Genomic DNA, 72,089 nt, shown 5'->3' on the forward strand with positions numbered 1-72,089 from the left:
TTACTAGCATAATATATAGGTTGAAATCGTTTTTCAATCCTTTGTCCTAAAACGGCTCCCATTGCAAAATCACTTGCATCGCACATTAGTTCAAATGGTAGATTCCAATTTGGTGTTATCATGATCGGCGCATTAGTGAGTTTTTCTTTAAGAATATTAAAAGATTTGATACATTCATCTGAAAAGATGAATGGCGCATCCTTTTCTAGGAGTTTATTCATAGGAGTGGCAATTTTAGAAAAATCTTTTATGAAACGTCGGTAAAAACCGGCATGCCCTAGAAAACTCCTAACTCCTCTAACATTGGTGGGATGTGGAAGTTTAGCAATTACATCTACTTTAGCTCTATCCACTTCAATTCCTTCTTTTGAAATTTTATGTCCAAGAACGATGCCTTCTTTAACCATGAAATGGCATTTCTCCCAATTAAGTACTAGATTTGATTTTTCGCATCTAATTAGCATTCGTTCCAGATTAACTAGACATGATTTAAATGTATCACCGAAGACCGAAAAGTCATCCATGAATACTTCCATGCATTCTTCTATCATGTCGTGAAAAATCGCCATCATACACCTTTGAAAGGTTGCAGGGGCGTTGCAAAGTCCAAATGGCATGCGTTTGTAAGCAAAAGTACCATAAGGGCACGTGAATGTGGTTTTCTCTTGGTCCTCGGGTGCTATTGGAATTTGAAAATATCCGGAAAATCCATCTAGAAAACAATAGTAACTATTTCCGGCTAATCTTTCCAACATTTGATCTATAAAAGGTAAGGGAAAGTGATCTTTTCTGGTGGCGTCATTTAATTTTCTATAATCAATACATACACGCCATCCTGTTACAGTCCTAGTAGGAATAAGCTCATTTTTCTCATTTGTAATGACAGTCATGCCACCCTTCTTAGGTACGCATTGAACTGGGCTTACCCATGGACTATCAGAAATTGGATAAATTAAACCTGCATCTAGCAGTTTAATAATCTCTTTCTTAACTACATCTTGTATATTCGGATTTAGTCTTCGTTGGCGTTGCACATACGTTTTATGACCTTCTTCCATAAGGATTTTATGTGTGCAATACGAAGGACTTATTCCTTTAATATCATGAATCTTCCATGCAATGGCTGGTTTATGAGCTTTCAACACAGAAATGAGTTGTGATTTCTCATTTTCAGTAAGAGAAGACGATATTATTACAGGTAATTCAGATTCACCATGTAAATAAGCGTATTCCAAATGGTTTTGAAGTGGTTTTAACTCTAATTTCGGAGGTTCTTCTATCGATGATTTATATCGATATCTGTCTTCTTCTTTTAGCATTTGAATTTCTTCTGTTGTTGGTTCATATCCATTAGCTATAAGTGTAGCTAACATTTCAGCTTCATCAATTGGTTCATTACCTTCTCCTAAAGAACATTCTCCTGTTCCTTGTAATTCTGGAAATTCTTCTAATAATTCTGCATGTGCATCTATAGTTTGAATATAATAACATGTATCATCTGCAGATTGTGGTTGTTGCATTGCTCTATCAACTGAAAAGGTAACACTCTCATCCTCTATACTTAGGGTCAATTTCTTACCGAACACGTCTATCATTGCTTTAGCCGTGTTTAAGAATGGTCTTCCTAATATGAGAGGAACTTGAGAATCTTCTTCCATGTCCAAAACAACAAAATCTACTGGAAATACTAAATTACCAACTTTAACTAGCATATTCTCCATTATCCCTCTAGGATATTTTACTGATCGATCGGCTAGTTGTATACTTATTCTTGTTGGTTTCAATTCTCCAAGGTCTAGTTTAGCGTATAGTGAATACGGCATTAAATTTATACTAGCACCTAAGTCTGCCAATGCTTCTATTGAACTAAGACTACCCAAAAAACATGGAATTGTGAAACTTCCTGGATCAGATAGTTTTTCTGGTATCTTATTCAACAGCACTGCTGAACAATTAGCATTCATAGTAACAGCCGAGAGTTCTTCCATTTTCTTTCTATTTGAGATTAGATCTTTCAAGAATTTAGCATACCTTGGCATTCCTGAAATCACATCAATGAAAGGAAGATTTACATTTATTTGTTTAAACATATCCAAGAATTTGGATTGCTCGGCTTCAAGTTTTTCTTTTCTCATTTTACTCGGGTAAGGAAGCGGTGGTTGGTATGGTTTAACATAAGGTTTAGCCTTAACTGGGTTATCTTCATTAACCTTTTCAACTACCGGTTCTTTTTCCTTTTCTTACTCGGATTGTGGTTCTTGTGGAGTTGGAATAGAATCATCTGAATTTACAGGTATTTCAGGTGGTTTAAGTGTAATACCACTTCTCGTGGTAATGGCTTTAGCTGTTTCATTCCGGGGGTTAGCATTTGTATCACTCGGTAAACTTCCCGGTTTTCTTTCACCTATCAACCTTGCTAGGTTACTTACTTCTTGTTCCAGATTTTGAATAGAAGCTTGTTGATTTCTAAATGCTTGAGCATTTTGTTCATTAGTTTGTTTTTGAGATGTGAAAAACTGCGTTTGAGTTTCAACTAGCTTCGTCATCATATCTTCTAAATTTGGCTTTTTATCATCGGTTTGTTGTGGTGGTTTGTTTTGAAAATTAGGTCTTTGCTGATTGTAAGTATTATTGGATACTTGTTGATTGCTAGGACCTTGTTGGTTGTTGTATGGAATATTTCGGTTATAATTCTGGTTTTGATTGTAAATCGGTCTTGGCGGTTGATAATTATTCTGATAATTATTTCCAGGCCTTTGGTTTATGTATGAAATATTCTCTCTTTGTTCCATTGTTAATTCAATACTGAGACAATCTTTTGTCAAATGTGGTCCTCCACACTGCTCACAACTAATTCGTATTGAGTGAATATCTTTAGTCATCTTTTCCATTCGTCTCTCCACAGCATCTATCTTTGCTGAAATGGAATCTAAGTCATGGCTAGAATCGGCTCTAGCTGCTTTAGATGATCTAATGATATCTTTTTCTTGGTGCCACTCATGTGAGTGGGAAGCAGTGTTATCAATAATTTTGTAAGCATCAGTTTCGGTTTTCTTCATAATAGAACCACCAGCTGCTATATCTATGTCTTTTCTTGTAGTGATGTCGCATCCTTGGTAGAATATTTGTACTATTTGACAGGTGTCTAAACCATGTTGCGGACATCCTCTTAATAACTTTCCATATCTTGTCCACGCCTCATATAGAGTTTCATTTGGTTTCTGTGTAAACGTAACAATTTCTGCTTGAAGTCTTACGGCTTTAGATGCAGGAAAGAATTGTTTAAGAAATTTGTCAACTAAAATGTCCCATGTATCGATCGCCCCTTCAGGTAACGATTCCAACCAATCTTTGGCTTCTCCCTTTAAAGTCCAGGGAAATAACATGAGATATATCTGTTCATCCTCCACTTCTCGGATTTTAAATAGTGTGCAGATCCTATTAAAGGTACGTAGATGTTCATTTGGATCTTTCTTCGGCGCACCACTAAATTGGCATTGATTAGTCACCATGTGTAGAATTTGTCCTTTGATTTCATAATCTGGCTCATTAATGTCTGGATGAGTAATTGCGTGACCTTGGCCAGTGCGTTTAGCTCTCATTCGGTCTTCCATACTTAAAGGTTCCAGATTCTCTATAATTGAATTTGTTGAATCGGTATCACTAGATGATTCTGATTTAATGGTTCGTTCCTCAATAATACTTGTTTGATTGATTGGTGGCTCTGGAGGAAAGTTTAATGGTTCAGAATCTACGAACCGTTCCTGAATATTCTCCGGATTCTCAATTGTGAGGTCGGGTTCAAAAAATGGATTATCGGAAATTTGAACTGAAGTACTTGGTCGACTGGATGATGATTCTAAAGAAAAATCAACGGCGGTTATATTTGCTAAATGTCTTGATCTAGTTACAGGTGGTGAACGTACAAAAGGTGATGAACGTCTTGCTCGGTGCATTCACTGAATATCCTATTAGTTTTAAAAATAATAAGAAAAACTTATATAAGCTATCCAATTAATAGACTTTTCTGATTTTTGCCCACGTTTCGAATAGCCAAAAGATGCAGCAGAGGGGCAGGATTCGTTTGGTCTCAATATAATTGAGGACTGTTTGGCTCCAATAACCCGGTCCACGTACAAATCCAACTATTACTACGAACCAGAAAAATGTCAACGTCTATTAATTTAACCACTTAGATAATTTTTCTTTCCGTTTAAGAAATATTAGATAAGAAGTAGATAAAATACTATGTCCTATAACTAGAGTGACGAGAAATAAGGAAGAAATAGATTGCGCGTCGAAAAGTGTCGAAAAATAAAAAGGCGAAGAGCGGCTTAAGACACACAACTAATCGATCCTTATAACAATTATTATCTTAAAATTAAAATTGCAAATGGAGATCACTACTTGGAATTGTAATTGATACTTAGGTAAACGGCGTCGAAAAATAAGAAAATAGCACGAAAAATGGCGTCGCAAAATTCTAAAGCACCTAAAACTTAGTCTAAGGAATAAGCACTTAAGGAATTTACGGCAATTCTAAAAATTCTAGAAGTAAAAATAAAAACTACGGCAAAAAACTAGACTTAAAAACTAAGTACGAACGAAGAAAATACAAAAATTACGCTAAAACGATAAAAAGGTACAAAATATAAAAGAGATAAAAAGTTATAAAAATATTAGATTTTATAAAAATATTATTTTTATATTTTATATATTATAGTATTAAGTATTATATATTATAAAACTAGTTTAAAGTAATAAAAATAAAATAAACTAAAAACTTAATTATAATAATAATAATAGTATTAGGGTTTAAGTAATAATAATATTAAAATCCGTATTTAATGCGTAATTAGGGTAAGATGTGGCCTGGCAGAGCTTGTCATGCGAGTCGCATGATTTAAGGCAGGGGGTCATGCGAGTCGCATGACCTGTCTTGCAGGTTCAAACCAGGGGGGTCAATGACAGGTTCAAACGTAATATTTATTATTTATTTATATTTTCTGTTTTATATTTAAATAAAATATATATATATATATATAATTAAAATAAAAACTTAATTTTAAAAACTAAAATAAACTAAAAATACTTTATAATTTTATAAATATATAAGAAAAACTTAAAAATAGATTTAAAATATTTTTTTTTTTTTTAAAAGATTTTTAATTTTTTTTTTAAAATTTTTATATTTTTAAAATTAAACAAAAATATATATATTTATACAAAAACTAATTAAACTTAAAATATATATATATATTTTTTTATTGACGTTTCGCTTCGGTGTTCCCCGGCAGCGGCGCCAAAAATACTTGATGTCGAAGCGGGTGTATACGAAATAGTATTATTTTTAGTGCGAAAATACTATTAAATATGCTACAATTTTACACAAGTTATTTATTTATTTATCGAGTGGATATACTTAAACCTTGCTACAACACTTATAGGCAGTGTACCTAATCGTACAGTAGTGTAGTTTTTAGTAAGTCCGGTTCGTTCCACAGGGAAATCTTTAAACAAAGCTCAACGCTATATTAGTTTACTTTTATAAAAATACAAATATATATATATATGTAATATTATTATTATAAAGGGGGGTTTTTACCGTTTAATGACCGGTTTGTCGATTTTAAGACTTTAGTCGCAGTTAAAACCTAATGTAAAATATAAAATAAATACAAGACTTAAATTAAAGCGTAAAGTAAATAACGATAATGAAATTGCGAATAATAAAAGTGCGATAAAATAAAATTGCGATAATTAAAAAGTACGATAATTAAAAGTGCGATAAAATAAATTAACAATAAAAATGCGATAATTAGAAGTGCAATTAAATATAAAATAAAGGAAATTAAATATGAAATAAAAGAATTATGCTTATTTAAACTTCCGTAATCATGATGTTTGACGTGTTGATTTTAGTTTTATGCCCATGGGTTAATTTTCCTTTGTCCTGGATTATTTAATATGTCCGTCTGGTTTTTGTCCATAACAGTCCATCAGTCATAAATATAAAGTGCGAGTGTCCTCGTCAAATTATTATTATACCCGAAGTTAAATATTCCAACTAATTGGGGATTCGAATTGTAACAAGGTTTTAATACTTTGTTTAATGAATACACCAGGTTATCGACTGCGTGTAAACCAAGGTTTTACTACTTTGTTTACAATTACACCAATTACCCTTGAATGTAATTTCACCCCTGTTTTAATTATTCTAGTGGCTATTAATCCATTCCCGTGTCCGGTTAAATGAACGATTATTCGTACATATAAATACCCCGCCCATCGTGTCCGATCGAGTGTATATGGTAATTTATAAGGACGCTCAATTGTAAATCTTTATATTAACATTAACAAACTATCATTTAGTTAAACAAATATAAAGCCCATTAATAGCCCATAGTCTAATTTCCACAAGTTTCGTTCTTTTATCCAAACCCCAATTATGGTACAAAGCCCAATTACCCAATTTAAGTAATTAGTCCAACATCATGATTACTTCGTTTTAAATAAGCATAATAATAACTTAGCTACGAGACATTAATATAAAAAGGTTGAACATAACTTACAATGATTAAAAAATAGCGTAGCGTTACACGGACAGAATTTCGACTTACACCCTTACAAAATTCGCTAACATACCCTTATTATTAGAATTATAATTATAATTAAAATTAAAATATAAATTATATATATATATATATATATATATATATATATATATATATATATATATATATATATATATATATATATATATATATATATATATATATATATATATATATATATATATATATATATATATCGTATATATGAGAGAAGAGAGAAATAGATTTTATGGTGTAAGTAAAAACGGATCACGAAGTCGCTTTAAATAGAAGGTGGCCTGGAAAAGGTACTCATGCGAGTCGCATGAGTTTGGGCATTAGGCCATGCGACTCGCATGGCCGTGATTTCCAGCTCAGGATCATTTGTTTTCTAGCTTGCCGACATAATAAATAAATAATATAAATATATAAATAATTTTAATAATTATTTATATATTATATTATATTTATATGCATAGTTGAGTAGATATTTTTGGTCCGTTACGTCGGGCGTTTCTTCTAGGCTCAGGTCCCGGTTCCGGATTTTCGGACGTCTTCGCGTATTATTTTAAATCGCGTACTTTGCGTCTTGTAACTTGTACTCTTGTCATTTTGAGACGTTCCTCATCAATATTTTGAACCTTTTTAGTTGTATCTTGTACTTTTTAGCTCTTTGGACCTTTTTGTCTTCAATTTGTCGAATCTGCCTTTTGTCTTCACTTTTTAATATTTAAACGAATATTGCTTGTAAATCGAACAATACCAACTAAAATCTTGTCTTTCTTGGGGAATAATGCTATAAAATATGTGTTCATTTTTGGCATTATCATCTACCTCTAGCACGAATCCCATTGACTCACCTAATAATAATAAAGAGTCGAATATATATTGGGAACATTCACAAATTCCCGAAGAACCAGAAGAAGAAGAACTGGAAGAAGAAGAACCGGAAGAAGAGGAACCGGAAGAAGAGGAACCAGAAGAAGAAGAGGTTCCGGAGGGGGAAATATTAGGAACCACATAAAAATGGTCAAATAAAAGAAAATCCTCAACCAATGGACCAAAGTTAATAATGGTCAATGGTGTTTCCGCTAAGGAAGCAAAATATTGGGAAGATTACCAATTCTCCGATGAATCGGATTCCGATGAGGATTCCGATGATGTTATAGAAATTACCCCGACCCAATTTAAAGAGGCAAAAGAAAATAATAAGGGAAAAGGTATAAAAATAGAGAAACCTGATTCCAACCCCGATGAACTTTATATGTATCGGCAACATCCGTATTTCCTAAATTGTAACAATAACCCGGGAACCTCTAAACCACCAGGTTTTTCTAAACCATTGTGGAAAACGACAGCTCGTATTAGGGGAGCACCATATATCCCTAGAAAATTAGCTAAACGAACTAAGTCCGAAGAAGAAGAAACAAGCGAGTCGGAATAAAGGGTTGTAATCATGCGGTGCAATATATGTAATATAAGTGTGGTTGTACTTTTATGTTGTATGTAAAAAAAAAATTTCTTGTATTATTTGATAATTATCTTTTACAAATCTAATCCTCGTCTGTTTTACAGTATAAAAACACAATGGACGTTAAGGATAGACAACCAAAAATTTTAGAAGACCTACCCGGGGACATGATTGATGAAATCTTGTCTATAGTTGGTCAGAATTCGTCGGCACAATTATTTACGACGAAATTAGTTTGTAGAACATTTGATGAAAGTTCCAAGAATGCCTTAGTTTATAAAAGGCTTTCCTTTAAAAGTTGGGGTATATCACATTGGGGAGACCATAAGCTACGCTGTGTTTTCTTTAAAGCATTAAATGCGGGGAACCCAAGTGCAATTTTACGCTACGGATTAAGAACCTATTTTGACTCAACCTATCCCAACATAGGACTTCGTTAATTAGAAAGAGCTTCTAACATGCAACATAAAGAAGCATGTTATGCTTATGGGTTAGTGATGTTCGCTTCTCATCAAAGTGAGAAAAAGAACATCGGATTACAACTATTAAACAAAACATTCCCACAAGTAACGGACTCAGTAGTTGGGGTGAGAAACAACGTTTTTAGATTGTTACGGGGCTGTTGGGCATTACGAAACCCTCGTCTCTTTGACGATGTTACAACATGATGTCTTATCAACGGACAGAACGGTTATGTTCCACAAAACCAAGGATGGGAAGTAGTCTTAGTAAAACTAGAATGCATGATTTGTTTCTGGACTTATGAACTACGTGTCTTTATTGCCTTTGTTGAACGACTTGCGTATTAATTAGGATTGTCATCGAAACTTCTTTGTATCAATGTTATTGTGTGCTATATTTTATGCTATATAGCGGTATTGTAAGTTTGTAAAATATTGTCTAATAGTTTGAACGCGAAATATTATTATAATTAGTTTTTCATATAGAATTATAGTGGTTGAATTGTATAGTAGCTACTAAGTATGAACTTAACGGGTAGGTACTACCCGAATGGAAAAAAAAACTATAAAACGCTAATATGAAGAAAAAGCTTTTATAAATAAGTTCATATTATGCTACGAAATACTATTGACTACTCTTGATATTCTATATGATTAACTAAATTCTTTTGGCTATTTTTGAAGGAAATGGCACCAACTACTCGACACACCCTGAATATGAGCGAGGAAGAATTCTGTGCTTTCCTTGCAGCAAACATAGCCGCAGTACAGGTTGCGATGCAAAATAACAATAACTCTGAATCCAGCAATGGAACTAACGTCACGAGAACTCGTATAGGATGCTCCTACAAAGAATTCACTGCCTGTAAACCTTTGGAATTCAATGGAACCGAGGGTCCAATCAGATTAAAACGGTGGATTGAGAAGGTTGAATCGGTGTTTGCCATAAGTAAGTGCACTGAAGAAGACAAAGTAAAGTACGCTACGCATACCTTCACGGGTACTGCGTTAACATGGTGGAACACTTATCTAGAACAGGTGGGACAAGATGCTGCTTACGCACTACCGTGGTCAGCATTCAAACACTTAATGAACGAGCAGTACCGTCCCAGAAATGAGGTCAATAAGCTCAAGGTAGAGCTTAGAGGGTTACGAACACAAGGGTTTGATATTACCACGTACGAACGACGATTCACAGAGTTGTGCCTATTGTGTCCGGGAGCGTTCGAAGATGAAGAAGAGAAAATCGACACATTTGTAAAAGGGTTGCCGGAAAGGATCCAAGAGGATATAAGTTCACATGAGCCCGCCTCCATACAAAAGGCAAGTTGAATGGCTCATAAACTTATAAATTGAATTGAGGAAAGGATTAAAGAACAGGCGGCCGAAGAAGCCAATACGAAACAAGTCAAGAGGAAATGGGAAGAAACCAGTGACAAGGGTCACAATTTCAATAATCAACCCAACAATCACAACTACAATTGCACTAATTTTCGCAACAACAAACGCAACAACAACAACCACCCCATCAATAACTACAATAACCGTTTCAACAACAATAACAACCGCAACAACAACAATCCCAACAATAACAACAAGAGGCAGAAATTCTGCCAGAGATGTGAAGGATACCATCCAACTGGGCTTTGTACAGCAGTGTGTACTAAGTGTAATAGAAAGGGCCATGGTGCGACAAAGTGCGAAATCTACGGATCAATGGTTAAGGGAACAAATAATGCCGAAACAAGTTATGCCGACATTACCTGTTTCGAATGCGGGAAGAAGGGCCACTACAAAAATATGTGTCGAAATCAGGGGGATAATAATGGGCAAGGCTGAGGAAGAGTCTTCAAAATTAATGCGGTTGAAGCACAGGAAGACCCGGAGCTTGTTACGGGTACGTTTCTTATTGAAAATACATCTGCTTATGTTTTATTTGATTCAGGTGCGGATAGAAGCTATATGAGTAAGGATTTTTGTGCTAAATTAAGTTGTCCATTGACGCCTTTGGATAATAAGTTTATACTAGAATTAGCAAACGGTAAATTAATTGCAGCAGATAATATATGTCGGAATCGAGAAATTAAATTGGGTAGCGAAACGTTTAAGATTGATTTGATACCAGTAGAGTTAGGGAGTTTTGATGTGATAATTGGCATGGACTGGTTGAAAGAGGTGAAAGCAGAGATCGTATGTTACAAAAATGCAATTCGCATTGTACGAGATGAAGGAAAACCATTAATGGTGTACGGAGAAAAGAGCAATAAGAAAGGGTTGCTATGCTGTTCTAGCACACGTCGAGAAAGTACAAACTGAAGAAAAGAGCATCAATGATGTTCCCGTAGCAAAAGAATTTCCCGATGTATTTTCGAAAGAATTACCGGGATTACCTCCACACCAATCCATTGAATTTCAAATAGATCTTGTACCGGGAGCTGCACCAATAGCTCGTGCTCCATACAGACTCACACCCACCGAAATGAAAGAACTTCAAAGCCAATTACAAGAACTTCTAGAGCGTGGTTTCATACGACCAAGTACATCACCATGGGGAGCTCCTGTTTTGTTTGTCAAAAAGAAGGATGGTACATTCAGGTTGTGTATCGACTACCGAGAGTTGAACAAACTTACCATCAAAAACCGTTACCCACTACCGAGAATCGATGACTTATTTGATCAACTACAAGGCTCATCGGTTTATTCGAATATCGATTTACGTTCCGGATATCATCAAATGCGGGTAAAGGAGGATGATATTCCGAAGACTGTTTTTAGGACGCGATACGGTCATTACGAGTTTATGGTTATGCCGTTTGATTTGACTAACACACCAGCTGTGTTCATGGACCTCATGAACAGAGTGTGTGGACCATATCTCGACAAGTTTGTCATTGTCTTTATCGATTACATACTTATTTACTCAAAGAATGATCAAGAGCATGAAGAACATTTGAGGAATGTACTGGAACTGTTGAGGAAAGAAAAACTGTACGCTAAGTTTTCAAAGTGTGCATTTTGGTTGAAAGAAGTTCAATTCCTCGGACATGTTGTGAGCAAAGAAGGTATTCAGGTTGATCCGGCAAAGATTAAAATTGTTGTAAACTGGGAAACCCCGAAAACTCCGAAGCATATACGTCAATTTTTAGGATTGGCTGGTTACTACAGAAGATTCATCCAAGATTTTTCCAAAATAGCAAAACCCTTGACTGCATTAACGCATAAAGGAAAGAAATTTGAATGGAAGGATGAACAGGAGGAAGCGTTCCAATTGTTGAAGAAAAAGCTAACTACGGCACCTATATTGTCATTGCCTGAAGGGAATGATGATTTTGTGATATATTGTGATGCCTCAAAGCAAGGTCTCGGTTGTGTATTAATGCAACGAACGAAAGTAATTGCTTATGCGTCTAGACAATTGAAGATTCATGAGCAAAATTATACGACTCACGATTTGGAATTGGGCGCTGTTGTTTTTGTATTAAAGACTTGGAGGCATTACTTATATGGGGTCAAAAGTATTATATATACCGACCACAAAAGTCTCCAACATATATTTGATCAGAAACAACTAAACATGAGGCAGCGTAGGTGGATTGAATTGTTTAAATGACTACGACTTTGAGATTCGTTACCACCCGGGGAAGGCGAATGTGGTAGCCGACGCTTTGAGTAGAAAGGACAGAGAACCTATACGGGTAAAAGATATGAACATAATTATCCGTACTAACCTTACTACTCAAATAAAGGAGGCGCAACAGGGGGTTGTAAAAGAAGGAAAGTTGAAGAATGAGATACCCAAAGGATCAAAGAAACATCTTAAAATTCGGGAAGATGGAACCCGATATAGGGCTGATAGAATTTGGGTACCAAAGTTTGGAGATGTGAGAGAAATGGTACTTAAGGAAGCACATAAAACTAGATACTCAATACATCCCGGAACAGGAAAAATGTACAAATATCTCAAGAAGCACTTTTGGTGGCCGGGTATGAAAGCCGATATTTCTAAATATGTAGGAGAATGTTTGACGTGTTCAAAGGTCAAAGCTGAACATCAGAAACCATCAGGTCTACTCCAACAACCTGAAATCCCAGAATGGAAATGGGAAAACATAACCATGGATTTCATTACTAAATTGCCAAGGACTGCAAGTGGTTATGATACTATTTGGGTAATAGTCGATCGTCTCACCAAGTCAGCACACTTCCTGTAAATGAAATAAGATGACAAAATGGAGAAGTTAGCATGTCTATACTTGAAGAAAGTTGTCTCCAGACATGGAATACCAGTCTCTATAATCTCTGATAGGGATAGTAGATTTGTTTCAAGGTTTTGGCAGACACTGCAACAAGCATTGGGGACTCGTCTAGACATGAGTACTGCTTATCATCCACAAACTGATGGGCAGAGTGAAAGGACAATACAGACCTTTAAAGACATGCTACAAGCATGTGTTATCGATTTCGGAAACAGTTGGGATCGACACCTACCGTTAGCAGAATTTTCCTAAAACAACAGTTATCATTCGAGTATTGAGATGGCACCGTTTGAGGCACTTTATGGTAGAAAGTGTAGGTCTCCAATTTGTTAGAGTGAAGTGGGGGATAGACAGATTACGGGTCCAGAGATAATACAAGAAACTACCGAGAAAATCATCCAAATTCAACAACGATTGAAAACCGCCCAGAGTCGACAAAAGAGCTATGCGGACAGTAAAAGAAAAGATATAGAATTTGAGATTGAAGAGATGGTCATTCTTAAGGTTTCACCTTGGAAAGGCGTTTTTCGATTTGATAAACGGGGGAAACTAAATCCAAGGTACATTGGACTATTCAAGATTATAGATCGTGTTGGACTAGTAGCTTACCAACTGGAGTTACCTCAACAACTTGCGGCTGTACATAACACTTTTCATGTCTCGAATCTGAAGAAGTGTTTTGCTAAAAAAGATCTCACTATTCCATTAGATGAAATCCAAATCAACGAAAAACTTCAATTTATTGAAGAACCCGTCAAAATAATGGATCGTGAGGTTAAAAGACTTAAGAAAAGCAAGATACCAATTTTTAAGGTTCGATGAAATGCCTGTAGAGGACTCGAGTTTACCTGGGAGCATGAAGATCAGATGAAGAAGAAATACCCGCACCTATTTCCAGAAGATGCGTCAACACCCCCAACTGCTTAAAATTTCAGGACGAAATTTAATTAACGGGTAGGTACTGTAGTGACCCGAACTTTTCCATGTTATATATTAAATGAAAACTATATTTGTATGATTAAATGTTTCCAACATGTTAAGCAATCAAACTTGTTAAGACTTGATTATTTGAAATGTGCTTCATATAGACAATTGACGACCCAAGTTGACCGACGATTCACGAACGTTAAAAATTTGTAAAAACTACATGATGATATATATATGGATATATATATGGTTAACATGAGATTATGATAAGTAAGTATCTCACTAAGTATATTAACAATGAGTGGTATACATAAAAAAGAGTTTATTGAATTAAGAAACTCGAAACGATATATATAACGATTATCGTTATAACAACGTCTTACTAAATACATATGAATCATATTAAGATATTGATACACTATGTTTAACATGATAAAATTATAATTAAGTATATCATTAAGTGTGTTAACAATGAACTACATATGTAAAACAAGACTACTAACTTAAGAATTTCGAAGCGAGGCATATATGTAACGATTATCGTTGTAACGACATTTTAATGTATATATATCATATTAAGATATATTCATATATTATAATATCATGAAAGTGTAATAATTTAACATCTCATTTAAGTATAATAACAATGGATTAATTACATTTAACAAGATCGTTAACTTAAAGGTCTTAAAACAACACTTACATGTAATGACTAACAGTGACTTAACGACTCAGTTAAAATGTATATACATGTAGTGTATTAAGATGTATTAATACACTTTTGAAAGACTTCAAGACATATATCAAAGTATTTCTACTTAGAAAAAATGCTCAAAATTACATTCTCATTCGTTTCCATCAACAATTCTACTCGTATACACTCGTATTTGTACTCGTACAATACACAGCTTCTAGAAGTATTTACTATTGGTATATACACCTTTAATCATTCATTCTTAGCAGCCATCTTAGAGTCAAAAATATGTGAAACCATTAATTAACAACTTGTATGACTAATGAGATAAAAACAAACTTAAGGATTTTTTTTCTTTATAACAAGTAATTTCGTTTTTATGATTTCACCCCATTTTTCGAGTGGAAACCTTACTTGAACTTGTTTTCGTGTCATGATTCTGCTTCAAGAACTTTCAAGCCATCCAAAGATCCTTTGAAGCTAGATCCATTTTTCTCTTTTCCAGTAGGTTTATCCACAAAAATTGAGGTAGTAATGATGTTCATAACATCATTCGATTCATATATATAAAGCTATCTTATTCGAAGGTTTAAACTTGTAATCACTAGAACATAGTTTAGTTAATTCTAAACTTGTTCGCAAACAAAAGTTAATCCTTCTAACTTGACTTTTAAAATCAACTAAACACATGTTCTATATCTATATGATATGCTAACTTAATGATTTAAAACCTGGAAACACGAAAAATACCATAAAACCGGACATACGCCGTCGTAGTAACACCGCGGGCTGTTTTGGGTTTGATAATTAAAAACTATGATAAACTTTGATTTAAAAGTTGTTCTTCTGGGAAAATATTTTTCTTATGAACATGAAACTATATCCAAAAATCATGGTTAAACTCAAAGTGGAAGTATGTTTTTCAAAATGGTCATCAAGACATCGTTCTTTCGACTGAAATGACTACCTCTTACAAAAACTACTTGTAACTTATATTTCCTACTATAAACCTATACTTTTTCTGTTTAGATTCATAAAATAGAGTTCAATATGAAACCAAAGCAATTTGATTCACTCAAAACGGATTTACAACGAAGAAGTTATAAGTAAAACAAGATTGGATAATTTTGCTTGTTGTAGCTACGTGAAAATTGGTAACAAATCTATATCAATCATATCCTAGCTAACTTATATTGTATTATACATGTATTCTAATATATTATGTAATCTTGGGATACCATAGACACGTATGCAAATGTTTTGACATATCATATCGACCCATGTATATATATTATTTGGAACAACCATAGACACTCTATATGCAGTAATGTTTGAGTTAGCTTTACAAGGTTGAGGTTGATTCCAAAAATATATATATTTGAGTTGTGATCTAGCCTGAGACATGTATACACTGGGTCGTGGATTGATTCAAGATAATATATATCAATTTATTTCTGTACATCAAACTATGAAGAACTAGTTGTAGGTTACTAACGAGGACAGCTGACTTAATACACTTAAATCATTAAAACATAATAAAAAGTGTTTTGAATATATTTCGATCATACTTTGATATATACGTACATATTTATTATAGGTTCAGTGGCTAAGTCTTACTTCCCAATGAAGTAAAAATCTGTGAAAGTGAGTTATAGTCCCATTTTTAAAATCTAATATTTTTGGGATGAGAATACATGCAGTTTTATAAATGTTTTACAAAATAGACACAAGTATGCGAAACTACATTCTATGGTTGGATTATTAAATCGAATATCGTCCTTCAAGTCTGGTAACCTAAGAATTAGGAAAATGGCCCCTAATTGACGTGAATCCTAAAGATAGATCTATTGGGCTTAACAACCCCCATTCAGGTTATGGAAGGTTTAGTACTTCGAGATTATTATACAGACGAGAGGTTCTATTTTGGGGATATTCTATGCATTAAGTTAACGTCGGTTACCAGGTGTTCAACATATGAATGATTTTTATGCACTTGCAAGTGTAATGATATTTATGAAAAATGAGAAATCTTGTGGTCTATTATTATGATTTGATAATATATAGGTTAAACCTATAACTCACCAACATTTTTGTTGACGTTTTAAGCATGTTTATTCTCAGGTGATTATTAAGAGCTTCTGATGTTGCATGCTAAAATAAGGACAAGATTTGGAGTCCATGTTTGTATGATATTGTGTAAAAACAGCATTCAAGAAACTTACTTTGATGTAATATATTTTTATTGTAAACCATTATGTAATGGTGGTGTGTAAACGGTATATATTAGATTATCATTATGTGATAATCTACGTAATGTTTTTTTAAACCTTTATCAATAAAATAAAGGTTATGGTTGTTATAAAAATGAATGCAGTCTTTGAAAAACGTCTCATATAGAGGTCAAAACCTCGCGACGAAATAAATTAATATGGAACGTTTATAATCAATATGAACGGGACATTTCAACAATCATATTTGAGGGTAGTTTGTGGGCTCGCTCGTTCGACTTTGGAAGGGTATGGTTAAAATCAGTTATTGGTGGATGCCATTCAGTGATGCATGTGATTGACTCTTGGTCAAGGGTTGATGCAATCGAGTGGACATGAAAACGGTCATCCTAGCGAAAGAAGTTGACATGATAATAAGATTAAGGTGAAGAGTAAACTGACCTGAGTGATTGATTGTGTGGTTTCCCAAACTTGATCGGAAAATTTGGGAGCAAAGATTAAAAATAAATTAATTTGAATCGTCTACCCTAAATGGAAAAGGATGGGTCCTATTTATTCTGGGAACGGTTATGGCTCCACAAACGAGTAATTTAATATGCACCGTACACGTGTCACAATCTGAACAAGTGACAAAACAAATGAACGGTTAACGATAAGAATATCGCGTGGTTTATTTTTGGTATGGTGCAGGTTAGCAAATTCTGGTGGTTACGCGAGCTGTGATTTGATAGCCTGTCATGATTATCTGTACTGTAGCTGTTTCCAAGACTGTCGTTAGTAAACGTTTGATTGACAGCGGCTGTCTAGTAATTAATGCAGCATAATGGCAAATCTTGGTTAAACGATTTGGTTACTTAAAGTTTCGTTTATTTTTTAATCAATATATTTTATGAGGCTTAAACATATTATTTCGTTAAAATGTTCCTAATTAGTAGTTTAACATGATGCGCCATACTGATCACACATCATATTAAACTGGGGGGACTTAATGATATGATTACCTACGTGAAATGACCCGTTAAAGTACACTTGACGACCATCGTTATCTTGGTCCCACAACTTGATCATAACTCTATATGAATTTGATAAATAACCTTGCATTCTTTATTTAAAAATGATTTCCTATAAAGAAAACCTACCAAAATGTGTAAGTTTAGAAGAACCATACATTATTACTTAACCAAAAGTTTAGCAAAACAAGTCAACAACATCCACTATTAAATGTATCAAAATAGAATGCAAGTTAATGTTTAACAAAATCTGCCATCATAAATATGCAGACTCACTAAGCACTGCAGAAGCAATCAATCATGAACCTGAGAATAAAACATGCGAGTAACTGTCAACAAAAATGTTGAGTGAATTATAGGTTTAATATTACGAACAATATTTAATTTAAACCATAAAAATTTATGTTTGAAAACATAAAAACTCCTTTTTGGACCACAAAATTATATGCTAGAAAACATATAAAAATATTATTCCATTTTCCTTGAGCCACCTGGTAACCACTTAACCATTTATTTACCCTTGCCAAACACAATAAATAATATACACCGAACAAGTGTATTTTCAACTAAATACGAAGTACTAAACATTCCGATTATAAATTGCTAGCGCGACTAGCTCGAAATGGGGTTGTCAAACCCGATAGATCTATCCATAGGATTCGCGTTCACCAGTAGAATCCAGTGATTACAATTACCAGATTAGGGAATATTTTTGTTCGACACAATGAATAATTTAAACCAACTTCCACTTGTGTCCAAAATATAAAATAAATTACATGTATTCTCATCCCAAAAGATTTAAAATTGAAAAATGGGACTATAACTCACCTTAATAGCAAACGAAGTAACCACACAAAAATGCGAACAACAATGAAGTAAAGTGATCAAGTATGATCACAACGCCGACCTATAAATAAAGCAGGTCGATATAAATAACTAACTTAGGTCAAGTCTTAGTATGATAGCTATTGTACATGTTGCAAGTAGACATAGAACAATACTCAACATGCATCGGTTTGATCGAAACAGCGTACGGACACACACTTTCTATTTTTAGAAAGTTTCTATTTTTAGCAAGTTTCCATTTTTGGAAAGTTTCTATTTTAGGAAAGTTTCTATTTTAGGAATGTTTCTATTTTTAGAAAGTTTCTATTTTAGAAAAGTTTCTATTTTAGGAAAGTTTCTAAATTTAGAAAGTTTCCATATTTAGAAAGTTGCTATTTTTGGAAAGTATATAAGTTAGGAAAGTTTTCCTAATTAGAAAGTCAACAAAAGTCAACTGAAAGTCAAAGTCAACCGAAACTCAACTCAAAAGTCAACCTTGGTTAAACATAGTCAACGTTATTTTTAAAAGTATAAGTTATATTAATAATATAGGTTATAACATTAATTAAAGTTATATATGTATAATTATGTCATAACATAAGTTTAATTAAATTAAAATGAATTATTAAAGTTAACATAAGTTTAAATGATATAATTAATATAACAGAAGTATTTAATTAATTAATTAAATATTAATCATAATATAAGTATTATTAATTAATAATAGATTTTAAATCATATCATAAGTATTATTAAATAATATTGAATTATTAATCATATCATAAGTTTCTAATTATCATTATTAAATCATAAGTATTTAATAATTAAATTATAATTAAATAATAACTAAGCCTTATAATAATTAAATAATTAATTAATCCTTATTATAAGTCTTATTATAATAATCTCATAATATAAGTTTAATACTTACCATAAGTATTTTTCATTAACAATAAAAGTATTATTAATCATAAGTTTAATTAAATGTTTAATTAAATCATAATTAATTAATAAATGATATAGTAAATATATATATCATAAGTCTTAAATTAAATAATTACTTTTTATATCATAAGTAATTTATTAATAATGAAATTCATTATTTATATCATAAGTCATAATTAATAACCATAAGTTTTAATTAAAAGTTAATCAGGTCATAACTTGAGCCCCGGGAATCAGTTTTTGGCGAGTCTTATATATATCTTCGCCTAACCAACTCACCCGACACATTAGTGTGCTCAAGAACACCCCAAGAACAGCAAACAAGTCGTGACTTACAGCCATAAATCAACTTGTAGCTTTAATCCGTTCAAAACATGTTTTAGTCATACCGGGTGATCCGTGGCTCGGATTTCGATGACCCGAACATGAAAATTCATCCCATCATCAATCCTAACACAATAGTACACCCTAAAGACTCCAAAGATGATCAAAAAGTTGGAACATACCTGTACCAATTAGTTTTCACAATTTAATCTCAACAAAACACCATTTTAAGCATAACTAGAGCTCCGGGAATCGAAATGACATGAATCCGGAGTCTAAAATTAATGTATTGATGAGAGGAACTCATCTAAACACTTTAATTTCACTTTTATATCAGTTATATATATACAGAAAACTGAAGGTATTTCGTATGCCCGAGGGACATATTAAATTAATGTGGCTAATGTGTTATGATCCAAGTCGGGTCATACCCAATAACAAGCTTACCGACACTTTATGTGTATTTATTTAACAGTCGGATCATTAAGTAAATACGCGACACTTGAACTTTAGAAAATCGATTTTCTGAAATATTATCACTTGAGATAAATTATTTGGATAATTTATATTTACAATGGGTTTAATTATTTATAGGTTTAAATAATTAAGATGTGTTATGTGACGACTCAGAAATTTTTGACCAAATTTAAACTTAATATATTTATATATTTCGACACGATAAGCAAAGTCTCTAATGATGAGTCTCAGAAAGTTAGAACTGTTTCATGTATACATTTTACCTTTAGACTGTGCTCGACGATTCACGAACAGTTGTATGTAAATAAATGTGTACATATAATATAATATAACGAAAGTATATATTAATTGAAAATAGTAAAATATAACTGAAACATTAGAATTAAGTATGTAAAATAAAATACAATTTAATCAACTGAGTGGAATATGTAAAGTAGTGTATAAAATAATGAAGTTGCTATTAAAATAAATATCTATATATACATGAATCTATACATAATTAATGTTGTATGTATATTATAATATATATATATAATGTATAAATATTCTATATATGTTATTATATTATATTAATAATAAAGACTCAGTACAAGTTAAAATATTAAAATTATATTACTAACCTTATTTTCATTATAAATGCTAATATTTGTATTATTAATATTACCATGTAAAATATATAGAGTTTGATATGTATAAGTTATCATGATTAAAAATTATTGTTGTTAGTATTATGATTACTATTGTTATTATTTGTATTAAAAATTATTATCATTATACCTATAAAGTATTATAGGAATTATTATCATTAGTATTACTATTATTTATAATATTAAGAGTAATATTAGTATAGTTATATTTATTAACAAGATAAGTTATAATTTATAAATACAATTATATAAGTAAAAGAGATATACAAATTTGGATACAAATACAGATACTTGAATATTGAAATATAAATAGATTATAATTAATTGTATAAACCTAAAAAAAAACACAGATATATAAATGCATGGATATATCAAATTTAGACATATAAATACTAATATAAATAAAGAAAATGCATATATAAAAAAAAAGAGAAAACAGATATATTCGAGTACATATGCGAATGATTTATATCACAGTCAACTTTCTTTCCTTAATTTCCTACGTTCTGTTTAGCTTGTGAGGAGTTGTTGAATAATTATAGATACAAACAACCACCTATCAATTAGTGTTACTACATAATCACATACATATGTTATTTGCTGTAGTTCCAAAAAGAAACCCAAACAGAAAACGAAAACCATGAAAACCTATGTTCGCTACCCTTTTAGTTCATAATCGAAATTCGAATGTATTTGCAAAATGTAAAAATGCCATTGTGTTAGGAATCTTTTATGTAATGTTTCCGCAAAGTTTCTAGATCCAAATCCAATTATCAAGCTTTAATTTGTGAGTCAAAGGTAATTTTTCTAAAAAGTCAACTTTGTGTTCATCATTAAATGCAAATCTGTGTTAATGTTTTTGTTGAAATTAACGATCCAAAAAGTTTATATATACGAATTAGAACAAGTTTCATGTTATATATATAATCTAAAACTTCCTTAAAATCAAAAGGCAAATTTTTTTTTTAAAACAACAGCGACGAGCAGTCTTGTTTTTATTTTTATTTTTTCTTTAATTAATCACAAATAGATTGTTTCTGTATGGGATAATATGTTCTTAAATCATTTTGGTAAGCATTAAGATTGAAAGAATTATGATAGTTTGATTTTGGTTCGATGTACATGGAGGTGAAACTAAATTGGCGGGTTAAGTATAATCGGGGTATAACTATAAACAGAAAAACAGACTTGGAGTATTGGTTTAGAGTGTGGTTGGATGAACTGATGGTTGCAGGTTCAATCCCTGCTGTGCCACATTCTTTTTTAAAAAGAAGAACCAGAATTGCTGTTGGGCCGAGAATTTATTTCTGTTGGGCCGTGGGGTTTAAACGTTGAGTTGGGCTTCTAGTTGAGTCAAGAGATACATGATAAAAAGAATTATTCGGGTAATAAAAACAGAAAAATAAAATGGCTCAAATGGTTTGAGAGGAAGGCGTGTTATCGAGAGGTCTTGGGTTCGAGTCCGGTCCAAGGCTATCCTTTTTAGAAAAGCTTTTTCATGAGGGTATAACTTTCTTTTCATTTTATTATTATTACCATTATTATCATTTATATCATTAGTTATGGTTATTTGTAATATTAGAAAAGGAATTATTATTAGTGTTAATACAACTAGTACTACTACTATTATTATTACTATTATTATTATTACTAATATAAGTGTATTTATAAAAGGTATCATTTATTAACATTATCAAGTATTGTGGATATTATCATTATTATTAGTATGATTATAATTATAATTAAGAATATTGTTATTATTATTATTATTGTTATTATTATTATTATTATTATTATTATTATTATTATTATTATTATTATTATTATTATTAGTATTAATACAAATAATTATGTTTATATAAAAATACATTACTAGAACGTTAAAATCACATATCACTATAAATTTATTATTAACAAGATAGTAACTAAGCTATATATATGAAATATATCAATTAATATATACATATATATTTTTTTTTATATAAACCCTAATATAAATTATTATTATTAATAAGTTATAATGAAAGATAAACACTAATTAAATCAAATAGATAAATCAAATATATCTATATCTATACCTATATAACAAATAATTTAACAAGTATATTATTAAAAATAATATATAGATTTATTCGAATACGAGTATATGTTTTAATATATATACAAATGATATATGTTCGTGAATCTGAGGCCAACCCTACATTGTTCAGTTGTTCAATATCGTCATATGTATTTTTACTACAAAATACATTAGGTGAGTTTTATTTGCTCTCTTTTTAAATGCTTTTGCAATATATATTTTTAGGACTGAGAATACATGCGCTGCTTTTATAAATGTTTTACAAAATAGACACAAGTGATCAAAAACTACATTATATGGTTGGATTATTAAACCGAATATCGCCCTTCAAGTCTGGTAACCTAAGAATTTAGGGAAATGGCCCCTGATTGACGCGAATCCTAAAGATAGATCTATGGACCTTGACAAGCCCCATTTGGGCTACGAATGCTTTAGTACTTCGAGATTATTATACAAATGAGAGGTTCTGTTTTGGGGATATTCTATGCATTAATTTAACGTCGGTTACCAGGTGTTCAATCCATATGAATGATATTTTTGTCTCTATGCATGGGACGTATATTTATGAGAAATGGAAATCTTGTGGTCTATTAAAATGATGAAAATGATTATTTATGTTAAACTAATCAACTCACCAACCTTTTGGTTGATATTTTAAAGCATGTTTATTCTCAGGTACGAAAGAAATCTTCCGCTGTGCATTTGCTCATTCTAGAAATATTACTTGGAGTCATTCATGGCATATTTCAAAAGACGTTGCATTCGAGTCGTTGAGTTCATCAAGATTACTATTAAGTCAATTATAGTTGGATATATTATGAAATAGTATGCCTGCCGTCAACTTTCGATGTAACGAAAGATTGTCTTTTCAAAAACGAATGCAATGTTTGTAAAATGTATCATATAGAGGTCAAGTACCTAAAGATGTAATCAATTGTTGTGAATCGTTTATAATCGATATGGACTTCGTCCGGATGGATTAGGACGGGTCTCTACATGTTATGTTTTATAAATTGGTTTATAAAACAAAATAAAATGCAAGTAACATCACATAAGCATGGTCTTTTATTACAAGTTTTATAAAAGAAAAAAAATACAAATCTTGTTATAAAATTGGTGAAGGTGGCAGTTTTAAACACCCAATAAAAGACCACCCATGCTCTTTTGTTGCTTTCTATGTGCACACTCCTTATGTACATGCAAGGTTCTCTTTAACCAAGCAATTGACTAAGGCATTTAAGTGACAAGTTTTAAAAAAATTCTCTCCCTCTTTTTTTGCAAACTGCTGGCCGAAATATAGAAGGGAGAAAGAGGGTGATTTGAGCTTGATGAACTAGTTCATTTGGTGTCTAAATCCTAACCAAATTAAAGGTGGTGTTGGTGCACAAAAGGCTTGTGGGTATTACACACTTGAGGCTTCAAGTTAGAGGCTTTCTACCATCATCTTCATCAACATTTCTGCTGTCCAAATTCAGCCCTCAATTTATCATTGAGGAGGTATAATCTTCTTCCTTATTGTTATATGTAATCATATGTTCATGACTTGATATTTACATGGGATTCAATTTAAAAGGTTTAACATATAAACTTGTTTTCTTAAAGATTATGCTTCCGCTTGTTTCTACTATCATAAAATTGGTTTTGTGATTATGTTACATTAAGAAAATGTTATAATATTGAATTCCATCAATGGTATCAGAGCCGAAGTCTATGAAATATGCTTCTTATTTATGGTCTTTAAATCCCGTCAACTTTGCATTCTACTAACATGCATGAAAGTAAAGTGAAAAATTAATGGATTTGGGTGGGTTCTTCATGTTGGCCGAATTATTAGAGACCCAAAATGGGTTTTTGGGTCTTCCATTTTGGTCATATTTTGTTCTATATTGCTGTTCACAATCTAGCCAAAACCTTGTGTTTGAATGGATATGTGTTTGGTTGATTTATTATTTTGATATGGTTGTAATATTCATTCAATTTGGTTTGTAAAATTAATTATTCATTTGGTATGTAATATTAATTTTGGTTATGTAATTTATTTTATATTTGGTATGTAAAATAGATTAGGTTGTATTTTTATTTTTTAGAAAAAATGTATTAGGATATATTTTGTAAAAATGAAGATGCAAGATGATGACTTGAAGAACACAAGAAGGAGCATTTGGATGCAAGATTAAGTGGGATATTTAAAATCTCCTACTTTGTTTTATAACCCCTTTACCGGTGACATTTGTTTTCGGCTAAACAAATGTCTACCAAAATGGCTTGATTGTGAACACGTTAGTTTTGCATGCATGGTTGCATATTGTGTTTGTATGTTTGGTTACTACAAGTTAATCACAAGTTAACAACAAGCAAAATGACAATTTAATTGGTTAAATTAGACATTATTTATGACATGCAAAATGACGATTTAATTGGTTAAATTAAAATGGCAAAAGGACATTAATAAATGGTTATTAAGAACACTAAAAGGATTATAATAAATGGTTATTGAATCACATATATAAAATGGTTTATATCAAGTAATTGGCTAAATTACAAGACATGAAAATGGTTTTTCATAGAAATAATGGAAACTTAAAGTCCCTTCAATTAACAAGGTAAACAAGTTAAACGCCATCCTTTTGTGCAACACTTAAAAATATTAGGGAACTCATAATGGAATAAAGGTCACCTAACCGTTATGAGCAAACTAATATGATTGAGGTAAATTTCGCACACTTGTGGGATAAAGGTCACCTAACCACTTGTATGTTAAATTTACAAGTTTACACAAGTAGGACGACTTGATTTGGAAATCATGAACTTAGGGTCACCGAAGCATGAGGAACAAATAGGCGTTGATGGGATAAATATGCCATGCAAAAGGATTGCATGATGCCATAACTTATAAGTTGTAAAAGGATTGCAATTGTCATATAATGAATACCTAGCTAAATCAAATGACAGGATAAAGGTCACCTAACCAAAATTTGGTTTACCATTGGATTCTAAAATTTAATAAATATCAATTGGATTTAAAGGGTATAAAATTAATACTTAAACAACTTTGTTAAATTTTGTAGATGGTCGCCAATAACAACAACATTCCAAACGCACCAATCAACTTTAACAATCTATCGTTGAGGTCAATCCTCGAAAAGGAAAAACTCAACCATACAAACTTCATGGATTGGTTCCGCAATCTAAGAATTGTCCTCAAACTAGAGGATAGGGCGTATATGTTGGAAGACCCCATTACCAATCAACCGGACGAGGATGATACGGAAGGCATGGCTTATTGGGAGAAATATTACACCGATTCGGTGCAAGTTTCTTGCCTCATGCTTAGGACTATGATACCCGAACTCTAAAAGGAATTCGAGCATCATAGTGCATATGACATGATCACATAGTTGAAGGAGATGTTCCTTCAACAAGCTCATGTCGAGCGCTTTGAAACGGTCCGAGCGCTTCATGCATGTCGGATGGACGACTCCCAATCCTTTTCATCTTATGTCCTTAAGATGAAAAGCCTAATTGATGGAGCGAACCATCTAAACTGCAACGTGTCTAATGAATTAGCCACGGACCTCATCCTTAATTCTTTTTCAAAGAGGTTTGACATATTTGTAATGAATAACAACATGAATGGATGGGATAAAAGCAATGGCGAATTACATGCCATGCTTAAGACGGCCGAAGCGAGCATGGGTAAAAGGGCTTCACCCATGTTTATGATCAATGAAGGCGGGTCCAAAAACCATAACACTTCTAAGCTGAAGGCGGCTAAGAAGAAAGGACCCGCCTACCAAGGCAAGGGCAAAGGGAAAGGGAAGATGGTTACCCCAACCAACAATAACAAAAAGCAAAATGTTGCCGATAAAGCTAACCCCAAGGAAGATTCGTGCTTTGGTTGCGGTGAAATGGGTCACTGGAAACGCTACTGCCCGGTCTACCTAAAGGAGTTGAAAGAAAAGAGGGATGTAGGGCAAACCTCAGGTAATGTATATATGGTATACGTTGAGCTTAGTATTACTTCTTCTAATACATGGGTAATAGACACAGGATGTGGAACTCATATTTGCAATTCTTTGCAGGGGTTCAAAAGAAGTAATCAAGATGCGGGAACAACAAGTCTCTTCATGGGAAATGGAGCAAGGGTGCAAGTGAAAGCTCAAGGAGACTTTGTTTTAAAGCTTCCAAGTGGTTTGGAGCTTATTTTGAAAAATGTTTTGTATGCACCCGATTTATCACGAAACATTATTTATGTATCCCGTTTGAAACAATATGGTTTTAATCTTAATTTCATTAATGATGATATCCATGTTTATTTAGATAATGTGTTCTATTTCAAGGATTCGCTTGTGAATGGTATTTATGAATTAGTTCACATAAACAAGAATCGAATGCATACACTTCAAAAGAATGGACTTTTGAAATCAAATGAACTAGACTCATTTGATGTATGTGAATCTTGTTTACAAGGCAAAATGACTAAAGCACCTTTCAAAGGGACCTATGAAAGGGCTAAAGACTTATTGGGATTGATACATTCGGATGTATGTGGACCCTTTAAGCCCATGACTAGGAATGGTGAAAGATACTTCGTTACTTTCATTGATGACTTTAGTCGTTTCGGATATGTCTGCTTGTTAAGACAAAAGGACAAAACTTTTGAAGCATTCAAGGAATATCAAAACGAAGTACAAAATCAACTCAATAAGACAATCAAGGTACTTCGTACCAATAGAGGAGGTGAATACCTAAGCGATGCTTTCCAAGATCATCTTAAAAGTTGTGGGATTATCTCGCAACTCACTCCTCCTGGAACACCCCAACTTAATGGAGTTTCCGAAAGGAGGAACCGAACCCTAATGGATATGGTTCGATCTATGATGGCTAGAAGCTCGTTGGCTCTATCATTTTGGGGTTTTTGTCTATGCTCCGCGGATCGTATTCTAAATATGGCCCCAACCAAGAAAGTGGAACGAACTCCTCATGAGATGTGGTTTGGAAAACCTCCATCTCTATCATACTTAAAGGTATGGGGATGTGAAGCTTATCCTAAGCGTTACGTCCTTAATAAGTTGAATGCTCGATCCACGAAGTGTATCTTCATAGGATATCCCAAGGATGATATGGGATACTATTTCTATGATCCATCCGAGCAAAATGTATTTGTTGCTCGGAAGGCGGAATTCCTTGAAACTAAGTTCCTAATGGAAGGAAATGGTGAAAGGAAGATAGATCTTGAAGAGGTTCAAGATCAAGTAGATGATACACAATTGGTTGACACTAGCACTCAACATGAAAATGTTGAGAGTGATCAAATGGATGATCAAAATACACAAGACGCTTGCAGATCTGGTAGAATTAGTAATCCTCCTGAGAGATATGGGTTTCTCATGGATGGTTGCTACGTGGTTGATTTGGATGAACCAACAAACTACCAAGATGCTTTATCAAGGATTGATAAGGATAAATGGCAGGAAGCCATGAACGCTGAGATGCAATCCATGTATGACAACTAAGTTTGGAAACTTGCTGAACAACCTACTGGCTCAAGGCTAGTTGATTGTAAATGGCTTTTCAAAATGAAAACTAACATACATGGAAACTTGGATACATATAAAGCTAGACTTGTAGCAAAAGGTTTCACTCAAACTCAAGGGGTTGACTATGATGAAACTTTTTCGCCCGTGGCAATGCTAAAGTCTATTAGGATATTAATTGCCATTGCTGCTCATTATGATTATGATATATGGCAAATGGATGTCAAGACCGCTTTCCTAAATGGACATCTTGAGGAAGATGTCTATATGGTTCAGCCTGAAGGTTTTGTTGATCCGAAATATCCTAAAAAGGTATTCAAGTTAAAGAAGTCAATCTACGGATTGAAACAAGCATCTAGAATGTAGAATCATCATTTTAATGAGGAAGCCAAGAATTTTGGCTTCATTAAAAATGGTGATGAAGCTTGTGTATACAAGAAGGCTAGTGGGAGCACAATCATGTTCCTTGTACTATATGTGGATGATATATTATTATTTGGAAATGATATTCTGGTAATGCAAAGTGTTAAAACTTGGCTAAGTTAATGCTTCTCCATTAAGGATCTTGGAGAAGCACAATACGTTTTGGGGATTGGGATCTACAGGGATAGATCCAAGAACTGATAGGTTTGAATCAAAGTGCATACATTGAAAAGATCTTGAAAAGGTTCAAGATGGAGAACTCTATGAATGGTTTGGTACCTATTCAAAAGGGAACACTTCTCAGTTCATCTCAGTACCCTACCACGAAAGATGAACAGGAGAGAATGAAGAAAGTCCCATATGTGTCTGCCATTGGGTCAATCATGTATGCAATGATATGCACTAGACTGGATGTGTCATACGCTCTTAGCCTGACAAGTAGATACCAGAATAACCCATGAAACAGTCATTGGATTGCTGTCAAAAGTATATTGAAATACCTTAGGAGGACTATGGATATGTTTCTTATATACGGGTCTGGTGAGGAAGAACTCGCTGTAAAAGGTTACGTGGACACGAGTTTCCAAACCGATCCAGATGATTCTCGATCACAATCCGGTTATGTCTTCACATTAAATGGAGGTGCGGTCTCTTGGAAGAGTTCAAAACAGGATGTTGTTGCCTTATCCACTATAGAGTTAGAGTACATTGCTGCCTCATTGGCAGCTCAGGAAGCTGCATGGATGAAGAAATTCATCGAAGACTTAGGAGTAGTCTCTTCCATTTAGGACCCTCTTGAGATCTTTTGTGACAACGAAGGTGCGATTGCTCAAATCAAAGACCTCGTGCTCACCAAAAGACCCGTCACATTGAGCGGAGATTCAACTACATAAGGGATGAAGTTGAAAAGGGAAAGATATGTATCCGTAAAGTTCACACAGATCTTAATATAGCGGATCCACTCACGAAGCTCTTACATGGTGCGAAACATCAAGGGCATGTTAGTGCATTAGGGCTTCGATATTCTAGTAATTGGTTGTGATCTGTTTTAAGTATTGTAATGGAACGAAATTGTTCAAACTCATTAATATAATTATGGCATTAATTTATTTTGAGTTTTGTTCCTATTTTGCATATTTTATACATGAATAAGTAGTTATTCTAAATTCCGTAGTCGATCACATTTGTGGGAACAAGTGTGAGGTTTAGACTATTATGAACTTGGATTGATATACATTCATGGGATGAATGTGGGGCAAGGTTGCTACCAAGGTTCATAGATATTTGTGGGATACAAATATTGGAAGACCCGCCCTCAAGATTTACTAAATGGAGCCTTTGTGGTTGATCACATGTAATCTTGAGTAAAAGCGAATATCATTGTATCCTCTGACCTAAGATACATATTGGGTTCGGATATTCACTAAGTATTCTTCCTTGATTCTTTCCTTCGCTATTCTGAAATATGGTAGTTCATAAGGAAGAGCTCAGGTGTGATACAAAGTATATATCTAGGACGTATGTAGTCAAGATGGAATGTGTCCCTCTTATTCGTTGAGAGTCAGATGTCTAAGGCCTGATAAAGTTAAATCTAGAAGAGAGTGATCACTCTGTGTCTCTTGGATTTAACATGACATCTAGGATGAAAGGATATAATGAAAAGATTCACCTATTCATATTTGAGATGGGAACTCGAAAGGGATGATGTTATTGAATGGCACAAAGTCATAACATATTGGGGGTGATGGACGGTCGTTAGGTGGTATCCATCACTTGCATTAATTTCTTATGTTTCTCGTGCAAGTGGGAGATTGAAGGTATTTCGTATGCCCGAGAGACATATTAAATTAATGTGGCTAATGTGTTATGATCTAAGTCGGGTCATACACAATAACAAGCTTACCGACACTTTATGTGTATTTATTTAACGGTCGGATCATTAAGTAAATACGCGACACTTGAACTTTAGAAAATAGGTTTTCTAAAATATTATCACTTGACATAAATTATTTGGATAATTTATATTTACAAAGGGTTTAATTATTTATAGGTTTAAATAATTAAGATGTGTTATGTTTTATAAATTGGTTTATAAAACAAAATAAAATGCAAGTAACATAACATAAGCATGGTCTTTTATTACAAGTTTTATAAAAGAAAAAAAAAATACAAATCTTGTTATAAAATTGGTGAAGGTGGCGATTTTAAACACCCAAGAAAAGACCACCCATGCTCTTTTGTTGCTTTCTATGTGCACACTCCTTATGTACATGCAAGGTTCTCTTTAACCAAGCAATTGACTAAGGCATTCAAGTGACAAGTTTTAAAAAAATCTCTCCCTCTTTTTTTGCAAACTGCTGGCCGAAATATAGAAGGGAGAAAGAGGGTGCTTTGAGCTTGATAAACTAGTTCATTTGGTGTCTAAATCCTAACCAAAATAAAGGTGGTGTTGGTGCACAAAAGGCTTGTGGGTATTACACACTTGAGGCTTCAAGTTAGAGGCTTTCTACCATCATCTTCATCAACATTTCTGCTGTCCAAATTCAGCCCTCAATTTATCATTGAGGAGGTATAATCTTCTTCCTTATTGTTATATGTAAGCATATATTCATGACTTGATATTTACATGGGATTCAATTTAAAAGGTTTAACATATAAACTTATTTTCTTAAAGATTATGCTTCCGCTTGTTTCTACTATCATAAAATTGGTTTTGTGATTATGTTACATTAAGAAAATGTTATAATATTGAATTCCATCAAAAACAACAATCAAACCGCTATCCCAAAACAATCAAACCAAAAACATATATAATCGAGCATTTCTACGCATACAATCAACAATACAATATTATATAAGTTTCATACTATCATTATAGCATATAAAAATAGAAAAATTAAAGAAAAATTGAAAATCTAGGGTTAAGGTTTATACCCTAATCAAGAATTGAAGGATATGAACGCGTAGAGAACGAGATGTAGAATCCGGAAACGATGAAAGCCCTTTGATTTGAGTGCTTGATTGAAGAAGATGATGATGTTGCTAAATGGTGGTCATTCTGAACAAGAAAAGGAGAAGAGAGGAATGTTAAAATGAAAGCTAGGGTTAAAATGAGGAGTATTTTTGGTGTTTTAATCAAATGAATCACTATTTAGAAGAAATGGCAAAACCACGCCCTCCCCTTGACAATTTTTAGCTGAAATATGATGGGTGGGACCCAATTGTGGGCCAACTTGATGCTAAGAGTATTTTCTTGTGGCCCGAATGCCCGAACGAAACCCGAAACGCGAAAACACGACTACGCGATTGAAAATTCGGAGAGATTTTAATTATGCGACGAAAAATATATATAAACACTATATATAAATATATGACATTAAAATATCATATTTAAAATTATTAGGAATTAAAAATCTCAAAAGCTAGACCGTTGGTTTGAAAACCGAAAAGATTCGCCGGATAGAAATCCGCGACACGTAGAAACGTATAATTTAAAGTATGAATACAAATATTCACATAACACATAATAATTAATATATTATTACAAAAATAATAATATAGGTCATAGAAATGACGTGGCATGAATAACAGTTAACGATCGATAAATAATTTACGGTAAAAGATAACGGAAAAAGTAGGGTCGTTACAGTACCTTACCGTTACGGAAATTTCGTCCCGAAATTCAAGCAGGTGCAGGGGTTTACTCGGCATCTGGGAAAAAATGCGGGTACTTCTGCCTCATCTAACCTCCATGATCCCAAGTGAACTCGGGACCGTGTCTGGCATTCCATCTAACTCGAACAATAGGAATTTTGCTCTGCTTGAGAGTCTTAACCTCTCGGTCCATAATTTCAACAGGTTCCTCAAGAAAATGTAGTTGCTTATCAACATGAAGTTCCTCCAGAGGAATAGTTTCATCGGCCTCAGCCAAACACTTCTTCAAATTCGATACATGAAAAACATCGCGAACAGCACTGAGTTCTTGGGGCAATCTCAAACGATAAGCCACGAGTCCAACTCTCTCAATAATCTCGAACGGTCCAACAAAACGAGGACTCAATTTTCCCCTTTTACCAAAACGTATCACGCCCTTCCAAGATGATACCCTCAACATAACACGATCACCAACCTGAAATTCAATATCATTCCTTCTCTTATTAGCATAACTCTTTTGCCGACTTCTGGCAGTTCTCAATCTTTCCTTAATCTGTACGATCTTCTCGGTAGTCTTATGAATAATTTTTGGACCTGTGAGTTGAGCATCCCCAACCTCATTCTAGCAGACAGAAGACCTACACTTTCTACCATACAGAGCTTCAAACGGTGCGGCTTTAATACTTGCATGATAGCTGTTGGTAAAAAAATTCAGCTAGTGGCAAATATCTATCCCACCCATTACCAAAATCAATAACACACGTTCGTAACATGTCTTCTAATGCTTGGATGGTCCTTTCACTCTGACTATCAGACTGTGAATGATAAGCAGTGCTCATATCCAATTTAGTTCCCAAAGCTTCCTGTAAGGATCACTAAAACCTCGATACAAATCTGCTGTCTCGGTCTGAAATAATAGATACAGGAACACCATGTCTAGAAACAATCTCCTTCAAATACAAACGAGTAAGCTTCTTCATCGGATCTATTTCCTTAATCGGAAAAAGGTGAGCTGACTTAGTGAGTCGATCTACAATCACCCAAATGGTATCATAGCCACCAGCAACTCTCGGTAACTTTGTAATAAAATCCATCGTAATACCTTCCCACTTCCACTCGGGAACCTCAGGTTGCACCAAAAGTCCAGACGGTTTTTGATGTTCAGCTTTAACCTTAGCACAGGTCAAACACTTAGCCACATACGTAGCCACATCAGCTTTCAAATTAGGCCACCAATACAGCTCCTTAAGATCATGATACATCTTTCCTGAACCAGGATGAATAGAGTACCTAGACTTATGAGGCTTATTTAAAACTAGTTGTCGCAGATCACCAAACTTCGGAACCTAAAGACGTCCCGCAAAGTATCTAGTACCATCTGCTCGTATCTCAAACTTCTTATCCATGCCTCTTACGTTCTAAATCACAAAGTTCTCCTCCTTTAAGGCTTCTTGTTGTGCCTCAAGAATCTGCCTTGTGAGGTTTGTTCTAATTGTCATATTCAAGGCCCTAAACCTGCGAGGTTCAGTCCTTTCTTTACGACTTAATGCATCGGACACAATATTGGCCTTACCTGGATGATATAAAAGTTCACAATCATAATCATTCAACGTCTCAATCCATCTGAAGAAGAAGTTAACTTCTGTACTGATATTATCACAAAAGTCTTCAACATATCCTCGATCAGTACAGAAGTTAACTTCTTCTTCAGAGTTTAGAAAGCAGACTCTTGTTCACTCTTCCACTTGTACTTCTTCCCCTTATGCGTTAAAGCAGTCAGAGGTTTCGCTACTCGTGGAAAAATCTTGAATGAACCTTCTATAATAGCCTGTCAAACCTAGGAACTAACGAATCTGAATAGGAGTCTTCGGAGTTTCCACTTCTCATTTGCCTCAATCTTGGCAGGATCAACATGAATTCGCTGTTTACTAACAACGTGCCCAAGGAATTGAACCTCTTTCAACCAGAACGCGTATTTAGAAAAAAAATTCAGCATACAGCTCTTTTTTCTTAACAAATCAAGCACCAATATTTGTGCTCTTGATCACTCTTGGAATAAATAAGGATGTCGTCGATGAAAACAGTAACGAATTTGTCCAGATAGGGTCTACACACATGGTTAATGAGGTCCATGAATACAGCAGGTGCTCTTGTCAATCCGAACGGCATAACAAGAAATTCGTAGTGACTATAACGGGTACGAAAAATGGTTTTTCGGAATATCAGTTTCTTTAGCCCGCAGTTAGTGATAATCAGAACGAAGATCAATCTTAGAATAAATGGAGGAACCTTGAAGTTGATCGAACAGATCATAAATTCTCGGAAGAGGGTAACGGTTCTTAACCGTAAGCTTGTTCAACTCGCGATAATCAATACACCATCGGAACGAACCACCTTCCTTCTTAACAAAAAAAACAGGAGCTCCCCAAGGGGACGAACTGGGATGAATGAAATATAGTTGCAAAAATGAATGAAGAAATATATGGAGTAGTCACATCGGTGGCATAGAATTTAAGGCAATTCCCTCAAAGGAGATAACGAGGATCATGGACTTCAAAGTAAATTTTCATTACATTTCCGAAAGGAAGACGTACGAAAGGTGTGATATTTCAACGAGAGTGAACTTCCTTGTACAATGAGCGATGAAGTCTAGGATTTATCCATATTATTAAATTTATGTGCGGATGAAAAGAACGCGAATCATGGGTTATAAAGAATGGCCGACTCCAGGTGAGATGAATCTCCAAAAATAATTTCGTGCACCTCAAAGTATTGAATCCTAGGATTGATATTTAAAAGGGTGTTGCGGTTGACATTGAATATTGAGAGTAGAAACTCCTCAAATGGTCTAGTGTAATATATATCCATGATACCCACTATAACAACAGTTGGGGTAGAAACCTACTTAGCGCCTTTCCTACATTAGGGTGACCACCGAGTGTGTAGTGACCCGAACTTTTCCATGTTTATATATATTAATTGAGATTGATATTTACATGACTAAATGTTTCTAACTTGTTAAGCAATCAAACTTGTTAAGACTTGATTAAATGAAATAAGTTTCATATAGACAATTGATCACCCAAGTTGACCGGCGATTCACGAACGTTACAAATTTGTAAAAACTACAGGTTGTGGTATATATAGACATATATATATGGTTGACATAAGATTATAATGAGTAAGTATCTCACTAAGTATATTAACAATGTGTGATATACATAAGAAATGAGATTACTAAGTTAAGAAACTCGAAATGATATATATAACGATTATCGTTATGATAACGTCTACTAAATACATATGTATCATATTAAGATATTGATACACTAAATTTAACATGATAAAATGATATTTAAATATATCATTAAGTGTATTAACAATGAACTACATATGTAAAAACAAGACTACTAACTCAAGAATTACGAAACGAGACTTATATGTAACGATTATCGTTGTAACGATATTTTAATGTATATATCATATTAAGAGATATTCATACATCATAACATCATGATAATATAATAATTTAACATCTCATTTGATATAATAAACATTGGGTTAACAACATTAATTGAGATCGTTAACTTAAAGGTTTCAAAACAACACTTACATGTAACGACTAACGAAGACTTAACGACTCCATTAGAATGTATATACATGTTGTGTTTTGATATTTATTCTTACACTTTTGAAAGACTTCAAGACACATATCAAAGTACTTCTACTTAACAAAAATGCTTACAATTACATCCTAGTTCAGTTTCATCAACAATTCTACTCGTATGCACCCGTATTCGTACTCGTACAATACACAGCTTCTAGATGTATGTACTATTGGTATATACACTCTAATGATCAGCTCTTAGCAGCCCATGTGAGTCACCTAACACATGTTGGAACCATCATTTGGAAACTAGCATGAAATATCTCATAAAATTACAAAAATATTAGTAATCATTCATGACTTATTTACATGAAAACCAAATTACATATTCTTTATATCTAATCCATATACCAACGACCAAAAACACCTACAAACACTTTAATTCTTAAATTTTCTTCATCTAATTGATCTCTCTCAAGTTCCATCTTCAAGTTCTAAGTGTTCTTCATAAATTTCATAAGTATAGTTTCATAAAAATCAAGAATACTTCCAAGTTTGCAATTCTGCTTCCAAGCTTTCTAATCCATTCCAAGTAATCATCTAAGATCAAGGAACCTTTGTTATTTATAGTAGGTTATCTTTCTAATTCAAGGTAATATTCATATTCAAACTTTGATTCAATTTCTACAACTATAACAATCTTATTTCGAGTGAAAATCTTACTTGAACTGTTTCGTGTCATTATTCTGCTTCAAGAACTTTCAAGCCATCCAAGGATCCTTTGAAGCTAGATCCATTTTTCTCATTTCAAGTAGTTTTATCTAGAAAACTTGAGGTAGTAATGATGTTCATAACATCATTCAATTCATACATATAAAGCTATCTTATTCGAAGGTTTAAACTTGTAATCACTAGAACATAGTTTAGTTAATTCTAAAGTTGTTCGCAAATAAAAGTTAATCCTTCTAAATTGACTTTTAAAATCAATTAAACACATGTTCTATATCTATATGATATGCTGACTTAATGATTTAAAACCTAGAAACACGATGAACACCATAAAATCGGATATACGCCGTCGTAGTGAAACCGGGGGCTGTTTTGGTTTGGATAATTAAAAACTATGATAAACTTTGATTTAAAAGTTGTTCTTCTGGGAAAATGATTTTTCATATGAACATGAAACTATATCCAAAAATCTTGGTTAAACTCAAAGTAAAAGTATGTTTTTCAAAATGGTCATCAAGATGTCGTTCTTTCGACGGAAATGACTACCTCTTTAGTAATTGACATGTAACTTAAATTTCCGACTATAAACCTATACTTTTTCTGTTTGGATTCTTAAATTAGAGTTCAATATGAAACCATAGCAATTTGATTCACTCAAAATGGATTAAAAATGAAGAAGTTATGGGTAAAACAAGATTGGATATTTTTGATCTTTTTAGCTACGGGAAATGTTTAACAAATCTATACAAATCATATCCTAGCTAACTTATATTGTATTATACATGTATTCTAATATAATATATAATCTTGGGATACCATAGACACGTATGCAAATGTTTTGACATATCATATCGACCCATGTATATATATTATTTGGAACAACCATAGACACTCTATATGCAGTAATGTTGGAGTTAGCTATACAGCGTTGAGGTTGATTCCAAAAATATATATACTTTGAGTTGTGATCTAGCCTGAGACGTGTATACACTGGGACGTAGATTGATTCAAGATAATATATATCGATTTATTTTCTGTACATCTAATTGTGGACAACTAGTTGTAGGTTACTAACGAGGACAGCTGACTTAATACACTCAAATCTTTAAAACATAATAAAAAATGGTTGTAATTATATTTTGATAATACTTTGATATATATGTACATATTTGTATAGGTTCGTGAATCAATCCGTGGCCAAGTCTTATTTTCGAGGAAGGAAATATCTGTGAAAGTGAGTTATAGTCCCACTTTTAAAATCTAATATTTTTGGGATGAGAATACATGCAGGTTTTATAAATGATTTACAAAATAGACACAAGTACGTGAAACTAAATTCTATGGTTGAATTATCGAAATCGAATATGCCCCTTTTTATTAAGTCTGGTAATCTAAGAATTAGGGAACAGACACCCTAATTGACGTGAATCCTAAAGATAGATCTATTGGGCCTAACAAACCCCATCCAAAGTACCGGATGCTTTAGTAATTCGAAATTTATATCATATCCGAAGGGTGTCCCGGAATGATGGGGATATTCTTATATATGCATCTTGTTAATGTCGGTTACCAGGTGTTCACCATATGAATGATTTTTATCTCTATGTTTGGGATGTGTATTGAAATATGAAATCTTGTGGTCTATTGTTACGATTTGATATATATAGGTTAAACCTATAACTGAACAACATTTTTGTTGGCGTTTAAAGCATGTTTATTCTCAGGTGAATACTAAGAGCTTCCGCTGCTGCATACTAAAATAAGGACAAGATTTGGAGTCCATGATTGTATGATATTGTGTAAAAACTGCATTCAAGAAACATATGTCGATGTAATATATTTCTATTGCAAACCATTATGTAATGGTCGTGTGTAAACAGTATATTTTAGATTATCATTATTTGATAATCTACGTAATGTTTTTAAAACCATTATTGATAAAATAAAGGTTATGGTTGTTTTAAAAATGAATGCAGTCTTTGAAAAACGACTCATATAGAGGTCAAAACCTCGGAACGAAATCAATTAATATGGAACGTTTATAATCAATATGAATGGGACATTTCAGTTGGTATCCGAGCGTTGGTCTTAGAGAACCAGAAAATTTGCATTAGTGTGTCTTATCGAGTTTGTTAGGATGCATTAGTGAGTCTGGACTTCGACCGTGTTTTTCTTTAAAAATGATTGCTTAACATTTTTGTTGGAAACTATATATTATTAACATGTAAATATTATGTGATATATTAATCTCTTAACATGTTTGATATTGTGTGATAGATGTTGAAAGGACCCGTTCATATACATTATAAATGATTCACAATAGTTGATTTCATTGTGAGGTACTTGACCTCTATATGATACATTTTACAAACATTGCATTCGTTTTTAAAAGACAAACTTTCAGTTACATCAAAAGTTTACGGCCTGCATACCCCTTTCATAATATATCCATCTATAGTTGACTTAATAATAATCTTGATGAACTCAATGACTCAAATGCAACGTCTTTTGAAATATGTCATGAAAGACTCCAAGTAATGTCTCTAATATGAGCTAATGCACAGCGGAAGATTTCTTTCATACCTGAGAATAAACATGATTTCAAGTGTCAATCAAAAGGTTGGTGAGTTCATAGGTTTATCATAAAACAATAAAATTCATCATTTTGATAGACCACAAGATTTAAATGTTGCATGGTACAAATGGGCCCAAATCCTATACCCACATGTAATGTACATGCGATATCTTTTAAATACAGTACACTTTTCGTGCACAAAAATAATATACACATAACCTGTGTATAAAATCATTCTCTCGATACATAACATTCACTTTTCATTGCTTTCATAGCTTGGCTTGGTAACCGACCTTAACATATAATGCGCATAATAATATCCCCAAAACAGAACATCTCGTCTGTATAATAATCATATAAACTTCGAAGTACTAAACACCATGCCCACTAGCCCTTCCGTCTAGTGAACATTCGCGTCAATTAGGCGTGCACTAATTCTCAAAATTAGTGATGTTCCCTAATTCTTAGGTTACCAAGCAATAATAATCAGGGGAAAAATATTCATATCAATTGTGCAATTATCACGTCCACATAATTCAAAGGTGGCAATTATCACGTCCACATAATTCATTCGAGGAATATTTTGATTGTGTCTATCTCGTCAAACATTTATAAAAGCATTTCATGTATTCGCAGTTCAAAATTTATTTCAAAAGCATTTAATAAAGCAGTTGTAAAAGTAGCGCATGTATTCTCAGTCCCAAAAATGTCAAGAGTAAAAGGGAATCAAATGAACTCACCATATTGTATTTTGTAGTAAAAATACATATTACGACATTGAAGAATGCAGGGTTGGCCTCGGATTCACGAACCTATATCAATTGTATATTTAGTAAAACATATAATGGAATCACATAAATTCCTTTATTAGTATATATTATTTATATGTTTTTAGTTATATATAGTTTATACCAAATTCCATTAAATACTTATATTATATCGTAAATTATATTATATATATATTTGTGCTGTATATGTAATTAGAATGATTAATATCTATATATTTAGTTATCTTAATATGTATATATATATATATATATATATATATATATATATATATATATATATATATATATATGATTAGTATTATATATAAAAAATATCATAGTTTGTTACATATAAGTATTTATATCAATAAAGTTGATATGTTTTATATATAGGTATATAAACTATTACTATAATTATAGTATATATAATAAGTATGTTTTAGGTACAAAATATTTATCTGTAAAAAAAATGATAGTTTGGATAATAATGATTTACCAATAATAATAACTTCCTTGATAATGATAATACTAATAATAATAATGATTTTGTAAAAAATGGTACTTATGTTAATAATAATAATAATACTAATAATTACAACAATGATATTAATATTAATATTAGTGAAAATAATAATAACTTGTATTATTAATAATAAGTGTTCTTAAACTAACAATAACAACAACAACAATAATAATAATAATAATAATAATAATAATAATAATAATAATAATAATAATAATAATAATAAAATAGAAAACTACCTTAGAAAAGGGCTTCAAAAAAATATGTGCCTCGCACAAGGCTCAAACTCGCGAACTCGCAAATAACGCAAACACTCCTAAACCATTCAAGCAATCCCATTTTTTTAAAATTATTACTGGCTTATAAATATTTAACCCGCTTTCTAATTCATCTTCTTCTTCTTCCTTAATTTCAAATCGTCTCCTATCATCATTCGTCATAAAACATCATTACCTAATCGTCTTCTAATTATCATCAATATTCTTTATCAAATCATAGTCCACTGTCTTTACTAACATCAATGGATTCGTAAGAGAAAGAAAATAATGATAATAATAATAATAAAATAAAAAATAAAGGAAACAAGCTCCGTATTTGAGGTTTTGAAAGTGGAAGCATTCCCAAAAGCTTTTAAAGAAGCTCATTTAATAATCCATATAATATAATTTATTACATGGATCCACTTAACTAGTTCACTAATATAAAAAAAAAATTCGGTTCTTGTCTCCCTCTTATTTTTAACTGAACAAAAAAAAAGTTAAGGAATACCATCATCTTTTAACAAATTGTTATTCCCTTTCTTTACAGCTCATTGTCATAAATAAAATAGATAAAGTAGTCAGTTTTTGTACAAGGAATAAAGAGATTAGTATTTGATTGTCCCACTAGTTCACTTGTTGGCTTTTTTTTATTTTATTAAACTATCGGTTCCACTAACCAATATAAACATATGTAAAGTAGCCTTCTTTATCCTAGTTGACCACTATACCACTAGTATAATCCACTCATTTCCTTGCTTTAAATTGTTCGACTGAGGGAAAAAGAAAAAAAAATTCTAACCGTAGTAAGTATAGTTGTAGGAATATATGATCGTGTCTTGGTTTATTTGATTCAAACCAAATGAAATAGCAGCTAAATGTGTTGTTGGGGTGCTTTTTTGGGGCGGTTTATGGCTACCAATAGTAGCAGCAAGATACATAACGTAAGCTGCAGTAGCAGCTTTGGGTTGTGGCTATATTCGAACCAGGAAACCGAAAAGAAGACATGAGAGGGAGAGAGATGGTGGTTGCAATAGTGGCCATTGGTTCTTGGTGTGCAAGTGGGTTGCCGGAAGTCGAGGGTGGTGAGAGCATTGGAAGATAATACGGAGTACGTCTTGAAAATGGTTAAATATGGCTTAAAATAACATGACATCAAAACAACAATTAGTGATTACCATTTGGGTGTTTATGAATGGAAGAGTGAGTCACGTAGGAACAACAGAGAAATGAAGATGTACGAGTATATCAGTTATAAGGGTACCATAGACCTTGCTTGATATCCGCTTACAAGAACCAAAGTGTAAACAATAATCTCTAGTATCAATATAAGAGTAAGGTGAAGATGATATAATAATGAAAGTGATAAGTAAATTCGGAGAAAAAGAATCAGTGAGATGATTAATTTTTGGTACAAAGAATAAAGAATAGAATGATGATGTAGTGTACTGTTCTCAATTGATCAATCATCAAAATAATTTATCAATCATCAAAAGAAAAGTAATATATAATATATAGTAAGAAAAAAATAAAACGTACACCAATTGGTTAATCCTACCGACACTAATTCATGCACTGGATTTCGTACCCCGTTGATAATTAGTGGTGGATAAAAGTTCTGAGAAAAATTCCAAAATTTTAAATTAAGTACCTTTAATTATTTTGGTCATTATGGTATAAAATTTGGTCATTAATTTGTTAAATAAGAATTACATCAATTGTCCCTCCCAATTCTGGGTAAAATATAAAAAGTGTTAAAACTTAACAAATAGTTCCTAAATACATTTTTAATAAGCCTAAAATTTATAAAACTCATTTTCGAATCACCGTTTATTTTACAATTCATAAGTTTGAATTAACTTGCTTGATATCAATCTGAACAACAAACGAGTATTAGAATCATTTAATATTTATTTTTAATATACTTTATTTATATATAGAGATATATTTTAAATCATAATTATTATAATATACTATTTTTATTTTATTAATTTTTAATAATAACAACATATAATACTTCAAGTTATATTTCGAATTATTATTTATATATACATACACACATACCTATTTACAATTAATTGTTCGTGAATCATCGGGAGCAATCGAAGGTCAATTGAATATATGAACATCGTTCCAAATTTTTTAGGCCTAACATTACAGACTTTGCTTATCGTGGCGAAATTATATAAAGTTTAAGTTTAAATTTGGTCGGAAATTACTGGGTCGTCACAGTACCTACCCGTTAAAGAAATTTCGTCCCGAAATTTGAGTGAGGTGGTCATGGCTAATAATAAATATGTTTTCATGACTCATATAAGCTGATAAATAGAGTTTTATTACTGTTGAGTAATATGGATAAAATAATTCGATTTTTCGAAGAGTACGAATGAAGCTATCACAAAAGAGTGAAATGAATGAATAAAGTTTCGTCTTAACTTTTGACATTGTCTTTGTTGAATTCCGAAATTTAAGGGATTTAAAAGGAATTCTTAGAAATCTATAAGATCTGATTCTTCGGGATTTAAGTAAGTTAAGATCTCTCTAATTAGATACGGAAATCTACCTTGATTTCATTATCAGATATTTCACTATAAATTAACTTCTTCAGTTCCATTACTTTTACCACGCCTATACTCAATTCCAAAATTTAAAAGATTGTGGAAATGCTAAATTCAGTTTTGATCCTTGTCTTTATCCTGACTATCGCAACAATCATTCTTCTTTTCCAACTTCCACCGGATGAATCTATTTATTTCTACTTTGCCCTTGGGGTTATATTGTTTTTAATTCTCCCGTGTCTTTATGTTGCGATAAACATTGATATACACGGTTTGTAATTTATGTGTTGTTGTCGGGCTTTACACTTTTTTTTTCGGAGCTTCATTCTTTTGTTTCCTCTTCTTGACTTTAAGTAAGGTGATCAAGATGTCTCGGAATCGTAGTTATGAAGTTTCAAATGATCATAATATACTACACAGAATAGGAAAGGTAATAGCACGATTTGATTTGTCAAATTACCAGTATCACTGAGGATAGAACCATCAAGAATGTATTTTCTTGATATGTTCAGAGGTTAGTTAGAATGAAAGAGTTATGTAACATGGTACATGATGAGGGTGAGATCTGTGAACCATCATCACGTTTCATTAGAAATTCAGCATGACTTACTGTAATATAATCACGTTGGTCGGGCGTCATTATATTATACTAATTCATGCTGAATTCTTAACACTTCTCCAGAATTCATTCGTAATTTATATTTAGATTTTATAGAAGTTTCCAATATAATGGAATACAGAAAGCATGAAGAGGTATATAATTTCGGACGAGAATATTTATGAAAATATCCTCAGAAATATCGAAGATATGTATGACGATATTTTGGAATTTCAAAGTTCGAAGGTTGATGAAGAAAGATTTTCGATTTTAACATGACTTCGGAGCAAGATATCTTCTAAGGATTTCATCGGATACAGAATTATCTGGATTCTTGGAATACAGGGTATGGTCCTTGTATTTGTCCTTGGTCTCCTTCATGGTTAGCTCAATCCGTTTTTTTTTTCAGTACCAAATTTTCTTTCGAGCGCTCCCAACATTCCATTCTTTATTATCAAACTTCTGGCCATTTAGACCATCTACAATTTTGTTGTTTCCTCTACATTTAATGCTACCATATCTGAATCATCAGTTATCAATCCGAGGTGGTTTCAATAGAATTGTGTTTTTTGATGATTAAACGCTGATTGTAATCGTCAAGATACAAAGGGTGTTTAAGTTGAAATCAAGTGGCAAACTTGAAGAAATGTTTAGTTGTAGAAAATGTAGCTTATTAACAATCTTTTAAACCAAAATGTGTTATGATTTATATTTCCTACACTTTTAATACTTTTTAATTGTTCAAGGTTAGTAGTCCAATGGTAGTAGTCCAATAGTCTAATATATAATCTTAGAATTTTTAAATATTTAAGATCAGAAGATGATGAAGAAATTTTACGTAGTTAATTAATTGATTACTAATCAATTTTAGTTTATTCATTATTTTCTTCATTATGCCACTTGTCAAATCTTGACTTGGATTTTGATCGGTAGAAACTTGTATATGAAATTGAATTGGAATGAACATGGTTATTCTTTGGTGAACGAATTCGTATATCTGTGGATGTAAGTAGGATAGTAAATGACTGTTGAATCAGATTCGAAGAATGTACAGTGTAACTTATTAATGTGAAATTTAAATATTCCTCGGGTATTACCTACCCGTTAAAATATTTTCACCATTAACAGTTTGTACAAAATAATTTTTAATTACCTTCTTTATGAAAATATACTTACATATATATTTTCTTCAGATGTAACCATGGATTTAATGAGTTAATATGATATTAAACTCATATGATTTACCGTTAAAAAAATATCTAATCTCTAAAACATTAGAGATTACATATTCGCCATGTCGAACGAAGATAAATGATGTAGAACGTCATGTAGAATGAAGATAATCGATGTAGGACATCATGTAATATGATGATTATGCTGGAGGTACAGACTGTGAGTTTGAGGCGTGTATTGTTGAGGCTTGTGTTGCGGATGTTGTTGTTGGTGGTACTGGTGTTGCCGGTGCTGTTGCTGAAGCTGGTAGGTTTTGCACCACGTTTTTCAAATTGATTACTCGAGCGCGAAGCTCGTTGACTTCTTCCATTACTCCAGGATGATTGTCGGTCGGAACGAGTTGATGAATAAGGTTTAGAATTGTGGATAGAATATAATCGTGACGAGTTACCCTGGAAATGAGGCTAAAAATGGTGTTTTGGATAGGTTCGCCAGTAAGTGCTTCAGGTTCTTCGCCAAGAGGGAAATTCGGTGGGTGGAAAGGATCACCTTCTTCTTGTCTCTAATGATTAAGTAGATCACGAACCCATCAGATGAATTGGGAATGGCTGATTGATTGATTCATTCTGGTGACACCGCTTTCGGAGCTTAGGTGAATATCCATGTCGGAATAGCTGTCGGAATAACTATCGGAATAGCTATCGAAATCTGAGGGACTCGAACTGGTTGAAGGATTCATCTCGTACGATCAGGTGAAGGATTTACGATAAGAAATAGATTATAGGATGTAGATTAGTACCCTGCAATACATAATTTACATATGCATATATAATACTCATATCCCATAAGTTACGGAAGAATCTACGGAATACGACAGGCAAGTTTACAATAACAGGTACGCTAAGATATGGATTAGCAGATACGCTAAGATATGAATTTATCTATACACTGTCTATGCAATAGAGGCAGTAAGACGTTTCTAGACTTTAAGGATGATAAGCAAATAATTTTCGACACGAAATGATAAGTAAAACTTTTAACATGCAGACACGGTCAAAGTCCAGACTCACTAATGCATCTAAACAACTATCAGTTAGACACACTAATGCAAGACCTGGTTCTCTAAGACCACCGCTCTGATACTAACTGAAGTTACAGTGGGGACAACCACCGTCCCACCCAGTGCCTTCCCAGCTAACCGCCTGGTGACCACTGAGTGTACCTCAGATACTGATTTTAGGGCCTGCCTCTCGGCTACTGCCAACCCTCGTAAGGGATCGCAAGGAGTAAGAGCCAATGCTTCGTCACAGATAACACTGTGAGAACCTCCTTTACGAGTAACCCGCCACACATGGACGGTGTTATACCAGCTCTGATACCAACTGAAAGGACCCGTTCATATACATTAAAAACGATTCACAATAGTTAATTTCATTGCGAGGTACTTAACCTCTATATGATACATTTTACAAACATTGCATTCGTTTTTAAAATACAAACTTTCAGTTACATCGAAAGTTGACGGCATGCATACCCCTTTCATAATATATCCATCTATAATTGACTTAATAATAATCTTGATGAACTCGACGACTCAAATGCGACGTCTTTTGAAATATGTCATGAATGACTCCAAGTAATGTCTCTAATATGAGCTAATGCACAGCGGAAGATTTCTTTCATACTTGAGAATAAACATGCTTTCAAGTGTCAACCAAAAGGTTGGTGAGTTCATAGGTTTATCATAAAACAATAAAATTCATCATTTTGATAGACCACAAGATTTAAATGTTGCATGGTACAAATGGGCCCGAATCCTATACCCACATGTAATGTACATGCGATATCTTTTAAATACAGTACACCTTTCTCGTGTACGAAATCATCTTTAATAAATCTTAGTAACCGTACACATATCTCGTGCACAAAAATAATATACACATAACCTGTGTATAAAATCATTCTCTCGATACATAACATTCACTTTTCATTGCTTTCATAGCTTGGCTTGGTAACCGACCTTAACATATAATGCACATAATAATATCCCCAAAACAGAACATCTCGTCTGTATAATAATCATATAAACTTCGAAGTACTAAACACCATGCCCATTAGCTCTTCCGTCTAGTGAACATTCTGGGTGGGGGTGTTAAACCCGGTAGCTACCTTTAGGATTCGCGTCAATTAGGTGTGCACTAATTCTCAAAATTAGTGATGTTCCCTAATTGTTAGGTTACCAAGCAATAATAATCAGGGAAAAAATATTCATATCAATTGTGGCAATTATCACGTCCACATAATTCAAAGGTGGCAATTATCACGTCCACATAATTCATTCGAGGAATGTTTTGCTTGTGTCTATCTCGTCAAACATTTATAAAAGCATTTCATGTATTCGAAGTTCAAAATGTATTTCAAAAGCATTTAATAAAGCAGTTGTAAAAGTAGCGCATGTATTCTCAGTCCCAAAAATGTAAAGAGTAAAAGGGAATCAAATGAACTCACCATATTGTATTTTGTAGTAAAAATCCATATTACGACATTGAAGAATGCAGGGTTGGCCTCGGATTCACGAACCTATATCAATTGTATATTTAGTAAAACATATAATGGAATCACATAAATTCCTTTATTAGTATATATTATTTATATGTTTTTAGTTATATATAGTTTATACCAAATTCCATTAAATACTTATATTATATCGTAAATTATATTATATATATATTTGTGTTGTATATGTAATTAGAATGATTAATATCTATATATTTAGTTATCTTAATATGTCTATATATATATATATATATATATATATATATATATATATATATATATATATATATATATATATATATATATATATATATATATATGATTAGTATTATATAAAAAAATATCATTGTTTGTTACATATAAGTATTTATATCAATAAAGTTGATATGTTTTATATATAGGTATATAAACTATTACTATAATTATAGTGTATATAATAAGTATGTTTTAGGTACAAAATATTTATCTGTAAAATAAAATGATAGTTTGGATAATAATGATTTACCAATAATAATAACTTCCTTGATAATGATAATACTAATAATAATAATGATTTTGTAAAAAATGGTACTTATGTTAATAATATTAATAATACTAATAATTACAACAATGATATTAATATTAATATTAGTGAAAATAATAATAACTTGTATTATTAATAATAAGTGTTCTTAAACTAACAATAACAACAACAATAATAATAATAATAATAATAATAATAATAATAATAATAATAATAATAATAATAATAATAATAATAATAATAATAATATTAATAATAATAATAATAATAATAATAATAATAATAATAATAATAATAATAATAATAATAATAATAATAATAATAATAATAATAATAAAATAGAAAACTACCTTAGAAAAGGGCTTCAAAAAAATATGTGCCTCGCTCAAGGCTCAAACTCGCAAACTCGCAAATAACACAAACACTCCTAAACCATTCAAGCAATCCCATTTTTCTGAAATTATTACTGGCTTATAAATATTTAACCCGTCTTTCTAATTCATCTTCTTCTTCTTCCTTAATTTCAAATCGTCTCCGATCATCATTCGTCATAAAACATCATTACCTAATCATCTTCTAATTATCATCAATATTCTTTATCAAATCATAGTCCACTGTCTTTACTAACATCAATGGATTCTAAGAGAAAGAAAAAAATAATAATAATAATAATAATAAATTAAAAAATAAAGGAAACAAGCTCCGTATTTGAGGTTTTGAAAGTGGAAGCATTCCCAAAAGCTTTTAAAGAAGCTCATTTAATAATCCATATAATTTATTACATGGATCCACTTAACTAGTTCACTAATATAAAAAAAAATTCGGTTCTTGTCTCCCTCTTGTTTTTAACCGAACAAAAAAAAAAAAGTTAAGCAATACCATCATCTTTTAACAAATTGTTATTCCCTTTCTTTACAGCTCATTGTCATAAATAAAATAGATTAAGTAGTCAGTTTTTGTACAAGGAATAAAGAGATTAGTATTTGATTGTCCCACTAGTTCACTTGTTTGGCTTTTTTTTTATTAAAATATCGGTTCCACTAACCAATATAAACATATGTAAAGTAGTCTTCTTTATCCTAGTTGACCACTTTAATACCACTAGTATAATCCACTCATTTCCTTTCTTTAAATTGTTCGACTGAGGGAAAAAGAAAAAAAAAATCCTATTTTTATTTTATTAATTTTTAATAATAACAACATACAATACTTCAAGTTTTATTTCGAATTATTATTTATATATACATACACACATACCTATTTACAATTAATTGTTCGTGAATCATCGAGAGCAGTCAAAGGTCAATTGAATATATGAGCATCGTTCCAAAAATTTTAGGCCTAACATTACAGACTTTGCTTATCGTGTCGAAATCATATAAAGTTTAAGTTTAAATTTGGTCAGAAATTACCAGGTCGTCACAGATGTCTACCTCTAGCTCAAATCCCATTGACTCACCTAATAATAACGAAGAGTCGAATATATATTGGCAAGATTCACAAGTTCTCGAAGAACCGGAAGAAGAGGAAACGGAACCGGAAGAAGAGGAACCGGAAGAAGAGGAACCAGAAGAAGAGGAACCGGAAGAAGAAGAGGTTCCGGAGGGGGGAATAGTAGGAACCACAGAAAACCGGTCAAATAAAAGAAAATCCTCAACCAATAGACCAAAGTTAATAATGGTCAATGGTGTTTCCGTTAAGGAAGCAAAATATTGAGAAAATTACCAATTTTCCTATGAATCGGATCCTGATGAGGATTCCGATGATGTTATAGAAATTACCACGACCCAATTTAATAAGGCAAAAGAAAATAATAAGGGAAAAGGTATCAAAATAGAGAAATCTGATTCCAACCCCGATAAACTTTATATGTACCGTCAACACCCGTATTTTCAATATCGTGACTATAACCCGGGAACCTCTAAACCACCAGGTTTTTCTAAACCAATGTGGAAAACGACGACTCGTATTAGAGGAACATCATATATCCCTAGAAGATTAGGAAAAAGAACCAAGTGCGAAGAAGAAGAAACCAGTGATTCAAATTAGAGGGGTGTGAGCATGTTGTGTAATAAATGTATTGTAGTGTGCTTGTACTTTTATGTTCTATGTAAAAATTGCTTGTATTGTTTGTTATTACGAATCTAATCCTTGTCTATTTTACAGTATAAAAACAAAATGGACGTTAAGGGTAGGCAACCGAATATTTTAGAAGACCTACCAGAGGATATGATTGAGGAAATCTTGTCTAGAGACGGTCAGAATTCATCAGCACATTTAGTTATGGCGAAATTAACTTGTCAAACATTTGAAAGACTTTCCAGAAATGCCTTAGTTTATAAAAGGCTTTCCTTTGAAAGGTGGGGTATATCACATTGGGGAGACTTTAAGTTACGCCGTGTTTTTTTTAAAGCGTTAAATGCGGGGAACCCAAATGCAATTTTACGCTACGGGTTAAGAACCTATTTTGACTCAGCATATCCCAACATAGGATTTCGTGAATTAGAAAGAGCTTCTAACATGCAACATAAAGAAGCATGTTATGCTTACGGGTTAGTGATGTTCGCTTCTTACCAAAGTGAGAAAAAGAACATCGAATTGCAGCTTTTAAATAAAACTTTCCCACAAGTGACAGATTCAGTAGTTGGGGTGAGAAACAAGATTTTTAGATTATTACGGGGCTGTTGGACACTACAAAACCCTCGTCCTTTTGACGACATTACAACAAGCTGCCTAGCCAATGGTCATAACAGTTATTTTCCACAAGACCAAGGATGGGAAGTCGTCTTAGTAAAACCAGAATGCATGACTTGTTTCTGGACTTATGAAGTGCATGTCTTTATTTCCTTTGCTGAACAACTTGCGTATTAACTAGATTTATCTTCAAAACTGTCCTGTATCATAGTGTACTATATTTCATGTTATATGTAATATAGCGAAGTTGTAAGTTTGAAGAATATTTGTATGTGATATATTATTATAATCAGTTTTTCATATGGAATTGTAGTAGTTGAATTGTATATTAGCTACTAAGTATGAACTTAACGGGTATGTAGTACCCGAATTTAAACTTATAAAACGCTAATATGAAGAAAAAGCTTTTATAAATGAGTTCATATTATGCTACGAGATACTATTGACTACTCTTAATATTCTGTATGATTAACTTATTTCATTTGACTATTTTGAAGGAAATGGCACCGACTACTCGACACACCTTGAATATGAGCGAAGAGGAATTTCGTGCCTTTCTTGCTTCAAACATAGCCACAGTACAGGCCGCGCTACATACCAACAATAACTCTAAATCTAGCAATACAGCTAACGGCGCAAGAAATCGTGTAGGATGCTCCTACAAGGAATTCACTGCCTGCAAACCTTCAGAATTTGATGGGACCGAAGGACCAATCGGATTGAAACGGTGGACCGAGAAAGTTGAATCGGTGTTTGCCATAAGTAAGTGTGCTGAAGGAGACAAAGTGAAGTACGCTACGCATACCTTCACAGGTATTGCGTTAATATGGTGGAATACCTATCTAGAGCAAGTGGGACAAGATGCTGCTTACGCGTTACCGTGGTAAGCATTCAAGCACTTGATGAACTAGAAGTACCATCCCAGAACCGAGGTCAATAAGCTCAAGTCAGAACTTAGAGGGTTACGAACACAGGGATTCGATATTACTTCGTACGAAAGACGATTCACAGAATTGTGCCTATTGTGTCCGAGAGCATTCGAAGATGAGGAAGAAAAGATCGACGCGTTTGTGAAAGGGTTACCGGAGAGAATCCAAGAAGATATAAGTTCACACGAACCTGCATCCATACAAAAGGCATGTAGAATGTCTCACAAACTAGTAAACCAGATTGAGGGAAGAATTAAAGAACAGGCGGCCGAAGAGGCCAACGTGAAGCTAGTCAAAAGAAAGTGGGAGGAAAACGATGATAAGAGTCACCAATACAACAACAACTATCCCAACAATCACAACATCAATCGCAACTACAACAAAAGGCACAACAACAACAACAACAACAACAACAATAATAACAACCGCAACAACAACAACAATCAGAAGCAGCTATGCCAAAGGTGTGAAAAGTATCATTTGGGGTTCTGCACCAAATTTTGCAACAAGTGTAAAATAAATGGTCATAGCGCACCGAAGTGTGAGGTCTACGGACCAGGGGTTAACAGAACGAAAGGAACAAATGGTGTCGAAAAGAGTAATGGCGGAGGAAGTAGTGTCGGAGCAAGTTATGCCAATGTAGTTTGTTATAAATGTGGAAAACCGGGCCACATTATTAGAAATTACCCGAACCAGGAGAACACGAATGGACAAGGCCGCGGAAGAGTTTTCAATATTAATGCGGCAGAGGCATAGGAAGACTCGAAGCTTGTTACAGGTACGTTTCTTATTGAAAATAAATCTGCTTACGTTTTATTTGATTCGGGTGCAGATAGAAGCTATATGAGTAGAGATTTTTGTGCTAAATTAAGTTGTCTATTGATGCCGTTGGATAGTAAATTTTTACTCGAATTAGTAAACGGTAAATTAATTTCAGCAGATTTTATATGCCGGAATCGAGAAATTAAACTGGGTAGCGAAATATTTAAGATTGATTTGATACCAGTAGAGTTAGGGAGTTTTGATGTAATAGTTGGCATGGACTGGCTGAAGGAGATGAAAGCAGAGATCGTATGTTATAAAAATGCAATTCACATTGTACGAGAAGACGGAGAACCCTTAATGGTGTACGAAGAAAAGGGCAACACGAAGCTACATCTTATTAGTAATTTGAAGGCATAAAAACTAATAAGAAAAGGTTGTATGTTGTTCTAGCACACGTCGAGAAAGTAGAAACTGAAGAAAAGAGCATCAATGATGTTCCAATCGCAAAAGAATTTCCCGATGTATTTTCGAAAGAATTACCGGGACTACCTCCACATCGATCTGTTGAATTTCAAATAGATCTTGTACCAGGAGCTGCACCAATAGCTCGTGCTCCTTACAGACTTGCACCCAGCGAGATGAAAGAACTGTAAAGCCAACTGCAAGAACTATTAGAATGTGGTTTCATTCGACCAAGCACATCACCATGGGGAGCTCCTGTTTTGTTTGTCAAGAAGAAGGATTGTACATTTAGGTTGTATATTGACTACAGGGAGTTGAATAAACTTACCATCAAAAACCGGTATCCACTGCCGAGAATTGACGACTTATTTGATCCACTACAAGGCTCGCCGGTTTATTCGAAAATCGATTTACGTTCTGGATATCATCAAATGCGAGTAAAGGAGGATGATATTCCAAAAACTACTTTTAGGACACATTTTGGTCATTACGAGTTTATGGTTATGCCGTTTGGATTGACTAACGCCCCAGCTGTGTTCATGGACCTTATGAACCGTGTGTGTGGGCCATATCTTGACAAGTTTGACATTGTTTTCATCGATAACATACTTATTTACTCAAAGAATGATCTAGAGCACGAAGAACATTTGAGAAAAGTGCTAGAAGTATTGAGGAAAGAAAAACTGTACGCTAAGTTTTCAAAGTGTGCATTTTGGTTGGAAGAAGTTCAATTCCTCGGTCACATAGTGAACAAAGATGGTATCTAGGTGGACCCAGCAAAGATCAAAACCGTTGAAAAGTGGGATACCCCAAAAACTCCGAAGCATATACGTCAATTTTTAGGATTGGCTGGTTACTACAGAAGATTCATCCAAGATTTCTCCAAAATAGCAAAACCCTTGACTGCATTAACGCATAAAGGGAAGAAATTTGAATGGAAGGATGAACAAGAGAAGGCGTTTTAGTTATTGAAGAAAAATCTAACTACGGCACCTATATTGTCATTGCCTGAATGGAATGATGATTTTATGATTTATTGTGATGCATCAAAGCAAGGTCTCGGTTATGTATTAATGCAATGAACGAAGGTGATTGCTTATGCGTCTAGACAATTGAAGATTCACGAGCAAAATTATACGACTCACGATTTGGAATTGGGTACTGTTGTTTTTGCATTAAAGACTTGGAGGCATTATTTATATGGGGTCAAAAGTATTATATATACCGACCACAAAAGTCTCCAACATATATTTAATCAGAAGCAACTGAATATGAGACAACGCAGGTGGATTAAACTATTGAATGATTATGATTTTGAGATTCGATACCACCCAGTGAAGGCGAATGTGGTAGCCGACGCTTTGAGTAGAAAGGACAGAGAACCTATACGGGTAAAAGCTATGAATATAATTATTCGTACTAACCTTACTACTCAAATAAAGGAGGCACAACAGGGGGTTGTAAAAGTAGGAAAGTTGAAGAATGAGATACCCAAAGGATCAGAGAAACATCTTAATATTCGGGAAGACAGAACCCGATATAGGGCTGATAGAATTTGTGTACCAAGGTTTGGAGATGTGAGAGAAATGGTACTTAAAGAAGCAAATAAAACCAGATATTCAATACATCCCGGAGAGGGGAAGATGTATAATGATCTCAAGAAACACTTTTGGTGGCCGGGTATGAAAGCCGATATTGCTAAATGTGTAGGAGAATGTTGACGTGTTCTAAGGTCAAAGCTGAACATCAGAAACCATCAGGTCTACTACAACAACCTGAAATCCCAGAATGGAAATGGGAAAACATTACCATGGATTTCATTACTAAATTGCCATGGACTGCAAGTGGTTATGATACTATTTGGGTAATAGTTGATCGTCTCACCAAGTCAGCACACTTCCTACCAATGAGAGAAGATGACAAAATGGAGAAGTTGGCGCGATTGTATTTGAAGGAGGTTGTCTCCAGACATGGAATACCCGTCTCTATTATCTCTGATAGGGATGGTAGATTTGTTTCAAGGTTCTGGCAGACGTTGCAACAAGCATTGGGGACTCGTCTAGACATGAGTACTGCCTATCATCCACAAACTGATGGGCAGAGCGAAAGGACGATACAAACGCTTGAAGACATGCTACGAGCATGTGTTATTGATTTCGGAAACAGTTGGGATCGACACCTACCGTTAGCAAAATTTTCCTACAACAACAGTTATCATTCTAGTATTGAGATGGCGCCGTTTGAGGCACTTTATGGTAGAAAAGTGCAGGTCTTCGATTTGTTGGAATGAAGTGGGGGATAGACAGATTACGGGTCCGGAGATAATACAAGAAACTACCGAGAAAATCATCCAAATTCAACAACGATTGAAAACCACCCAGAGTCGACAAAAGAGCTACGCGGATAGTAAAAGAAAAGATATAGAGTTTGAAATTGGAGAAATGGTCATGCTTAAGGTTTCACCTTGGAAATGCGTTGTTCGATTTGGTAAACGGGGGAAACTAAATCCAAGGTACATTGGACCATTCAAGATTATAGATCGTGTCAGACCAGTAGCTTACCAATTGGAGCTACCTCAACAACTCGCGACTGTACATAACACTTTCCACGTCTCGAATTTGAAGAAATGTTTTGCTAAAGAAGATCTCACTATTCCATTGGACGAAATCCAAATCAATGAAAAACTTCAATTCATTGAAGAACCCGTCGAAATAATAGATCGTGAGGTTAAGAGACTTAAGCAAAAAAAGATACCGATTGTTAAGGTTCTATGGAATGCTCGTAGAGAACCCGAGTTCACCTGGGAGCGTGAAGATCAGATGAAGAAGAAATACCCGCATCTATTTCTAGAAGATTCGTCAACACCTTCAGCAGCTTAAAATTTCGGGACGAAATTTATTTAACGGGTAGGTACTGTAGTGACCTGAACTTTTCCATGTTTATATATATTAATTGAGATTGATATTTACATGACTAAATGTTTCCAACGTGTTAAGCAATCAAATTTGTTAAGACTTGATTAAATGAAATAAGTTTCATATAGACAATTGATCCCCCAAGTTGACCGGCGATTCACGAACGTTACAAATTTGTAAAAACTACATGTTGTGCTATATATAGACATATATATATGGTTGACATGAGATTATTATGAGCAAGTATCTCACTAAGTATATTAACAATGTGTGATATACATAAGAAATGAGATTACTAAGTTAAGAAACTCGAAATGATATATATAACGATTATCGTTATGATAACGTCTACTAAATACATATGTATCATATTAAGATATTGATACACTATATTTAACATGATAAAATTATATTTAAATATATCATTAAGTGTGTTAACAATTAACTACATATGTAAAAACAAGACTACTAACTCAAGAATTACGAAACTAGACTTATATGTAACGATTATCGTTGTAATGATATTTTAATGTATATATCATATTAAGAGATATTCATACATCATAATATCATGATAATATAATAATTTAACATCTCATTTGATATAATAAACATTGGGTTAACAACATTAATTGAGATCGTTAACTTAAAGGTTTCAAAACAACACTTACATGCAACGACTAACGAAGACTTAACGACTCCATTAGAATGTATATACATGTTGTGTTTTGATATGTATTCTTACACTTTTTAATGACTTCAAGACACATATCAAAGAACTTCTACTTAACAAAAATGATTACAATTACATCCTCGTTCAGTTTCATCAACAATTCTACTCGTATGCACCCGTATTCGTACTCGTACAATACACAGCTTTTAGATGTATGTACTATTGGTATATACACTCCAATGATTAGCTCTTAGTAGACCATGTGAGTCACCTAACACATGTGGGAACCATCATTTGGCAACTAGTATGAAATATCTCATAAAATTACAAAAATATTAGTAATCATTCATGATTTATTTACATGAAAACAAAATTACATATCCTTTATATCTAATCCATATACTAATGACCAAAAACACCTACAAACACTTTCGCTCTTCAATTTTCTTCATTTAATTGATCTCTCTCAAGGTCCATCTTCAAGTTCTAAGTGTTCTTCATAAATTCCATAAGTATAGTTTCATAAAAATCAAGAATACTTCCAAGTTTGCAAGTCTACTTCCAAGCTTTCTAATCCATTCCAAGTAATCATCTAAGATCAAGGAACCTTTGTTATTTACAATAGGTTATCTTTCTAATTCAAGGTAATATTCATATTCAAACTTTGATTCAATTTCTACAACTATAACAATCTTATTTTGAGTGAAAATCTTACTTAAACTGTTTTCGTGTCATGATCCTGCTTCAAGAACTTTCAAGCCATCCAAGGAACTTTTGAAGCTAGATCCATTTTTTTCATTTCCAGTAGTTTTTTCCAGAAAACTTGAGGTAGTAATGATGTTCATAACATCATTCGATTCATACATATAAAGCTATCTTATTCGAAGGTTTAAACTTGTAATCACTAGAACATAGTTTAGTTAATTCTAAACTTGTTCGCAAAAAAAAAGTTAATCCTTCTAACTTGACTTTTAAAATCTACTAAACACATGTTCTATATCTATATGATATGCTAACTTAATAATTTAAAACCTGGAAACACGATGAACACCATAAAATCGGATATACGCCGTCGTAGTGAAACCGGGGGCTGTTTTGGTTTGGATAATTAAAAACTATGATAAACTTTGATTTAAAAGTTGTTCTTCTAGGAAAATGATTTTTCATATGAACATGAAACTATATCCAAAAATCTTGGTTAAACTCAAAGTGAAAGTATGTTTTTCAAAATGGTCATCAAGATGTCGTTCTTTCGACGGAAATGACTACCTCTTTAGTAATTGACATGTAACTTAAATTTCTGACTATAAAATTATAATTTTTATGTTTGGATTCTTAAATTAGAGTTCAATATGAAACCATAGCAATTTGATTCACTCAAAACGGATTTAAAATGAAGAAGTTATGGGTAAAACAAGATTGGATATTTTTGATCTTTTTAGCTACGGGAAATGTTTAACAAATCTATACAAATCATATCCTAGCTAACTTATATTGTATTATACATATATTCTAATATATTATGTAATCTTGGGATACCATAGACACGTATGCAAATGTTTTGACATATCATATCGACCCATGTATATATATTATTTGGAACAACCATAGACACTCTATATGAAGTAATGTTGGAGTTAGCTATACAGGGTTGAGGTTGATTCCAAAAATATATATACTTTGAGTTGTGATCTAGCCTGAGACGTGTATACACTGGGTCGTGGATTGATTCAAGATAATATATATCGATTTATTTTCTGTACATCTAACTGTGGACAACTAGTTATAGGTTACTAACGAGGACAGCTGACTTAATACACTCAAATCTTTAAAACATAATAAAAAATAGTTATAATTATATTTTGATCATACTTTGATATATATGTATATATTTGTATAGCTTCGTGAATCGATCCGTGGCCAATTCTTATTTCCGAGGAAGGAAATATCTGTGAAAGTGAGTTATAGTCCCACTTTTAAAATCTAATATTTTTGGGATGAGAATACATGCAGGTTTTATAAATGATTTACAAAATAGACACAAGTACATGAAACTACATTCTATGGTTGAATTATCGAAATCGAATATACCCCTTTTTATTAAGTCTGGTAATCTAAAAATTAGGGAACAGACACCCTAATTGACGCGGATACTTTAGTACTTCGAAATTTATATCATATTCGAAGGGTGTCTCGGAATGATGGGGATATTCTTATATATGCATCTTGTTAATGTCGGCTACCAGGTGTTCACCATATGAATGATTTTTATCTCTATGTTTGGGATGTGTATTGAAATATGAAATCTTGTGGTCTATTGTTACAATTTGATATATATAGGTTAAACCTATAACTCAACAACATTTTTGTTGACGTTTAAAACATGTTTATTCTCAGGTGAACTGTAATGACCCGGAATTTTCCGACCAAATTATACTTATGAGATTAATATTTACATAAATTAAACCATACCAACATGATAAGCAATCCAAAATGTTGAGACTTGTGTTTTTGAAAAGAGTTTTACACAACGTTTGACCGTCCAATATGACGGATGATATCACGAACTATATAACATACGATAATTATATGTTTGTGTATATATATGTATTTATATATATTTAACATGATCTAAGGATGGTTTAACATCTCATTGTGTACTAATGACAATGAGTTATAAGTATATTTTGAAACTACTAACTTATGTTTTCAAAACGATAACTATACGTAACATTCTTTGATATATATACTTATAATCTATAATGCTTATACATGTATCGTATATATAATGTATTTAATTACTTTTCAGGACTTAAATACATAAAACAATATAAGTATATTCACAAAAGATAGCTATATTTGAATTCTCGTTCCGTTTCCTGAAGATTTCTATACGTATATCTAGGCTATATGTACCCGTATCACACCCAACTTCTATACGTATTTACTATTGGTATATACACATCAAATCAACATCCTAATCAACATTATTACTGCCCTAGATATGAGGTAACTAGAATTTGTCAAGTAGTACGAATTATTAGTATGAAAACAAAATTAGGAATCATTTTCTTTCTTTATAAACTAAAAACGTTTTTATAAATGAACACCATTTCTTCACTCCATTTTCTCATAACTACACCCTCATTTCTCTCTAAAAATACTCCTAACTTCATACTTGATCATCTCCAAGCATTTTCCCCATCATTTAGCTTCAATTACAAGCCTTAAACACCATAAGAAAACTCTTTCAAGAACATATCAAAATAACCACCCATTTGAAGAAGTTTACTTCCAACCTTTTGATCTAACTCCACCACTCTTTGATTCCAAGATTATTTCTTATCTTTTGCAGTAACTTTGTCTAAGTAACTTGAGGTAGTAACCTTGTTCATAATCTTATTCAATTCATATTCATATAGCTATCTTATTTTGTGGTATAAAATTTTAACAACAAGAAGATAGTTTGAATGATTTCAAACTTGTTCGCAAACTAAATAGATCCTTCTAACTTGACTTTTAAAACACTTCAAGACCTGTAATATATCATAATGATATGCTAACCTAACAAGATATAACTTGGTTTTACAAAGAACATCTTAAAAACTGAATCTACGTCGTCGGAGTGCAACCGGGGGCTGTTTTGGGTTGGATAATCAAAAACCATCTTGAACTTTGAATTGGAAGTTCATGTTCTGGAAAAATGATATTTCTTATGAATATGTTAACACATAAAAATTTCATGGTTTAACTCAAAGTGTAAGTATTTTTAGAAAAATGATCATTAAATGTTATTTTTATAATGGAAAATGATCACTTTCATAAGTTTCACCAAAGTTTGACCTATAACCTATGATTTTGAATACAAACTAAGGTATTTTCAGTTCATATTCTTAAAATTTGACTCAATCCAAGGAAGTGGCAAGTTGAACCAATAAAAACGGAGTTGTAATGAAGAAACTACGACTAAAACAAGATTGGGTATCCGAAGCTAGTTTAGCTACGAAAATATTTGGAGAAAAAGTAAATTAATCATATCTTTTCTAATTGATATGATATTTTATATATAATTACTTATGATTTGATTTTATATATTTCAGGACCACCCGTAAACAACACGAGAAGATTAATCATAAGACCTCATGATTGTACGCAACACGTCATTTGACAACACGGTACTTTATGTATGCAACACGTCATTTGACAACATGGTACCATGGGTCGATATTAATTCTGATCAATACGAATACGATGGGGTCTTTATTTATTTTATTTAAGCAACTAATTGTGGACCACTAACATCGGACTGCTAACCACGGACTAAGAAAATATTAAATATATATATATATATATATATATATATATATATATATATATATATATATATATATATATATATATATATATATATATATATATATATATATATATGTAACGATTACTTAAAAAGAAAGTATGTTGATATATTATATATATGGTTAGGTTCGTGATATCTATCGGAGACCAAGTCGAATTAAATACCTTCAAGGCAAAAGTGAGTTTCATTTGCTCCCATTTTAATTGCTTTTGCAATATATATTTTTGGGCTGAGAATACATGCGCTGCTTTTATAAATGTTTACAAAATAGACACAAGTACTTAAAAATATATTCTACGTTGAGTTGTACCACTGGAATATTTCCCTGTAGCTTGGTAACTACTATTTACATGGGTATTGTAAACGCGAATCCTGTTGATAGATCTATCGGGACTGACAACCCCAACCGAACTGGACGACCAGTATTCAACGGTTGCACAGTACTTCGTTTTGGTGACTACACTTGGTACGGTGTAGTGAGATTTCATAATAAAGGGAATATGCGACGTTGATTAAATGTTAAGTATGGTTACCAAGTGCTCAACCACTTAGAATGCTTTACATACACTTGCGAGTGTATTATGTTTATGATTATGAAATCTTGTGGTCTATTAACATATTGAAATGATTGTTAAGATAAACCTATGAACTCACCAACCTTTTGGTTGACACTTTAAAGCATGTTTATTCTCAGGTACGAATTAAGTCTTCCGCTATGCATTTGCTCAATATAAGGACATTACTTGGAGCCGATCATCGCAATGGGACCAAATGTTGATGACTTCGTCCAGGTAGATTAGGACGGGTCCTTTCAGTTGGTATCAGAGCGGTGGTCGTAGCGAACCAGGTATTGCATTAGTGTGTCTAACTAGTAGTTGTTAGGATGCATTAATGAGTCTGGACTTCGACCGTGTCTACATGTCAAAAGTTTTGCTTATCATTTCTAGTCAGAAATCATCAGCTTATCATCCTTAGGAAATTACCTGTTTATCATTCATAAGTCTAGACACGTTTTACTGCATTTACTGCATTGATAGTGTATAGACGAATTCTTATCTTAGCATATCTGTTATTGCGAACTTTGACTGATATCTTTTCAAAGATTCTCCGTAATTTACGGGATTTTGGTATTATATATACATATGTAAATTATGTATTGAAGAGTACCAAATCTAACTCCTATAATCTATTCCATACCAAAAATTAATTTTCCCCATTATACAAGATGGATTCCGCATCTAGTTCAAATTCTTCAGATTCCGACAGTTATGCCGATATGGATTTCCATTCGGGCTCCGAAAGCAGCGTCACCGGAATGGATCAACCAATTTCCCATCATCTATTCTGGATGAATTGGGGATGGGTTCGTAATATACTAAATCACTGGAGACAAGAAGAAGGTGATCCATTCCATCCACCAAATTGCCCTCTTGGCGATGAACCTGAAGCACTTACCGGCGAACCTATTCGAAACACCATTTTCTCTCTCATTTCTAGAGTATCTCGTCACGATTATATACTATCCCATATTACAAATCTTGTTCATTCGCTCGCTCCAACCGCCAATCATCCCGGTGTACTAGCAGAAGTTAACGAACTTCGCGCTCGCGTGACGGCTTTGGAGAACATGGTGCAAAGGTTGCAAACACCAGCAGCAGCAGCAGTATAATCAGCACCACCATCAATAATATCAACAATACCATCATCACCACTAACAAACAACATCCGCATCACACGTCTCGACATCATAATCTGTCCCACAAACATCAACATCATACGCACCATAGATACCAAGGAGTACCAACAATAATGAACGATGAAGTATTGATCCATAACTTCATTGATATTCTGCGAAGAATATGTGGTTTCAAAAAGTTTTAGAGATTTCTTATTCTAGCTCAAACAAAAAAGCAAATGAGATTAATATCATATTAACTCATTAAATTCATGATTTCATCTGAAAAAAATATATATGTATATATGTTTTCATAAAGATTGTAATTAAAAGTTCTTTTGTACAAAATATTAATGGTGAAATTTTTTTTTAACGGGTAGGTAATACCCGAGGAATAATTAGATTTCATCTTAATAAGTTATATTGTACATTCGTCGAAGCTGATTCAACAGTCATTTACTATCCTACTTACAACCACCGATTTACTTATCCGTTCACCGCAGAATAACCATTTTCATTCAATTTCATATTTGGATTTTGACTTCCCAGAATCCAACAAGTGGCATATGAAGAAAACATATGACAAAATAAAATCTGTTAGAAACAAGAAAATTTACTATGAAAAATTTTGTTAAGAATCCACGCTAACTGTTCCAGCTAACTGTTCCTAGCTAACTGATTACATTTTATTTATCGCAGTTTATTTATCGCAATTTAATTATCGCACTTTTATTTATCGTCATTTAATTTCGGTAATTATTTTACGCACTTTAAATATCAGGACACGTATACAATGTTTTGACATATCATATCGACGCATCTATATATATTATTTGGAATCACCATAGACACTCTATATGCAGTAATGATCGAGTTCTCTATACAGGGTTGAGGTTGATTCTACAATAATATATATAGTTTGAGTTGTGATCGAGTCTGAGACGTATACGGGTCACGACACGTATTAATTAATTCGTATATTATATATTAAACTATATATGAATTATTGGACTGTTACTGTGGACTATCGACTGTGGACTAATGACATTGGACAATTAAAATGAATTAAAATATTGATTATAACATATGAAACTAAACATTTCTTCAAGATTGCCACTTGATTTCATCTTAAACCTCATTGTATCTCGACGATTACAATCAGCGTTCAAATCTATCATGATTCTTAAAAACACCTCAATCGAGAGGATAAACCAACCGAACTTCATCTACGGAAGAAAAGATTGATGCATATAGTTATGCACCTGAAAAACCCTTGGAAACTGAGTAAACGTTTGACACGTATCTGTTCTAGTTCCTTTGACATTGTTATTACCGAAGATCGTTTTGCAATCCCTTTCGAAAGTAGCTAATTTTGTCACAGCTCCAGCAAGTCAACTCCAACTTTTCATCCAAAACTACTTTATTATAACCACAATATATATGCGTACTCTTTATTGTTACTAGGGAACCTTTTATATTCCACAATATTACCATCAGCGATTAATCATTCTAAAAACACAATTCTCCTGAAACTACCTCGGTTTGATAACCGATGACCCAGATCAGTTAACTTTGAAAATGCTGACGAAGAAGCATGTTGTAGATGATCTTAATGGCCAAAAGGTTGATGATAAAGAAAGGAGTGTTAGGAACGCTCGATAGAGAATTTAGTACCGAAAAGCGGATTATGTGAAACTATGAAGAAAGCCGTGGACAAATCACAAAGAATAGGTTTGCCTTCAAAGAATCCAAATGATTCTGTGCCTGCTGAAATCGTTAGCAAACATCTTATTTCTCATTCTAAACCTTCACAGACAAATCTTCTTCATCATCTATTGATATTAGAAATTCTAAGATATTCTCGTATGTTCTATTATAAATATCCTCCATATTTCTGGCGATATTTTCACAACTATTCTTATCTGAGATCATTTATCTCTCCGTAATATCTGCAACATAAAAGAAACTGTGTTAGTTTCTAAATTCTGAAACCTTCGAGTTTAAAATATGAATGTTTTGAAGTAGTGTTGGGAACTGAAGCATGGATTAGTATAATATAATGACACTTGATCAACGTCATTGTATTACAGTAAGTCATTCTGAGTTTCTAATGAAGCATGATGATTCACAGTACCGTCATCATGTGCCATTTACACGACTCTTACATTCTATCTAATCTCTAAACATATCAAGAGAATATTTTTCTGGATGACTCGGTCTTCTCCAGGGTATTCTGGTAATTTAACAAATCAAAATCGTTCTATTACCATTTTCTTCTTAGAGCATTAGCTATGTTCATTCTGAATTTCATATCTACGAATTCCGGATCATTACTCGCTTGACTCGAAGTCGGGAAGAGAAAACGAAAGCATGAAGCTCCGAAAAATAATGAAGAATATAAACTCCGATAATAACCCCGAAATTACAAACCGTGTATATCAATGCAGATAGCAATATAGAGACACGGGAGAATTAGAAACACGATAAACACAAGATTATAGTAGAAGTAAATAGATTCTTTTGGTGGTAGATGAAAAAGAAGAATGACAGATATAAAAGTTAGGAGTATATCAAGAATCAGGACTGGATGGAGCATATTGATGAATGCTTTAAAGTAAGAATCAAGGGAGAAAGAATAAAAGGTGTGAGTCGTGGAAAATAAGGAAATGAAGGGGTGAATTTATAGTGAAATATCCGACAGAGCAATCGAAACAGATTATTGCATATAATCAAAGAAGATCCTGATTTCCTTAATCACCAAAGAACCAAATCTTATTACGTAAGATTCTCTTTAAATCCCTTAAATCCCGGAAATCAATCATAACTACGTCATCGGTTAAGACGAATATATTTTACTCATCTCACTCTTTTACGATAGTCTCATTTATATTCTTCACATAATCGAATCGTTTTATCTACATTACTCAATGATGATAAAACTCCATTATCACCTTATATTTGTCATGAAAACCTTCTTATTGTTATCCATAACAACCTCTATCAAATTTCGGGGACGAAATTACTTTAACGAGTAGGTACTGTAATGACCCGGAATTTTCCGACCAAATTATACTTATGAGATTAATATTTACATAAATTAAACCATACCAACATGATAAGCAATTCAAATTGTTGAGACTTGTGTTTTTGAAAAGAGTTTTACACAACGTTTGACCGTCCAATATGACGGATGATATCACGAACTATATAACATATGATAATTATATGTTTGTGTATATATATGTATTTATATATATTTAACATGATCTAAGGATGGTTTAACATCTCATTGTGTACTAATGACAATGAGTTATAAGTATATTTTGAAACTACTAACTTAAGTTTTCAAAAAGATAACTATACGTAACATTCTTTGATATATATACTTATAATCTATAATGCTTATACATGTATCGTATATATAATGTATTTAATCACTTTTAAGGACTTAAATACATAAAACAATATAAGTATATTCACAAAAGATAGCTATATTTGAATTCTCGTTCCGTTTCCTCAAGATTTCTATACGTATATCTAGGCTATATGTACCCGTATCACACCCAACTTCTATACGTATTTACTATTGGTATATACAAATCAAATCAACATCCTAATCAATATTATTACTTCCCTAGATATGAGGTAATTAGAATTTGTCAAGTAGTACGAATTATTAGTAAGAAAACAAAATTAGGAATCATTTTCTTTCTTTATAAACTAAAAACGTTTTTATAAATGAACACCATTTCTTCACTCCATTTTCTCATAACTACACCCTCATTTCTCTCTAAAAATACTCCTAACTTCATACTTGATCATCTCCAAGCATTTTCCCCATCATTTAGCTTCAATTACAAGCCTTAAACACCATAAAAAAACTCTTTCAAGAACATATCAAAATAACCACCCATTTGAAGAAGTTTACTTCCAACCTTTTGATCTAACTCCACCACTCTTTGATTCCAAGATTATTTATTATATTTTGCAGTAACTTTGTCCAAGTAACTTGAGGTAGTAACCTTATTCATAATCTTATTCAATTCATATTCATATAGCTATCTTATTTTGTGGTATAAAATTTTAACAACAAGAAGATAGTTTGAATGATTTCAAACTTGTTCGCAAACTAAATAGATCCTTCTAACTTGACTTTTAAAACAGTTCAAGACCTGTAATATATCATAATGATATGCTAACCTAACAAGATATAACTTGGTTTTACAAAGAACATCTTAAAAACTGAATCTACGTCGTCGGAGTGCAATCGGGGGCTGTTTTGGGTTGGATAATCAAAAACCATCTTGAACTTTGAATTGGAAGTTCATGTTCTGGAAAAATGATATTTCTTATGAATATGTTAACACATAAAAATTTCATGGTTTAACTCAAAGTGTAAGTATTTTTAGAAAAATGATCATTAAATGTTGTTTTTATAATGGAAAATGATCACTTTCATAAGTTTCACCAAAGTTTGACCTATAACCTATGATTTTGAATACAAACTAAGGTATTTTCAGTTCATATTCTTAAAATTTGACTCAATCCAAGGAAGTGGCAAGTTGAACCAACAAAAACGGAGTTGTAATGAAGAAACTACGACTAAAACAAGATTGGGTATCCGAAGCTAGTTTAGCTACGAAAATATTTGGAGAAAAAGTAAATTAATCATATCTTTTCTAATTAATATGATATTTTATATATAATTACTTATGATTTGATTTTATATATTTCAGGACCACCCGTAAACAACACGAGAAGATTAATCATAAGACCTCATGATTGTACGCAACACGTCATTTGACAACACGGTACTTTATGTACGCAACACGTCATTTGACAACATGGTACCATGGGTCGAGATTAATTCTGATCAATACGAATATGATGGGATCTTTATTTATTTTATTTAAGCAACTAATTGTGGACCACTAACATCGGACTGCTAACCACGGACTAAGAAAATATTAAAAGTATATATATATATATATATATATATATATATATATATATATATATATATATATATATATATATATATATATATATATATATATATATATATATATATATATATATATATATATATATATATATATATATATATATATATATGTAACGATTACTTAAAAAGAAAGTATGTTGATATATTATATATTTGGTTAGGTTCGTGATATCTATCGGAGACCAAGTCGAATTAAATACCTTCAAGGCAAAAGTGAGTTTCATTTGCTCCCTTTTTAATTGCTTTTGCAATATATATTTTTGGGCTGAGAATACATGCGCTGCTTTTATAAATGTTTACAAAATAGACACAAGTACTTAAAAATATATTCTACGTTGAGTTGTACCACTGGCATATTTCCCTGTAGCTTGGTAACTACTATTTACATGGGTATTGTAAACGCGAATCCTATTGATAGATCTATCGGGTCTGACAACCCCAACCGGACTGGACGACCAGTATTCAACGGTTGCACAGTACTTCGTTTTGGTGACTACACTTGGTACGGTGTAGTGAGATTTCATAATAAAGGGAATATGCGACGTTGATTAAATGTTAAGTATGGTTACCAAGTGCTCAACCACTTAGAATGCTTTACATACACTTGCGAGTGTATTATGTTTATGATTATGAAATCTTGTGGTCTATTAACATATTGAAATGATTGTTATGATAAACTTATGAACTCACCAACCTTTTGGTTGACACTTTAAAGCATGTTTATTCTCAGGTACGAATTAAGTCTTCCGCTGTGCATTTGCTCAATATAAGGACATTACTTGGAGCCGATCATCGCAATGGGACCAAATGTTGATGACTTCGTCCAGGTGGATTAGGACGGGTCCTTTCATGAATACTAAGAGCTTCCGCTGTTGCATTCTAAAATAAGGACAAGATTTGGAGTCCATGATTGTATGATATTGTTTAAAAACTGCATTCAAGAAACATATGTCGATGTAACATATTTCTATTGTAAACTATTATGTAATGGTCGTGTGTAAACAGTATATTTTAGATTATCATTATTTGATAATCTACGTAATGTTTTTAAAACCTTTATTGATAAAATAAAGGTTATGGTTGTTTTAAAAATGAATGCAATCTTTGAAAAACGTCTCATATAGAGGTCAAAACCTCGCAAAGAAATCAATTAATATGGAACGTTTATAATCAATATGAACGGGACATTTCACTTAGGTCAAGTCTTAGTATGATAGCTATTGTACATGTTACAAGTAGACATAGAACAATACTCAACATGCATCGGTTTGATCGGAACAGCGTACAGACACACACTTTCTATTTTTAGAAAGTTTCTATTTTTAGTAAGTTTCCATTTTTGGAAAGTTTCTATTTTAGGAATGTTTCTATTTTAGGAATGTTTCTATTTTTGGAAAGTTTCTATTTTAGGAAAGTTTCTATTTTAGAAAAGTTTCTAAATTTAGAAAGTTTCCATATTTAGAAAGTTTCTATTTTTGGAAAGTATATAAGTTAGGAAAGTTTTCTTAATTAGAAAGTCAACAAAAGTCAACTGAAAGTCAAAGTCAACCGAAACTCAACTCAAAAGTCAACCATGGTCAAACATAGTCAACGTTAATTTTAAAAGTATAAGTTATATTAATAATATAGGTTATAACGTTAATTAAAGTCATATATGTATAATTATGTCATAACATAAGTTTAATTAAATTAAAATGAATTATTAAAGTTAACATAAGTTTAAATGATATAACTAATATAACATAAGTATTTAATTAATAAATTAAATATTAATCATAATATAAGTATTATTAATTAATAATAGATTTTAAATCATATCATAAGTATTATTAATTAATAATGAATTATTAATCATATCATAAATTTCTAATTATTATCATTATTAAATCATAAGTATTTAATAATTAAATTATAATTAAATAATAACTAAGCCTTATAATAATTAAATAATTAATTAATCCTTATTATAAGTCTTATTATAATAATCTCATAATATAAGTTTAATACTTACCATAAGTATTTTTCATTAACAATAAAAGTATTATTAATCATAAGTTTAATTAAATGTTTAATTAAATCATAATTAATTAATAAATGATATAGTAAATATATATATCATAAGTCTTAAATTAAATAATTACTTTTTATATCATAAGTAATTTATTAATAATGAAATTCATTATTTATATCATAAGTCATAATTAATAACCATAAGTTTTAATTAAAAGTTAATCGGGTCATAACTTGAGCCCCGGGAATCAGTTTTCGGCGAGTCTTATAAATATATATCTTCACCTAACCAACTCACCAGACACATTAGTGTGCTCAAGAACACCCCAAGAACATCAAACAAGTCGTGACTTACAGCCATAAATCAACTTGTAGCTTTAATCCGTTCAAAAACATGTTTTAGCCATACCGGGTGATCCGTGGCTCGGATTTCGATGACCCGAACATGAAAGTTCATCCCATAATCAATCCTAACACACTAGTTCACCATAAAGACTCCAAAGATGATCAAAAAGTTGGAACATACCTGTACCAATTCGTTTTCACAATTTAATCTCAACAAAACACCATTTTAAGCATAACTAGAGCTCCGGGAATCGAAATGACATAAATCCGGAGTCTAAATTTAATGTCTTGATGAGAGGAACTCATATAAACACTTCAATTTCATTTTTATATCAGTTATATATACAGAAAACAACAATCAAACCGCTGTCCCAAAACAATCAAACCGAAAACATATATAATCGAGCATTTCTACGCATACAATCAACAATACAATAATATATAAGCATCATACTATCATTATAACATATAAAAACAGAAAAATTAAAGAAAAATTGAAAAGCTAGGGTTAGGGTTTATACCCTAATCAAGAATTGAAGGATATGAACGCGTAGAGAACGAGATGTAGAATCCGGAAACGATGAAAGCCCTTTGATTTGAGTGGTTTATTGAAGAAGATGATGATGTTGCTGAATGGTGGTCATTCTAAACAAGAAAAGGAGAAGAGAGGAATGTTAAAATGAAAGCTAGGGTTAAAATGAGGGGTATTTTTGGTGTTTTAATCAAATGAATCACTATTTAGAAGAAATGGCAAAACCACCCCCTCCCCTTGACAATTTTTGGCTGAAATATGATGGGTGGGCCTCAATTGTGGGCCAACTTTATGCTAAGAGTATTTGATTGTGGCCCTAATGCCCGAACGAAACCCGAAACGCGAAAACACGACTACGCGATTGAAAATTCGGAGAGATATTAATTACGCGACGAAAAATATATATAAACACTATATATAAATAAATGACATTAAAATATCATATTTAAAATTATTAGGACTTAAAAATCCCAAAAGCTCGACCGTTGGTTTGAAAACCGAAAAGATTCGCCGGATAGAAATCCGCGACACGTAGAAACGTATAATTTAAAATATGAATACAAATATTCACATAACACATAATAATTAATATATTATTACAAAAATAATAATATAGGTCATAGAAATGACATGGCATGAATAATAGTTAACGATCGTTAAATAATTTACGGTAAAAGATAACGGAAAACGTAGGGACGTTACACTACGTGAATGGCGCTCGTGCGCATCACGTGCAGCTGTAACAACCCGACTTCGTTTTACCAAAAACACGCCTTAAAAAAAATTGAACATGTACATCTGGACGGTGTCCAGATTCCTGGACGGCGTCCAGTACTGAAGCATTGGACGGCGTCCAAATGAACTAACGAGGACTGGTCAGTTTTTTTTGTAACACGCGAGCGGAAAATCCCCTTCCCGACACTTTTAAACGAAACGACTTTCACAACACATCATAACAAGTAAAACTAAGAGATTTCCATAATAAAAATAAGTTTTACAACACCTGGCCCACGATGACCCATTTTACAAATAAAATAGCGATTTCGACTCATTTATCCTTTTAGACGGATTAGGACTCTACAACCCAACCCGATACCAAGAGCATAATCCCGGGGACTACCAATCCCCAAACCGCGTTCAATATCCAAAAGCTACCCCATCGAGCCCAAAGTGCTCCTATGCATCTAGCTTAACAAACTAGCTAGCTTCAAACCACAATACCTGTAAAAAGGTAAACAACGAGAGGGGTACGCCTAGGCTTAGTGAATGCAATAATTATACATATACATATATAATATACCAACTTGTA

The sequence above is a fragment of the Rutidosis leptorrhynchoides genome, chromosome 1 (genome assembly GCF_046630445.1).
Source record: "Rutidosis leptorrhynchoides isolate AG116_Rl617_1_P2 chromosome 1, CSIRO_AGI_Rlap_v1, whole genome shotgun sequence".
In the NCBI taxonomy this organism is placed as follows: Eukaryota; Viridiplantae; Streptophyta; class Magnoliopsida; order Asterales; family Asteraceae; genus Rutidosis; species Rutidosis leptorrhynchoides.